We start from the raw sequence: 72089 nt of genomic DNA on the forward strand, positions 1-72089 counted from the left end.
TGTAATTCCCCATATATATGTATGGAGTGTAGTTTGCAACTGAAAAGGAACTTGGTGTTCCCAACAATCTAGGTGAAGGACGGCTTTCACACACACTTGTCTCTCAGAACTGAGCAAGTGGAGAGACGTTCGTTCATCTAGCACAAAGGGAACGGGTGGCAGGGGAAATTTTACTCTGGTTTCTCAGTCTGTTTCCTAGGGCCAGTTTGAAGTTCCTGCAGTTTTCACTGTAAAACCAGTTGGAGCTAGTACCTCCCCATATATAATTATGGATTGTGGTTTGCAACTGAAAAGGAACTTTGTGTTCCCAACAATCTAGGTGAAGGTCGGCTTTCACACACACTTATCTCTCAGAACTGAGCAAGTGGAGAGACGTTCGTTCATCTAGCACAAAGGGAACGGGTTGCAGGGGAAACTTTTACTCTGGTTTCTCATTCAGTTTCCTAGGGCCAGTTTGAAGCTCCTGCAGTTTTCACTGTAAAATCGAGTTGGATCTTGTAAATCCCCATATATATGTATGGAGTGTAGTTTGCAACTGAAAAGGAACTTGGTGTTCCCAACAATCTAGGTGAAGGATGGGTTTCACACACACGTATCTCTCAGAACTGAGCATGTGGAGAGACGTTCGTTCATCTAGCACAAAGGGAACGGGTTGCAGGGGAAACTTTTACTCTGGTTTCTCAGTCTGTTTCCTAGTGCCGGTTTGAAGTTCCTGCAGTTTTCACTGTAAAACTGAGTTGGAGCTATTACTTCCCCATATATATGTATGGAGTGTAGTTTGCAACTGAAAAGGAACTATGTGTTCCCAAAAATCTAGGTGAAGGACGGCTTTCACACACACTTATCTCTCAGAACTGAGCATGAGGAGAGACGTTCGTTCATCTAGTAAAAAGGAAACGAGTTGCAGGGAAACTTTTACTCTGGATTCTCAGTCTGTTTCCTAGTGCTGGTTTGAAGTTCCTGCAGTTTTCAGGGTAAAACCGAGTTGGAGCTAGTACCTCCTCATATATATGTATGGATTGTAGTTTGCAACTGAAAAGGAACTTTGTGTTCCCAAAAATCTAGGTAAAGAACGGGTTTCACAAACACGTATCTCTCAGAACTGAGCATGTGGAGACACGTTCGTTCATCTAGCAAAAAGGAATACGAGTTTAAGGGAAACTTTTTCTCTGGTTTCTCAGTCTGTTTCCTAGTGCCGGTTTGAAGTTCCTGCAGTTTTCACTGTAAAACCGAGTTGGAGCTAGTACCTCCCCATATATATATATGGAGAGTAGTTTGCACCTGAAAAGGAACTTTGTGTTCCCAACAATCTAGGTGAAGGACGGCTTTCACACACACTTATCTCTCAGAACTGAGCATGTGGAGAGACGTTCGTTCATCTAGCACAAAGGGAACGTTTTGCAGGGGAAACTATTACTCTGTATTATCAGTCTGTTTCCTAGGGCCAGTTTGAAGTTCCTGCAGTTTTCACTGTAAAATCGAGTTGGATCTAGTACCTCCCCATATATATGTATGGAGTGTAGTTTGCAACTGAAAAGGAACTTTTTGTTCCCAACAATCTAGTTGAAGGACGGCTTTAACAAACACTTATCTCTCAGAACTGAGCATGTGGAGAGACTTTCGTTCATCTAGCACAAAGAAACGATTTGCAGGTGAAAATTTTACTCTGGTTTCTCAGTCTGTTTCCTAGTGCCGGTTTGAAGTTCCTGCAGTTTTCACTGTAAAACCAAGTTGAAGCTAGTACCTCCCCATATATATGTATGGAGTGTAGTTTGCAACTGAAAAGGAACTTTGTGTTCCCAACAATCTAGGTTAAGGACGGCTTTCACACACACTTTTCTCTCAGAACTGAGCATGAAGAGAGACGTTCGTTCATCTAGTAAAAAGGAACGTGTTGCAGGGAAACTTTTACTCTGGTTTCTCAGTCTGTTTCCTAGTATCGGTTTGAAGTTCCTGCAGTTTTCACTGTAAAACCGAGTTGGAGCTAGTACCTCCCCATATACATGTATGGAGTGTAGTTTGCAACTGAAAAGGAACTTTGTGTTCCGAACAATCTAGGTGAAGGACGGCTTTCACACACACTTATCTCTCTGAACTGAGCATGTGGAGAGACTTTCGTTCATCTAGCACAAAGGAAACGATTTGCAGGGGAAACTTTTACTCTGTTTTCTCAGTCTGTTTCCTAGTGTCGATTTGATGTTCCTGCAGTGTTCACTGTAAAACCGAGTTGGAGCTAGTACCTCCCCATATATATGTATGGATTGTAGTTTGCAACTGAAAAGGAACTTTGTGTTCCCAACAATCTAGGTGAAGGTCGGCTTTCACACACACTTATCTCTCAGAAATGAGCAAGTGGAGAGAATTTCGTTCATCTAGCACAAAGGGAACGGGTTGCAGGGGAAACTTTTACTCTGGTTGCTCATTCAGTTTCCTAGGGCCAGCTTGAAGCTCCTGCAGTTTTCACTGTAAAATCGAGTTGGATCTAGTACCTCCCCATATATATGTATGGAGTGTAGTTTGCAACTGAAAAGCAACTTTGTGTTCCCAAAAATCTAGGTGAAGGACGGCTTTCACACACACTTATCTCTCAGAACTGAGCATGAGGGGAGACGTTCGTTCATCTAGTAAAAAGGAAACGAGTTGCAGGGAAACTTTTACTCTGGTTTCTCAGTCTGTTTCCTAGTGCCGGTTTGAAGTTCCTGCAGTTTTCACTGTAAAACCGAGTTGGAGCTTCTACCTCCCCATATATATGTATGGATTGTAGTTTGCAACTGAAAAGGAAATTTGTGTTCCCAACAATCTAGGTAAAGGACGGGTTTCACAAACACGTATCTCTCAGAACTGAGCATGTGGAGAGACGTTCGTTCATCTAGCAAAAAGGAATACGAGTTTAAGGGAAACTTTTTCTCGGGTTTCTCAGTCTGTTTCCTAGTGCCGGTTTGAAGTTCCTGCAGTTTTAACTGTAAAACCGAGTTGGAGCTAGTACCTCCCCATATATATATATGGAGAGTAGTTTGCAACTGAAAAGGAACTTTGTGTTCCCAACAATCTAGTTGAAGGACGGCTTTCACACACACTTATCTCTCAGAACTGAGCATGTGGAGAGACGTTCGTTCATCTAGCACAAAGGGAACGGGTTGCAGGGGAAACTATTACTCTGTATTCTCAGTCTGTTTCCAAGGGCCAGTTTGAAGTTCCTGCAGTTTTCACTGTAAAATCGAGTTGGATCTAGTACCTCCCCATATATATGTATGGAGTGTAGTTTGCAACTGAAAAGGAACTTTGTGTTCCCAACAATTTAGGTGAAGGACGGCTTTAACAAACACTTATCTCTCAGAACTGAGCATGTGGAGAGACGTTCGTTCATCTAGCACAAAGGAAACGATTTGCAGGGGAAACTTTTACTCTGGTTTCTCAGAGTGTTTCCTAGTTCTGGTTTGAAGTTCCTGCAGTTTTCACTGTAAAACCTAGTTGGAGCTAGTACCTACCCATATATATGTATGGAGTGTAGTTTGCAACTGAAAAGGAACTTTGGGTTCCCAACAATCTAGGTGAAGTTAGGCTTTCACACACAATTATCTCTCAGAACTGTGCATGTGGAGAGACGTTCATTCATCTAGCACAAAGGGAACGGTTTGCACGGGAAACTTTTACTCTGGTTTCTCAGTCTGTTTCCTAGTGCCGGTTTGAAGTTCCTGCAGTTTTCACTGTAAAACCGTGTTGGAGCTAGGACATACCCATATATATTTATGGGGTGTAGTTTGCAACTGAAAAGGAACTTTGTGTTCCCAACAATCTAGGTGAAGGACGGCTTTCACACACATTTATCTCTCAGAACTGAGCAAGTCGTGAGACGTTCGTTCATCTAGCAAAAATGGAACGGGTTGTATGGGAAACTTTTACTCTGGTTTCTCAGTCTGTTTCCTAGTGCCGGTTTGAAGTTCCTGCAGTTTTCACTGTAAAACCGAGTTGGAGCTAGTACCTCCCCATATATATGTATGGAGTGTAGTTTGCAACTGAAAAGGAACTTTGTGTTCCCAACAATCTAGGTGAAGGGCGGCTTTCACACACACATATCTCTCAGAACTGAGCATGTTGAGAGACTTTCGTTCATCTAGCACAAAGGAAACGAGTTGCAGGGGAAACTTTTACTCTGTTTTCTCAGTCTGTTTCCTAGGGCCTGTTTGAAGTTCCTGCAGTTTTCACTGTAAAACCGAGATGGAGCTAGTACCTCCCCATATATATGTATGGAGTGTAGTTTGCAACTGAAAAGGAACTTTGTGTTCCCAACAATCTAGGTGAAGGGCGGCTTTCACAAACACTTATCTCTCAGAACTGAGCATGTGGAGAGACTTTCGTTCACTAGCACAAAGTACACGATTTGCAGGGGAAACTTTTACTCTGGTTTCTCAGTCTCTTTCCTAGTGCCGGTTTGACGTTCCTGCAGTTTTCACTGTAAAACCTAGTTGGAGTTAGTACCTCCCCATATATATGTATGGAGTGTAGTTTGCAACTGAAAAGGAACTTTGTGTTCCCAACAATCTAGGTGAATGACGGCTTTCCCACACACTTATCTCTCAGAACTGTGCATGTGGAGAGACTTTAGTTCATCTAGCACAAAGGGAACGGGTTGCAGGGGAAACTTTTACTCTGGTTTCTCAGTCTGTTTCCTAGTGCCGGTTTGAAGTTCCTGCAGTTTTCACTGTAAATCCGAGTTGGAGCTAGTACCTAACCATATATATGTATGGACTGTAGTTTGCAGCTGAAAAGGAACTTTGTGTTCCCAACAATCTAGGTGAAGGACGGCTTTCACAAACACTTATCTCTCAGAACTGAGCATGTGGAGAGACGTTCGTTCATCTAGAACAAAGGAAAAGAGTTGCAGGGGAAACTTTTACTCTGTTTTCTCAGGCTGTTTCCTAGGGCCGGTTTGAAGTTCCTGCAGTTTTCACTGTAAAACCTAGTTTGAGCTAGTACCTCCCCATATATATGTATGGAGTGTAGTTTGCAACTGAAAAGGAACTTTGTGTTCCCAACAATCTAGGTGAAGGATGGCTTTCCCACACACTTATCTCTCAGAACTGTGCATGTGGAGAGACTTTCGTTCATCTAGCACAAAGAAACGATTTGCAGGTGAAACTTTTACTCTGGTTTCTCAGTCTGTTTCCTAGTGCCGGTTTGAAGTTCCTGCAGTTTTCACTGTAAAACCAAGTTGAAGCTAGTACCTCCCCATATATATGTATGGAGTGTAGTTTGCAACTGAAAAGGAACTTTCTGTTCCCAACAATCTAGGTGAAGGACGGCTTTCACACACACTTTTCTCTCAGAACTGACCATGAAGAGAGACGTTCGTTCATCTAGTAAAAAGGAACGTGTTGCAGGGAAACTTTTACTCTGGTTTCTCAGTCTGTTTCCTAGTATCGGTTTGAAGTTCCTGCAGTTTTCACTGTAAAATCGAGTTGGAGCTAGTACCTCCCCATATACATGTATGGAGTGTAGTTTGCAACTGAAAAGGAACTTTGTGTTCCGAACAATCTAGGTGCAGGACGGCTTTCACACACACTTATCTCTCTGAACTGAACATGTGGAGAGACGTTCGTTCATCTAGCACAAAGGAAACGATTTGCAGGGGAAACTTTTACTCTGTTTTCTCAGTCTGTTTCCTAGTGTCGATTTGATGTTCCTGCAGTGTTCACTGTAAAACCGAGTTGGAGCTAGTACCTCCCCATATATATGTATGGATTGTAGTTTGCAACTGAAAAGGAACTTTGTGTTCCCAACAATCTAGGTGAAGGTCGGCTTTCACACACACTTATCTCTCAGAAATGAGCAAGTGGAGAGACTTTCGTTCATGTAGCACAAAGGGAACGGGTTGCAGGGGAAACTTTTACTCTGGTTTCTCATTCAGTTTCCTAGGGCCAGCTTGAAGCTCCTGCAGTTTTCACTGTAAAATCGAGTTGGATCTAGTACCTCCCCATATATATGTATGGAGTGTAGTTTGCAACTGAAAAGCAACTTTGTGTTCCCAAAAATCTAGGTGAAGGACGGCTTTCACACACACTTATCTCTCAGAACTGAGCATGAGGAGAGACGTTCGTTCATCTAGTAAAAAGGAAACGAGTTGCAGGGAAACTTTTACTCTGGTTTCTCAGTCTGTTTCCTAGTGCCGGTTTGAAGTTCCTGCAGTTTTCACTGTAAAACCGAGTTGGAGCTAGTACCTCCCCATATATATGTATGGATTGTAGTTTGCAACTGAAAAGGAACTTTGTGTTCCCAACAATCTAGGTAAAGGACGGGTTTCACAAACACGTATCTCTCAGAACTGAGCATGTGGAGAGACGTTCGTTCATCTAGCAAAAAGAATAGGAGTTTAAGGGAAACTTTTTCTCGGGTTTCTCAGTCTGTTTCCTAGTGCCGGTTTGAAGTTCCTGCAGTTTTAACTGTAAAACCGAGTTGGAGCTAGTACCTCCCCATATATATTTATGGAGAGTAGTTTGCAACTGAAAAGGAACTTTGTGTTCCCAACAATCTAGGTGAAGGACGGCTTTCACACACACTTATCTCTCAGAACTGAGCATGTGGAGAGACGTTCGTTCATCTAGCACAAAGGGAACGGGTTGCAGGGGAAACTATTACTCTGTATTCTCAGTCTGTTTCCAAGGGCCAGTTTGAAGTTCCTGCAGTTTTCACTGTAAAATCGAGTTGGATCTAGTACCTCCCCATATATATGTATGGAGTGTAGTTTGCAACTGAAAAGGAACTTTGTGTTCCCAACAATCTAGGTGAAGGACGGCTTTAACAAACACTTATCTCTCAGAACTGAGCATGTGGAGAGACTTTCGTTCATCTAGCACAAAGAAACGATTTGCAGGGGAAAATTTTACTCTGGTTTCTCAGTCTGTTTCCTAGTGTCGGTTTGAAGTTCCTGCAGTTTTCACTGTAAAACCAAGTTGGAGCTAGTACCTCCCCATATATATGTATGGAGTGTAATTTGCAACTGAAAAGGAACTTTGTGTTCTCAACAATCTAGGTGAAGGACGGCTTTCACACACACTTATTTCTCAGAACTGAGCAAGTGGAGAGACTTTCGTTCATCTAGCACAAAAGGAACTGTTTGCAGGGGAAACTTTTACTCTGGTTTCTCAGTGTGTTTCCTAGGGCCAGTTTGAAGTTCCTGCAGTTTTCACTGTAAAATCGAGTTGGAGCTTGTACCTCCCCATATATATGTATGGATTGTAGTTTGCAATCTAAAAGGACCTTTGTGTTCCCAACAATCTAGGTGAAGGACGGCTTTCACACACACTTATCTCTCAGAACTGAGCATGTGGAGAGACGTTCGTTCATCTAGCACAAAGGAAACAATTTGCAGGGGAAACGTTTACTCTGGGTCCTCAGTCTGTTTCCAAGTGCCGGTTTGAATTTCCTGCAGTTTTCACTGTAAAACCTAGTTTGAGCTAGTACTTACCCATATATATGTATGGTTTGTAGATTGCAACTGAAAAGGAATTTTGTGTTCCCAACAATCTATTTGAAGGGCGGCTTTCACACGCAATTATCTCTCAGAACTGAGCAAGTGGAGAGACGTTCGTTCATCTAGCACAAAGGAAACGATTTGCAGGGGAAACTTTTACTCTGGTTTCTCAGACTGTTTCCTAGTTCTGGTTTGAAGTTCCTGCAGTTTTCACTGTGAAACCTAGTTGGAGCTAGTACCTACCCATATATATGTATGGAGTGTAGTTTGCAACTGAAAAGGAACTTTGGGTTCCCAACAATCTAGGTGAAGTTAGGCTTTCACACACAATTATCTCTCAGAACTGTGCATGTGGAGAGACGTTCATTCATCTAGCCCAAAGGGAACGGTTTGAACGGGAAACTTTTACTCTGGTTTCTCAGTCTGTTTCCTAGTGCCGGTTTGAAGTTCCTGCAGTTTTCACTGTAAAACCGTGTTGGAGCTAGGACATACCCATATATATTTATGGGGTGTAGTTTGCAACTGAAAAGGAACTTTGTGTTCCCAACAATCTAGGTGAAGGACGGCTTTCACACACATTTATCTCTCAGAACTGAGCAAGTCGTGAGACGTTCGTTCATCTAGCAAAAATGGAACGGGTTGTATGGGAAACTTTTACTCTGGTTTCTCTGTCTGTTTCCTAGTGCCGGTTTGAAGTTCCTGCAGTTTTCACTGTAAAACCGAGTTGGAACTAGTACCTACCCATATATATGTATGGATTGTAGTTTGCAACTGAAAAAGAACTTTGTGTTCCCAACAATCTAGTTGAAGGACGGCTTTCACACAAACTTATCTCTCAGAAATGAGCATGTGGAGAGACGTTCGTTCATCTAGCAGAAAGGGAACTGGTTGCAGGGGAAACTATTACTCTGGTTTCTCAGTCTGTTTCCTAGTGCCGGTTTGAAGTTCCTGCAGTTTTCACTGTAAAACCGAGTTGGAGCTAGTATCCCCCATATATATGTATGGAGTGTAGTTTGCAACTGAAAAGGAACTTTGTGTTCCCAACAATCTAGGTGAAGGACGGCTTTCACACACACTTATCTCTCAGAACTGAGCATGTTGAGAGACGTTCGTTCATCTAGCACAAAGGAAACGAGTTGCAGGGGAAACTTTTACTCTGTTTTCTCAGTCTGTTTCCTAGGGCCTGTTTAAAGTTCCTGCAGTTTTCACTGTAAAACCGAGATGGAGCTAGTACCTCCCCATATATATGTATGGAGTGTAGTTTGCAACTGAAAAGGAACTTTGTGTTCCCAACAATCTAGGTGAAGGGCGGCTTTCACAAACACTTATCTCTCAGAACTGAGCATGTGGAGAGACTTTCGTTCACTAGCACAAAGTACACGATTTGCAGGGGAAACTTTTACTCTGGTTTCTCAGTCTCTTTCCTAGTGCCGGTTTGACGTTCCTGCAGTTTTCACTGTAAAACCTAGTTGGAGTTAGTACCTCCCCATATATATGTATGGAGTGTAGTTTGCAACTGAAAAGGAACTTTGTGTTCCCAACAATCTAGGTGAATGACGGCTTTCCCACACACTTATCTCTCAGAACTGTGCATGTGGAGAGACTTTAGTTCATCTAGCACAAAGGGAACGGGTTGCAGGGGAAACTTTTACTCTGGTTTCTCAGTCTGTTTCCTAGTGCCGGTTTGAAGTTCCTGCAGTTTTCACTGTAAATCCGAGTTGGAGCTAGTACCTAACCATATATATGTATGGACTGTAGTTTGCAGCTGAAAAGGAACTTTGTGTTCCCAACAATCTAGGTGAAGGACGGCTTTCACAAACACTTATCTCTCAGAACTGAGCATGTGGAGAGACGTTCGTTCATCTAGAACAAAGGAAAAGAGTTGCAGGGGAAACTTTTACTCTGTTTTCTCAGGCTGTTTCCTAGGGCCAGTTTGAAGTTCCTGCAGTTTTCACTGTAAAACCGAGTTGGAGCTAGTACCTCCCCATATATATGTATGGAGTGTAGTTTGCAACTGAAAAGGAACTTTGTGTTCCCAAAAATCTAGGTGAAGGGCGGCTTTCACAAACACTTATCTCTCAGAACTGAGCATGTGGAGAGACGTTCGTTCACTAGCACAAAGTAAACGATTTGCAGGGGAAACTTTTACTCTGGTTTCTCAGTCTCTTTCCTAGTGCCGGTTTGAAGTTCCTGCAGTTTTCACTGTAAAACCTAGTTGGAGCTAGTACCTCCCCATATATATGTATGGAGTGTAGTTTGCAACTGAAAAGGAACTTTGTGTTCCCAACAATCTAGGTGAAGGACGGCTTTCCCACACACTTATCTCTCAGAACTGTGCATGTGGAGAGACTTTCGTTCATCTAGCACAAAGGGATCGGGTTGCAGGGGAAACTTTTACTCTGGTTTCTCAGTCTGTTTCCTAGTGCCGGTTTGATGTTCCTGCAGTTTTCACTGTAAAACCGAGTTGGAGCTAGTACCTCCCCATATATATCTAAGGAGTGTAGTTTGCAACTGAAAAGGAAATGTGTTCCCAACAAACTAGGTGAAGGACGGCTTTCACACACACTTATCTCTCAGAACTGAGCATGTGTAGAGACGTTCGTTCATCTAGCACAAAGGGAACGATTTGCAGGGGAAACTTTTACTCTGTTTTCTCAGTCTGTTTCCTAGTATCGATTTGAACTTCCTGCAGTTTTCACTGTAAAACCGAGTTGGAGCTAGAACCTCCCCATATATATGTATGGAGTGTAGTTTGCAACTGAAAAGGAACTTTGTGTTCCCAACAATCTAGATGAAGGACGGCTTTCCCACACACTTATCTCTCAGAACTGTGCATGTGGAGAGACTTTCGTTCATCTAGCACAAAGGGAACGGGTTGCAGGGGAAACTTTTACTCTGGTTTCTCAGTCTGTTTCCTAGTGCCGGTTTGATGTTCCTGCAGTTTTCACTGTAAAACCGAGTTGGAGCTAGTACCTCCCCATATATATGTATGGAGTGTAGTTTGCAACTGAAAATGAACTTTGTGTTCCCAACAATCTAGTCGAAGGCGGCTTTCACACAAACTTATCTCTCAGAAAAGAGCATGTGGAGAGACGTTCGTTCATCTAGCATAAAAGGGAACTGGTTGCAGGTGAAACTATTACTCTGGTTTCTCAGTCTGTTTCCTAGTGCCGGTTTGAAGTTCCTGCAGTTTTCACTGTAAAACCGAGTTGGAGCTAGTACCTACCCATATATATGTATGGAGTGTAATTTGCAACTGAAAAGGAACTTTGTGTTCCCAACAATCTAGGTGAAGGACAGCTTTCACACACACTTATCTCTCAGAACTGAGCATGTGGAGAGACGTTCGTTCATCTAGCACAAAGGAAACGAGTTGCAGGGGAAACTTTTACTCTGTTTTCTCAGTCTGTTTCCTAGGGTCAGTTTGAAGTTCCTGCAGTTTTCACTGTAAAACCGAGTTCGAGCTAGTACCTCCCCATATATATGTATGGAGTGTAGTTTGCAACTGAAAAGGAACTTTGTGTTCCCAACAATCTAGGTGAAGGGCGGCTTTCACAAACACTTATCTCTCAGAACTGAGCATGTGGAGAGACGTTCGTTCACTAGCACAAAGTAAACGATTTGCAGGGGAAACTTTTACTCTGGTTTCTCAGTCTCTTTCCTAGTGCCGGTTTGACGTTCCTGCAGTTTTCACTGTAAAACCTAGTTGGAGCTAGTACCTCCCCATATATATGTATGGAATGTAGTTTGCAACTGAAAAGGTACTTTGTGTTCCCAACAATCTAGGTGAAGGTCGGCTTTCCCACACACTTATCTCTCAGAATTGTGCATGTGGAGAGACTTTCGTTCATCTAGCACAAAGGGAACGGTTTGCAGGGGAAACTTTTACTCTGGTTTCTCAGTATGTTTCTAGTGCCGGTTGGAAGTTCCTGCAGTTTTCACTGTAAAACCGAGTTGGAGCTAGTACCTAACCATATATATGTATGGACTGTAGTTTGCAGCTGAAAAGGAACTTTGTGTTCCCAACAATCTAGGTGAAGGACGGCTTTCACACACAATTATCTCTCAGACCTGAGCATGTGGAGAGACTTTCGTTCATCTAGAACAAAGGAAAAGAGTTGCAGGGGAAACTTTTACTCTGTTTTCTCAGTCTGTTTCCTAGGGCCAGTTTGAAGTTCCTGCAGTTTTCACTGTAAAACCGAGTTGGAGCTAGTACCTCCCCATATATATGTATGGAGTGTAGTTTGCAACTGAAAAGGAACTTTGTGTTCCCAATAATCTAGGTGAAGGGCGGCTTTCACAAACACTTATCTCTCAGAACTGAGCATGTGGAGAGACGTTCGTTCACTAGCACAAAGTAAACGATTTGTAGGGAAACTTTTACTCTGGTTTCTCAGTCTCTTTCCTATTGCCGGTTTGAAGTTCCTGCAGTTTTCACTGTACAACCTATTTGGAGCTAGTACCTCCCCATATATATGTATGGAGTGTAGTTTGCAACTGAAAAGGAACTTTGTGTTCCCAACAATCTAGGTGAAGGATGGCTTTCCCACACACTTATCTCTCAGAACTGTGCATGTGGAGAGACTTTCGTTCATCTAGCACAAAGGGAACGGGTTGCAGGGGAAACTTTTACTCTGGTTTCTCAGTCTGTTTCCTAGTGCCGGTTTGAATTTCCGGTAGTTTTCACTGTAAACCGAGTTGGAGCTAGTACCTAATCATATATATGTATGGACTGCAGTTTGCAGCTGAAAAGGAACTTTGTGTTCCCAACAATCTAGGTGAAGGACGGCTTTCACACACAATTATCTCTCAGAACTGAGCATGTGGAGATACGTTCGTTCATCTAGAACAAAGGAAACGAGTTGCAGGGGAAAGTTTTACTCTGGTTTCTCAGTCTGTTTCCTAGGGCCGGTTTGAAGTTCCTGCAGTTTTCACTGTAAAACCGAGTTGGAGCTAGTACCTCCCCATATATATGTATGGAGTTTAGTTTGCTACTGAAAAGGAACTTTGTGTTCCCAACAATCTAGATTAAAGTCGGCTATCACACACACTTATCTCTCAGAACTGTGCATGTGGAGAGAGGTTGGTTCATCTAGCACAAAGGGAACGGTTTGCAGGGGAAACTTTTGCTCTGGTTTCTCAGTCTGTTTCCTAGGGCCAGTTTTAAGTTCCTGCAGTTTTCAGTATAAAACCGAGTTGGAGCTAGTACTTCCCCATATATATGTATGGAGTGTAGTTTGCAACTGAAAAGGAACTTTGTGTTCCCAACAATCTAGGTGAAGGATGGCTTTCCCACACACTTATTTCTCAGAACTGTGCATGTGGAGAGACTTTCGTTCATCTAGCACAAAGGGAACGGGTTGCAGGGGAAACTTTTACTCTGGTTTCTCAGTCTGTTTCCTAGTGCCGGTTTGAATTTCCTGCAGTTTTCACTGTAAAACCGAGTTGGAGCTAGTACCTAATCATATATATGTATGGACTGTAGTTTGCAGCTGAAAAGGAACTTTGTGTTCCCAACAATCTAGGTGAAGGACGGCTTTCACACACAATTATCTCTCAGAACTGAGCATGTGGAGATACGTTCGTTCATCTAGAACAAAGGAAACGAGTTGCAGGGGAAAGTTTTACTCTGGTTTCTCAGTCTGTTTCCTAGGGCCGGTTTGAAGTTCCTGCAGTTTTCACTGTAAAACCGAGTTGGATCTAGTATCTACCCATATATATGTATGGAGTGTAGTTTGCCACTGAAAAGGAACTTTGTGTTCCCAACAATCTAGATGAAAGTCGGCTATCACACACACTTATCTCTCAGAACTGTGCATGTGGAGAGAGGTTGGTTCATCTAGCACAAAGGGAACGGTTTGCAGGGGAAACTTTTACTCTGTTTTCTCAGTCTGTTTCCTAGGGCCAGTTTTAAGTTCCTGCAGTTTTCACTATAAAACCGAGTTGGAGCTAGTACTTCCCCATATATATGTATGGAGTGTAGTTTGCAACTGAAAAGGAACTTTGTGTTCCCAACAATCTAGGTGAAGGACGGCTTTCACACACACTTATCTCTCAGAACTGAGCAAGTGGAGAGACGTTCGTTCATCTAGCAAAAAGGAATACGAATTTCACGGAAACTTTTACTCTGGTTTCTCAGTCTGTTTCCTAGTGCCAGTTTGAAGTTACTGCAGTTTCACTGTAAAACCGAGTTGGAGCTAGTACCTACCCATATATATGTATGGAGTGTAGTTAGCAACTGAAAAGGAAATTTGTGTTCCCAACTATCTAGGTGAAGTACGGCTTTCACAAACACTTATCTCTCAGAACTGAGCATGTGGAGAGACGTTCGTTCATCTAGAACAAATGAAAAGAGTTGCAGGGAAACTTTTACTCTGTTTTCTCAGTCTGTTTCCTAGGGCCAGTTTGAAGTTCCTGCAGTTTTCATTGTAAAAGCGAGTTGGAGCTTGTACCTCCCCATATATATCTATGGAGTGTAGTTTGCAACTGAAAAGGAACTTTGTGTTCCCAACAATCTAGGTGAAGTGCGGCTTCCACAAACACTTATCTCTCAGAACTCAGCATGTGGAGAGACGTTCGTTCACTAGCACAAATTAAACGATTTGCATGGGAAACTTTTACTCTGGTTTCTCAGTCTCTTTCCTAGTGCCGGTTTGAAGTTCCTGCAGTTTTCACTGTAAAACGTAGTTGGAGCTAGTACCTCCCCCTATATATATATGGATTGTAGTTTGCAACTGAAAAGGAACTTTGTGTTCCCAACAATCTAGGTGTAGGACGGCTTTCCCACACACTTATCTCTCAGAACTGTGCATGTGGAGAGACTTTCGTTCATCTAGTCAAAGGGAACGGGTTGCAGGGGAAACTTTTACTCTTGTTTCTCAGTCTGTTTCCTAGTGCCGGTTTGAAGTTCCTGCAGTTTTCACTGTAAAACCGAGTTGGAGCTAGTACCTAACCATATATATGTATGGACTGTAGTTTGCAACTGGAAAGGAACTTTGTGTTCCCAACAATCTTGGTGAAGGAAGCTTTCACACACAATTATCTCTCAGAACTGAGCATGTGGAGAAACGTTCGTTCATCATGACAAATAAACGATTTGCAGGGGATACTATTACTCTGGTTTCTCAGTATGTTTCCTAGGGCCAGTTTTAAGTTCCTGCAGTTTTCACTGTAAAACCGAGTTGGAGCTAGTACTTCCCCATATATATGTATGGAGTGTAGTTTGCAACTGAAAAGGAACTTTGTGTTCCCAACAATCTAGGTGAAGGACGGCTTTCACACACACTTATCTCTCAGAACTGAGCAAGTGGAGAGACGTTCGTTCATCTAGCAAAAAGGAATACGAATTTCAGGGAAACTTTTACTCTGGTTTCTCAGTCTGTTTCCTAGTGCCGGTTTGAAGTTCCTGCAGTTTTCACTGTAAAACCGAGTTGGAGCCAGTACCTAACCATATATATGTATGGACTGTAGTTTGCAACTGGAAAGGAACTTTGTGTTCCCAACAATCTAGGTGAAGGACGGCTTTCACACACACTTACTCTCAGAAATTAGCATGTGGAGAGACGTTCGTTCATCTAGCACAAAGGAAACGATTTGCAGGGGAAACTTTTACTCTGGTTTCTCAGTCTGTTTCCTAGTGCCGGTTTGAAGTTCCTGCAGTTTTCACTGTAAAACCGTATTGGAGCTAGTACCTCCCCATATATATGTATGGAGTGTAGTTTGCAACTGAAAAGAAACTTTGTGTTCCCAACAATCTAGGTGAAGGACGGCTTTCACACACATTTATCTCTCAGAACTGAGCAAGTCATGAGACTTTCGTTCATCTAGCACAAATGGAACGGGTTGCATGGGAAACTTTTACTCTGGTTTCTCAGTCTGTTTCCTAGTGCCGGTTTGAAGTTCCTGCAGTTTTCACTGTAAAACCGACTTGGAACTAGTACCTACCCATATATATGTATGGAGTGTAGTTTGCCACTGTAAAGGAACTTTGTGTTCCCAACAATCTAGATGAAAGTCGGCTATCACACACACTTATCTCTCAGAACTGTGCATGTGGAGAGAGGTTGGTTCATCTAGCACAAAGGGAACGGTTTGCAGGGGAAACTTTTACTCTGTTTTCTCAGTCTGTTTCCTAGGGCCAGTTTTAAGTTCCTGCAGTTTTCACTATAAAACCGAGTTGGAGCTAGTACTTCCCCATATATATGTATGGAGTGTAGTTTGCAACTGAAAAGGAACTTTGTGTTCCCAACAATCTAGGTGAAGGACGGCTTTCACACACACTTATCTCTCAGAACTGAGCAAGTGGAGAGACGTTCGTTCATCTAGCAAAAAGGAATACGAATTTCAGGGAAACTTTTACTCTGGTTTCTCAGTCTGTTTCCTAGTGCCAGTTTGAAGTTACTGCAGTTTCACTGTAAAACCGAGTTGGAGCTAGTACCTACCCATATATATGTATGGAGTGTAGTTAGCAACTGAAAAGGAAATTTGTGTTCCCAACTATCTAGGTGAAGTACGGCTTTCACAAACACTTATCTCTCAGAACTGAGCATGTGGAGAGACGTTCGTTCATCTAGCACAATGGAAACGAGTTGCAGGGGAAACTTTTACTCTGGTTTCTCAGTCTGTTTCCTAGTGCCGTTTTGAAATTCCTGCAGTTTTCACTGTAAAACCGAGTTGGAGCTAGTACCTCCCCATATATATGTATGGAGTGTAGTTTGCAATTGAAAAGAAACTTAGTGTTCCCAACAATCTAGGTGAAGGACGGCTTTCACACACAATTATCTCTCAGAACTGAGCATGTGGAGAGACGTTCGTTCATCTAGAACAAATGAAAAGAGTTGCAGGGAAACTTTTACTCTGTTTTCTCAGTCTGTTTCCTAGGGCCAGTTTGAAGTTCCTGCAGTTTTCATTGTAAAAGCGAGTTGGAGCTTGTACCTCCCCATATATATCTATGGAGTGTAGTTTGCAACTGAAAAGGAACTTTGTGTTCCCAACAATCTAGGTGAAGTGCGGCTTCCACAAACACTTATCTCTCAGAACTCAGCATGTGGAGAGACGTTCGTTCACTAGCACAAATTAAACGATTTGCATGGGAAACTTTTACTCTGGTTTCTCAGTCTCTTTCCTAGTGCCGGTTTGAAGTTCCTGCAGTTTTCACTGTAAAACGTAGTTGGAGCTAGTACCTCCCCCTATATATATATGGAGTGTAGTTTGCAACTGAAAAGGAACTTTGTGTTCCCAACAATCTAGGTGAAGGACGGCTTTCCCACACACTTATCTCTCAGAACTGTGCATGTGGAGAGACTTTCGTTCATCTAGTCAAAGGGAACGGGTTGCAGGGGAAACTTTTACTCTTGTTTCTCAGTCTGTTTCCTAGTGCCGGTTTGAAGTTCCTGCAGTTTTCACTGTAAAACCGAGTTGGAGCTAGTACCTAACCATATATATGTATGGACTGTAGTTTGCAATTGGAAAGGAACTTTGTGTTCCCAACAATCTTGGTGAAGGAAGCTTTCACACACACTTATCTCTCAGAACTGAGCATGTGGAGAGACGTTCGTTCATCTAGCACAAAGGGAACGTTTTGCAGGGGAAACTATTACTCTGTATTATCAGTCTGTTTCCTAGGGCCAGTTTGAAGTTCCTGCAGTTTTCACTGTAAAATCGAGTTGGATCTAGTACCTCCCCATATATATGTATGGAGTGTAGTTTGCAACTGAAAAGGAACTTTTTGTTCCCAACAATCTAGGTGAAGGACGGCTTTAACAAACACTTATCTCTCAGAACTGAGCATGTGGAGAGACTTTCGTTCATCTAGCACAAAGAAACGATTTGCAGGTGAAAATTTTACTCTGGTTTCTCAGTCTGTTTCCTAGTGCCGGTTTGAAGTTCCTGCAGTTTTCACTGTAAAACCAAGATGAAGCTAGTACCTCCCCATATATATGTATGGAATGTAGTTTGCAACTGAAAAGGAACTTTCTGTTCCCAACAATCTAGGTGAAGGACGGCTTTCACACACACATTTCTCTCAGAACTGAGCATGAAGAGAGACGTTCGTTCATCTAGTAAAAAGGAACGTGTTGCAGGGAAACTTTTACTCTGGTTTCTCAGTCTGTTTCCTAGTGTCGATTTGATGTTCCTGCAGTGTTCACTGTAAAACCGAGTTGGAGCTAGTACCTCCCCATATATATGTATGGATTGTAGTTTGCAACTGAAAAGGAACTTTGTGTTCCCAACAATCTAGGTGAAGGTCGGCTTTCACACACCCTTATCTCTCAGAAATGAGCAAGTGGAGAGACTTTCGTTCATCTAGCACAAAGGGAACGGGTTGCAGGGGAAACTTTTACTCTGGTTTCTCATTCAGTTTCCTAGGGCCAGCTTGAAGCTCCTGCAGTTTTCACTGTAAAATCGAGTTGGATCTTGTACCTCCCCATATATATGTATGGAGTGTAGTTTGCAACTGAAAAGCAACTTTGTGTTCCCAAAAATCTAGGTGAAGGACGGCTTTCACACACACTTATCTCTCAGAACTGAGCATGAGGAGAGACGTTCGTTCATCTAGTAAAAAAGAAACGAGTTGCAGGGAAACTTTTACTCTGGTTTCTCAGTCTGTTTCCTAGTGCCGGTTTGATGTTCCTGCAGTTTTCACTGTAAAACCGAGTTGGAGCTAGTACCTCCCCATATATATGTATGGATTGTAGTTTGCAACTGAAAAGGAACTTTGTGTTCCCAACAATCTAGGTAAAGGACGGGTTTCACAAACACGTATCTCTCAGAACTGAGCATGTGGAGAGACGTTCGTTCATCTAGCAAAAAGGAATACGAGTTTAAGGGAAACTTTTTCTCTGGTTTCTCAGTCTGTTTCCTAGTGCCGGTTTGAAGTTCCTGCAGTTTTAACTGTAAAACCGAGTTGGAGCTAGTACCTCCCCATATATATATATGGAGAGTAGTTTGCAACTGAAAAGGAACTTTGTGTTCCCAACAATCTAGGTGAAGGACGGCTTTCACACACACTTATCTCTCAGAACTGAGCATGTGGAGAGACGTTCGTTCATCTAGCACAAAGGGAACGGGTTGCAGGGGAAACTATTACTCTGTATTCTCAGTCTGTTTCCAAGGGCCATTTTGAAGTTCCTGCAGTTTTCACTGTAAAATCGAGTTGGATCTAGTACCTCCCCATATATATGTATGGAGTGTAGTTTGCAACTGAAAAGGAACTTTGTGTTCCCAACAATCTAGGTGAAGGACGGCTTTAACAAACACTTATCTCTCAGAACTGAGCATGTGGAGAGACTTTCGTTCATCTAGCACAAAGAAACGATTTGCAGGGGAAAATTTTACTCTGGTTTCTCAGTCTGTTTCCTAGTGCCGGTTTGAAGTTCCTGCAGTTTTCACTGTAAAACCAAGTGGGAGCTAGTACCTCCCCATATATATGTATGGAGTGTAATTTGCAACTGAAAAGGAACTTTGTGTTCCCAACAATCTAGGTGAAGGACGGCTTTCACACACACTTATTTCTCAGAACTGAGCAAGTGGAGAGACTTTCGTTCATCTAGCACAAAAGGAACTGTTTGCAGGGGAAACTTTTACTCTGGTTTCTCAGTCTGTTTCCTAGGGCCAGTTTGAAATTCCTGCAGTTTTCACAGTAAAATCGAGTTGGAGCTTGTACCTCCCCATATATATGTATGGATTGTAGTTTGCAACCTAAAAGGACCTTTGTGTTCCCAACAATCTAGGTGAAGGACGGCTTTCACACACACTTATCTCTCAGAACTGAGCATGTGGAGAGACGTTCGTTCATCTAGCACAAAGGAAACAATTTGCAGGGGAAACGTTTACTCTGGGTCCTCAGTCAGTTTCCAAGTGCCGGTTTGAATTTCCTGCAGTTTTCACTGTAAAACCTAGTTTGAGCTAGTACCTACCCATATATATGTATGGTTTGTAGATTGCAACTGAAAAGGAATTTTGTGTTCCCAACAATCTATTTGAAGGGCGGCTTTCACACGCAATTATCTCTCAGAACTGAGCAAATGGAGAGACGTTCGTTCATCTAGCACAAAGGAAACGATTTGCAGGGGAAACTTTTACTCTGGTTTCTCAGACTGTTTCCTAGTTCTGGTTTGAAGTTCCTGCAGTTTTCACTGTAAAAGATAGTTGGAGCTAGTACCTACCCATATATATGTATGGAGTGTAGTTTGCAACTGAAAAGGAACTTTGTGTTCCCAACAATCTAGGTGAAGGACGGCTTTCCCACACACTTATCTCTCAGAACTGTGCATGTGGAGAGACTTTCGTTCACTAGCAAAAATAAACGATTTGCAGGGGAAACTTTTACTCCGGTTTCTCAGTCTGTTTCCTAGTGCCGGTTTGAAGTTCCTGCAGTTTTCACTGTAAAACTTATTTGTAGCTAGTACCTCCCCATATATATATATGGAGTGTAGTTTGCAACTGAAAAGGAACTTTGTGTTCCCAACAATCTAGGTGAAGGACGGCTTTCCCACACATTTATCTCTCAGAACTCTGCATGTGGAGAGACTTTCGTTCATCTAGCACAAAGGGAACGGTTTGCAGGGGAAATTTTTACTCTGGTTTCTCAGTCTGTTTCCTGGTGCCGGTTTGAAGTTCCTGCGGGTTTCACTGTAAAACCGTGTTGGAGCTAGTACCTAACCATATATATGTATGGAATGTAGTTTGCAGCTGAAAAGGAACTTTGTGTTCCCAGCAATCTAGGTGAAGGACGGCTTTCACACACAATTATCTCTCTGAACTGAGCATGTGGAGAGAGTTTCGTTCATGTAGCACAAAGGAAAAGATTTGAAGGTGAAACTTTTACTCTGGTTTCTCAGTCTGTTTCCTAGTGTCGGTTTGAATTTCCTGCAGTTTTCACTGTAAAACCTAGTTGGAGCTAGTACATCCCCATATATATGTATGGTGTGTAATTTGAAAATGAAAAGGAAATTTGTGTTCCGAACAATCTATTTGAAGGACGGCTTTCACACACACTTATCTCTCAGAACTGAGCATGTGGACAGACGTTCGTTCATCTAGCACAAATGAAACGATTTGCAGGGGAAACTTTTACTCTGGTTTCTCAGACGGTTTCCTAGGTCCGGTTTGAAGTTCCTGCAGTTTTCACTGTAAAACCGTATTGGAGCTAGTACCTCCCCATATATATGTATGGAGTGTAGTTTGCAACTGAATAGAAACTTTGTGTTCCCAACAATCTAGGTGAAGTACGGCTTTCACACACATTTATCTCTCAGAACTGAGCAAGTCATGAGACGTTCGTTCATCTAGCACAAATGGAACGGGTTGCATGGGAAACTTTTACTCTGGTTTCTCAGTCTGTTTCCTAGTGCCGGTTTGAAGTTCCTGCAGTTTTCACTGTAAAACCGACTTGGAACTAGTACCTACCCATATATATGTATGGAGTGTAGTTTGCAACTGAGAAGGAACTTTGTGTTCCCAACAATCCATGTGAAGGACGGCTTTCACACACACTTATCTCTCAGAACTGAGCATGTGGAGAGACGTTCATTCATCTAGCACAAAGGGAACTGGTTGCAGGGGAAACTATTACTCTGGTTTCTCAGTCTGTTTCCTAGTTCCGGTTTGAATGTTCCTGCAGTTTTCACTGTAAAACCGAGTTGGAGCTAGTACCTCCCCATATATATTTATGGAGTGTAGTTTGCAACTGAAAAGGAACTTTGTGTTCCCAACAATCTAGTTGAAGTACGGCTTTCTCACACACTTATCTCTCAGAACTGTGCATGTGGAGAGACTTTCGTTCATCTAGCACAAAGGGAACGGGTTGCAGGGGAAACTTTTACTCTGTTTTCTCATTCAGTTTCCTAGGGCCAGTTTGAAGCTCCTGCAGTTTTCACTGAAAATCGAGTTGGATCTTGTAACTCCCCATATATATGTATGGAGTGTAGTTTGCAACTGAAAAGGAACTTGGTGTTCCCAACAATCTAGGTGAAGGACGGCTTTCACACACACTTGTCTCTCAGAACTGAGCAAGTGGAGAGACGTTCGTTCATCTAGCACAAAGGGAACGGGTGGCAGGGGAAATTTTACTCTGGTTTCTCAGTCTGTTTCCTAGGGCCAGTTTGAAGTTCCTGCAGTTTTCACTGTAAAACACATTTGGAGCTAGTACCTCCCCATATATAATTATGGATTGTGGTTTGCAACTGAAAAGGAACTTTGTGTTCCCAACAATCTAGGTGAAGGACGGGTTTCACACACACGTATCTCTCAGAACAGAGCATGTGGAGAGACTTTCGTTCATCTAGCACAAAGGGAACGGGTTGCAGGGGAAACTTTTACTCTGGTTTCTCAGTCTGTTTCCTAGTGCCGGTTGGAAGTTCCTGCAGTTTTCACTGTAAAACAGAGTTGGAGCTAGTACCTCCCCATATAAATGTATGGAGTGTAGTTTGCAACTGAAAAGGAACTTTGTGTTCCCAACAATCTAGGTGAAGGACGGCTTTCACACACACTTATCTCTCAGAACTGAGCATGAAGAGAGACGTTCGTTCATCTAGTAAAAAGGAACGTGTTGCAGGGAAACTTTTACTCTGGTTTCTCAGTCTGTTTCCTAGTATCGGTTTGAAGTTCCTGCAGTTTTCACTGTAAAACCCATTTGGAGCTAGTACCTCCCCATATATATGTATGGATTGTAGTTTGCAACTGAAAAGGAACTTTGTGTTCCCAACAATCTAGGTGAAGGACGGCTTTCACACACACTTATCTCTCTGAACTGAGCATGTGGAGAGACGTTCGTTCATCTAGCACAAAGGAAACGATTTGCAGGGGAAACTTTTACTCTGTTTTCTCAGTCTGTTTCCTAGTGTCGATTTGATGTTCCTGCAGTGTTCACTGTAAAACCGAGTTGGAGCTAGTATCTCCCCATATATATGTATGGATTGTAGTTTGCAACTGAAAAGGAACTTTGTCTTCCCAACAATCTAGGAGAAGGTCGGCTTTAACACACTTATCTCTCAGAACTGAGCAAGTGGAGAGACGTTCGTTCATCTAGCACAAAGGGAACGGGTTGCAGGGGAAACTTTTACTCTGGTTTCTCATTCAGTTTCCTAAGGCCAGTTTGAAGCTCCTGCAGTTTTCACTGTAAAATCGAGTTGGATCTTGTAACTCCCCATATATATGTATGGAGTGTAGTTTGCAACTGAAAAGGAACTTGGTGTTCCCAACAATCTAGGTGAAGGATGGGTTTCACACACACGTATCTCTCAGAACTGAGCATGTGGAGAGACGTTCGTTCATCTAGCACAAAGGGAACGGGTTGCAGGGGAAACTTTTACTCTGGTTTCTCAGTCTGTTTCCTAGTGCCGGTTTGAAGTTCCTGCAGTTTTCACTGTAAAACTGAGTTGGAGCTAGTACATCCCCATATATATGTACGGATTGTAGTTTGCAACTGAAAAGGAACTTTGTGTTCCCAAAAATCTAGGTGAAGGACGGCTTTCACACACACTTATCTCACAGAACTGAGCATGAGGAGAGACGTTCGTTCATCTAGTAAAAAGGAAACGAGTTGCAGGGAATCTTTTACTCTGGATTCTCAGTCTGTTTCCTAGTGCTGGTTTGAAGTTCCTGCAGTTTTCAGTGTAAAACCGAGTTGGAGCTAGTACCTCCTCATATATATGTATGGATTGTAGTTTGCAACTGAAAAGGAACTTTGTGTTCCCAAAAATCTAGGTAAAGGACGGGTTTCACAAACACGTATCTCTCAGAACTGAGCATGTGGAGAGACGTTTGTTCATCTAGCAAAAAGGAATACGAGTTTAAGGGAAACTTTTTCTCTGGTTTCTCAGTCTGTTTCCTAGTGCCGGTTTGAAGTTCCTGCAGTTTTCACTGTAAAACCGAGTTGGAGCTAGTACCTCCCCATATATATATATGGAGAGTAGTTTGCACCTGAAAAGGAACTTTGTGTTCCCAACAATCTAGGTGAAGGACGGCTTTCACACACACTTATCTCTCAGAACTGAGCATGTGGAGAGACGTTCGTTCATCTAGCACAAAGGGAACGTTTTGCAGGGGAAACTATTACTCTGTATTATCAGTCTGTTTCCTAGGGCCAGTTTGAAGTTCCTGCAGTTTTCACTGTAAAATCGAGTTGGATCTAGTACCTCCCCATATATATGTATGGAGTGTAGTTTGCAACTGAAAAGGAACTTTTTGTTCCCAACAATCTAGGTGAAGGACGGCTTTAACAAACACTTATCTCTCAGAACTGAGCATGTGGAGAGACTTTCGTTCATCTAGCACAAAGAAACGATTTGCAGGTGAAAATTTTACTCTGGTTTCTCAGTCTGTTTCCTAGTGCCGGTTTGAAGTTCCTGCAGTTTTCACTGTAAAACCAAGATGAAGCTAGTACCTCCCCATATATATGTATGGAATGTAGTTTGCAACTGAAAAGGAACTTTCTGTTCCCAACAATCTAGGTGAAGGACGGCTTTCACACACACATTTCTCTCAGAACTGAGCATGAAGAGAGACGTTCGTTCATCTAGTAAAAAGGAACGTGTTGCAGGGAAACTTTTACTCTGGTTTCTCAGTCTGTTTCCTAGTGTCGATTTGATGTTCCTGCAGTGTTCACTGTAAAACCGAGTTGGAGCTAGTACCTCCCCATATATATGTATGGATTGTAGTTTGCAACTGAAAAGGAACTTTGTGTTCCCAACAATCTAGGTGAAGGACGGCTTTCACACACCCTTATCTCTCAGAAATGAGCAAGTGGAGAGACTTTCGTTCATCTAGCACAAAGGGAACGGGTTGCAGGGGAAACTTTTACTCTGGTTTCTCATTCAGTTTCCTAGGGCCAGCTTGAAGCTCCTGCAGTTTTCACTGTAAAATCGAGTTGGATCTTGTACCTCCCCATATATATGTATGGAGTGTAGTTTGCAACTGAAAAGCAACTTTGTGTTCCCAAAAATCTAGGTGAAGGACGGCTTTCACACACACTTATCTCTCAGAACTGAGCATGAGGAGAGACGTTCGTTCATCTAGTAAAAAAGAAACGAGTTGCAGGGAAACTTTTACTCTGGTTTCTCAGTCTGTTTCCTAGTGCCGGTTTGATGTTCCTGCAGTTTTCACTGTAAAACCGAGTTGGAGCTAGTACCACCCCATATATATGTATGGATTGTAGTTTGCAACTGAAAAGGAACTTTGTGTTCCCAACAATCTAGGTAAAGGACGGGTTTCACAAACACGTATCTCTCAGAACTGAGCATGTGGAGAGACGTTCGTTCATCTAGCAAAAAGGAATACGAGTTTAAGGGAAACTTTTTCTCTGGTTTCTCAGTCTGTTTCCTAGTGCCGGTTTGAAGTTCCTGCAGTTTTAACTGTAAAACCGAGTTGGAGCTAGTACCTCCCCATATATATATATGGAGAGTAGTTTGCAACTGAAAAGGAACTTTGTGTTCCCAACAATCTAGGTGAAGGACGGCTTTCACACACACTTATCTCTCAGAACTGAGCATGTGGAGAGACGTTCGTTCATCTAGCACAAAGGGAACGGGTTGCAGGGGAAACTATTACTCTGTATTCTCAGTCTGTTTCCAAGGGCCATTTTGAAGTTCCTGCAGTTTTCACTGTAAAATCGAGTTGGATCTAGTACCTCCCCATATATATGTATGGAGTGTAGTTTGCAACTGAAAAGGAACTTTGTGTTCCCAACAATCTAGGTGAAGGACGGCTTTAACAAACACTTATCTCTCAGAACTGAGCATGTGGAGAGACTTTCGTTCATCTAGCACAAAGAAACGATTTGCAGGGGAAAATTTTACTCTGGTTTCTCAGTCTGTTTCCTAGTGCCGGTTTGAAGTTCCTGCAGTTTTCACTGTAAAACCAAGTGGGAGCTAGTACCTCCCCATATATATGTATGGAGTGTAATTTGCAACTGAAAAGGAACTTTGTGTTCCCAACAATCTAGGTGAAGGACGGCTTTCACACACACTTATTTCTCAGAACTGAGCAAGTGGAGAGACTTTCGTTCATCTAGCACAAAAGGAACTGTTTGCAGGGGAAACTTTTACTCTGGTTTCTCAGTCTGTTTCCTAGGGCCAGTTTGAAATTCCTGCAGTTTTCACAGTAAAATCGAGTTGGAGCTTGTACCTCCCCATATATATGTATGGATTGTAGTTTGCAACCTAAAAGGACCTTTGTGTTCCCAACAATCTAGGTGAAGGACGGCTTTCACACACACTTATCTCTCAGAACTGAGCATGTGGAGAGACGTTCGTTCATCTAGCACAAAGGAAACAATTTGCAGGGGAAACGTTTACTCTGGGTCCTCAGTCTGTTTCCAAGTGCCGGTTTGAATTTCCTGCAGTTTTCACTGTAAAACCTAGTTTGAGCTAGTACCTACCCATATATATGTATGGTTTGTAGATTGCAACTGAAAAGGAATTTTGTGTTCCCAACAATCTATTTGAAGGGCGGCTTTCACACGCAATTATCTCTCAGAACTGAGCAAATGGAGAGACGTTCGTTCATCTAGCACAAAGGAAACGATTTGCAGGGGAAACTTTTACTCTGGTTTCTCAGACTGTTTCCTAGTTCTGGTTTGAAGTTCCTGCAGTTTTCACTGTAAAAGATAGTTGGAGCTAGTACCTACCCATATATATGTATGGAGTGTAGTTTGCAACTGAAAAGGAACTTTGTGTTCCCAACAATCTAGGTGAAGGACGGCTTTCCCACACACTTATCTCTCAGAACTGTGCATGTGGAGAGACTTTCGTTCACTAGCAAAAATAAACGATTTGCAGGGGAAACTTTTACTCCGGTTTCTCAGTCTGTTTCCTAGTGCCGGTTTGAAGTTCCTGCAGTTTTCACTGTAAAACTTATTTGTAGCTAGTACCTCCCCATATATATATATGGAGTGTAGTTTGCAACTGAAAAGGAACTTTGTGTTCCCAACAATCTAGGTGAAGGACGGCTTTCCCACACATTTATCTCTCAGAACTCTGCATGTGGAGAGACTTTCGTTCATCTAGCACAAAGGGAACGGTTTGCAGGGGAAATTTTTACTCTGGTTTCTCAGTCTGTTTCCTGGTGCCGGTTTGAAGTTCCTGCGGGTTTCACTGTAAAACCGTGTTGGAGCTAGTACCTAACCATATATATGTATGGAATGTAGTTTGCAGCTGAAAAGGAACTTTGTGTTCCCAGCAATCTAGGTGAAGGACGGCTTTCACACACAATTATCTCTCTGAACTGAGCATGTGGAGAGAGTTTCGTTCATGTAGCACAAAGGAAAAGATTTGAAGGTGAAACTTTTACTCTGGTTTCTCAGTCTGTTTCCTAGTGTCGGTTTGAATTTCCTGCAGTTTTCACTGTAAAACCTAGTTGGAGCTAGTACATCCCCATATATATGTATGGTGTGTAATTTGAAAATGAAAAGGAAATTTGTGTTCCGAACAATCTATTTGAAGGACGGCTTTCACACACACTTATCTCTCAGAACTGAGCATGTGGACAGACGTTCGTTCATCTAGCACAAATGAAACGATTTGCAGGGGAAACTTTTACTCTGGTTTCTCAGACGGTTTCCTAGGTCCGGTTTGAATTTCCTGCAGTTTTCACTGTAAAACCTAGTTGGAGCTAGTACCTACCCATATATATTTATGGAGTGTAGTTTGCAACTGAAAAGGAACTTTGTGTTCCCAACAATCTAGGTGAAGGACGGCTTTCACACACACTTATCTCTCAGAAATGAGCATGTGGAGAGACGTTCGTTCATCTAGCACAAAGGGAACTGGTTGCAGGGGAAACTTTTACTCTGGTTTCTCAGTCTCTTTCCTAGTGCCGGTTTGAAGTTCCTGCAGTTTTCACTGTAAAACATAGTTGGAGCTAGTACCTCCCCATATATATGTATGGAGTGTAGTTTGCAACTGAAAAGGAACTTTGTGTTCCCAACAATCTAGGTGAAGTGCGGCTTTCACACACTCTTATCTGTCAGAACTGTGCATGTGGAGAGACTTTCGTTCATCTAGCACAAAGGGAACGGGTTGCAGGGGAAACTTTTACTCAGGTTTCTCAGTCTGTTTCCTAGTACCGGTTTAAAGTTCCTGCACTTTTCACTGTAAAACCGAGTTGGAGCTAGTACCTCCCAATATATATGTATGGACTGTAGTTTGCAGCTGAAAAGGAACTTTGTGTTCCCAACAATCTAGGTGAAGGACGGCTTTCACACACAATTATCTCTCAGAACTGAGCATGTGGAGAGACGTTCGTTCATCTAGAACAAAGGAAACGAGTTGCAGGGGAAACTTTTACTCTGGTTTCTCAGTCTCTTTCCTAGTTCCGGTTTGAAATTCCTGCAGTTTACACTGTAAAACCTAGTTGGAGATACTACCTCCCCATATATATATATGGATTGTAGTTTGCAACTGAGAAGGAACTTTGTGTTCCTAACAATCTGGGTGAAGGACGGCTTTCCCACACACTTATCTCTCAGAAATGTGCATGTGGAGAGACTTTCGTTCATCTAGCACAAAGGGACCGCGTTGCAGGGGTAACTTTTACTCCGGTTTCTCAGTTTGTTTCCTAGTGCTTGTTTGAAGATCCTGCAGTTTTCACTGTAAAATCGAGTTGGAGCTTGTACCTACCCATATATATGTATGGATTGTACTTTGCAACTGAAAAGGAACTTTGTGTTCCCAACAATCTAGGTGAAGGGCGGCTTTCACACACACTTATCTCTCAGAACTGAGCATGTGGAGAGACGTTCGTTCATCTAGCCCAAAGGGAACTGGTTGCAGGGGAAACTTTTACTCTGGTTTCTCAGTCTTTTTCCTAGTGCCGGTTTGAAGTTCCTGCTGTTTTCACTGTAAAACCGAGTTGGAGCTAGTACCTCCCCATATATATGTATGGAGTGTAGTTTGCAACTGAAAAGGAACTTTGTGTTCCCAACAATCTAGGTGCAGGGCGGCTTTCACACACACTTATCTCTCTGAACTGGGCATGTGGAGATAGGTTCGTTCATCTAGCACAAAGGAAACGATTTGCAGGGGAAACTTTTACTCTGGTTTCTCAGTCAGTTTCCTAGTGTCGGTTTGAAGTTCCTGCAGTTTTCACTGTAAAATCGAGTTGGAGCATGTACCTACCCATATATATGTATGGATTGTACTTTGCAACTGAAAAGGAACTTTGTGTTCCCAACAATCTAGATGAAGGGCGGCTTTCACACACACTTATCTCTCAGAACTGAGCATGTGGAGAGACGTTCGTTCATCTAGCCCAAAGGGAACTGGTTGCAGGGGAAACTTTTACTCTGGTTTCTCAGTCTTTTTCCTAGGGCCAGTTTGAAGTTCCTGCAATTTTCACTGTAAAACAGAGTTGGAGCTATTACCTCCCCAAATATATGTATGGAGTTTAGTTTGCAACTGAAAAGGAACTTTGTGTTCCCAACAATCTAGGTGAAGGGCGGCTTTCACACACACTTATCTCTCAGACCTGAGCATGTGGAGAGACGTTAGTTCACTAGCACAAATAAACGATTTGCAGGGAAACTTTTACTCTGGTTTCTCAGTCTCTTTCCTAGTGCCGGTTTGAAGTTCCTGCAGTTTTCACTGTAAAACCGAGTTGGAGCTAGTACCTCCCCATATATATGTATGGAGTGTAGTTTGCAACTTAAAAGGAACTTTGTGTTCCCAACAATCTAGGTGAAGGACGGCTTTCACACACACTTGTCTCTCAGAACTGTGCATGTGGAGAGACTTTCGTTCATCTAGCACAAAGGGAACTGGTAGCAGGGGAAACTATTACTATGGTTTCTCAGTCTGTTTCCTAGTGCCGGTTTGAAGTTCCTGCAGTTTTCACTGTAAAACCGAGTTGGAGCTAGTACCTACCCATATATATGTATGGAGTGTAGTTTGCAACTGAAAAGGAACTTTGTGTTCCCAACAATCTAGGTGAAGTACGGCGTTCACACACACTTATCTCTCAGAACTCAGCATGTCGAGAGACGTTCGTTCATCTAGCACAAAGGAAACGAGTTGCAGGGGAAACTTTTACTCTGTTTTCTCAGTCTGTTTCCTAGGGCCAGTTTGAAGTTCCTGCAGTTTTCACTGTAAAACAGAGTTGGAGCTAGTACCTCCCCATATATATGTATGGAGTGTAGTTTGCAACTGAAAAGGAACTTTGTGTTCCCAACAATCTAGTTGAAGGACGGCTTTCACACACACTTATCTCTCAGAACTGTGCATGTGGAGAGACTTTCGTTCATTTAGCACAAAGGGAACTGGTAGCAGGGGAAACTATTACTCTGGTTTCTCAGTCTTTTTCCTAGTGCCGGTTTGAAGTTCCTGCAGTTTTCACTGTAAAACCGAGTTGGAGCTAGTACCTACCCATATATATGTATGGAGTGTAGTTTGCAACTGAAAAGGAACTTTGTGTTCCCAAAAATCTAGGTGAAGTACGGCTTTCACACACACTTATCTCTCAGAACTCAGCATGTGGAGAGATGTTCGTTCATCTAGCACAAAGGAAACGAGTTGCAGGCGAAACTTTTACTCTGTTTTCTCAGTCTGTTTCCTAGGGCCAGTTTGAAGTTCCTGCAGTTTTCACTGTAAAACAGAGTTGGAGCTAGTACCTCCCCATATATATGTATGGAGTGTAGATTGCAACTGAAAAGGAACTTTGTGTTCCCAACAATCTAGGTGAAGGGCGGCTTTCACTAACACTTATTTCTCAGAACTGAGCATGTGGAGAGAAGTTCGTTCACTAGAAAAAGTAAACGATTTGCAGGGGAAACTTTTACTCTGGTTTCTCAGTCTCTTTCCTAGTGCCTGTTTGAAGTTCCTGCAGTTTTCACTGTAAAACCTAGTTGGAGCTAGTACCTCCCCATATATATGTATGGAGTGTAGTTTGCAAAGAAAAAGAACTTTGTGTTCCCAACAATCTAGGTGAAGGACGGCTTTCTCACACAATTATCTCTCAGAAATGTGCATGTGGAGAGACTTTCTTTCATCTAGCACAAAGGGAACGGGTTGCAGGGGAAACTTTTACTCTGGTTTCTCAGTCTGTTTCCTTGTGCCGGTTTGAAGTTCCTGCGGTTTTCACTGTAAAACCGAGTTGGAGATAGTACCTAACCATATATATATATGGACTGTAGTTTGCAACTGAAAAGGAACTTTGTGTTCCCAACAATCTAGGTGAAGGGCGGCTTTCACAAACACTTATCCTTCAGAACTGAGCATGTGGATAGACGTTCGTTCACTAGCACAAATTAAACGATTTGCAGGGGAAACTTTTACTCTGGTATCTCAGTCTGTTTCCTAGTGCCGGTTTGAAGTTCCTGCAGTTTTCACTGTAAAACCTAGTTGGAGCTAGTAACTCCCCATATATATGTATGGAGTGTAGTTTGAAACTGAAAAGTAACTTTGTGTTCCCAACAATCTAGGTGAAGGACGGCTTTCCCACACACTTATCTCTCAGAACTGTGCATGTGGAGAGACTTTCGTTCATCTAGCACAAAGGGAACGGTTTGAAGGGGAAACTTTTACTCTGGTTTCTCAGTCTGTTTCCTAGTGCCGGTTTGAAGTTCCTTAAGTTTTCACTGTAAAACCCAGTTGGAGCTCGTACCTATCCATATATATGTATGGACTGTATTTTGCAGCTGAAAAGGAAATTTGTGTTCCCAACAATCTAGGTGAAAGACGGCTTTCACACACAATTATCTCTCAGAACTGAGCATGTGGAGAGACGTTCGTTCATCTAGAACAAAGGAAACCAGTTGCAGGGGAAACTTTTACTCTGGTTTCTCAGTCTGTTTCCTAGTGCCGGTTTGAAGTTCCTGCAGATTTCACTGTAAAACCGAGTTGGAGCTAGAATCTACCCATATATATGTATGGAGTGTAGTTTGCAACTGAAAAGGAACTTTGTGTTCCCAACAATCTAGGTGAAGGGCGGCTTTCACAAACACTTATCCTTCAGAACTGAGCATGTGGATAGACGTTCGTTCACTAGCACAAATTACACGATTTGCAGGGGAAACTTTTACTCTGGTATCTCAGTCTGTTTCCTAGTGCCGGTTTGAAGTTCCTGCAGTTTTCACTGTAAAACCTAGTTGGAGCTAGTAACTCCCCATATATATGTATGGAGTGTAGTTTGAAACTGAAAAGTAACTTTGTGTTCCCAACAATCTAGGTGAAGGACGGCTTTCCCACACACTTATCTCTCAGAACTGTGCATGTGGAGAGACTTTCGTTCATCTAGCACAAAGGGAACGGTTTGAAGGGGAAACTTTTACTCTGGTTTCTCAGTCTGTTTCCTAGTGCCGGTTTGAAGTTCCTTAAGTTTTCACTGTAAAACCCAGTTGGAGCTCGTACCTATCCATATATATGTATGGACTGTATTTTGCAGCTGAAAAGGAAATTTGTGTTCCCAACAATCTAGGTGAAAGACGGCTTTCACACACAATTATCTCTCAGAACTGAGCATGTGGAGAGACGTTCGTTCATCTAGAACAAAGGAAACCAGTTGCAGGGGAAACTTTTACTCTGGTTTCTCAGTCTGTTTCCTAGTGCCGGTTTGAAGTTCCTGCAGATTTCACTGTAAAACCGAGTTGGAGCTAGAATCTACCCATATATATGTATGGAGTGTAGTTTGCAACTGAAAAGGAACTTTGTGTTCCCAACAATCTAGGTGAAGGGCGGCTTTCACAAACACTTATCCTTCAGAACTGAGCATGTGGATAGACTTTCGTTCACTAGCACAAATTAAACGATTTGCAGGGGAAACTTTTACTCTGGTATCTCAGTCTGTTTCCTAGTGCCGGTTTGAAGTTCCTGCAGTTTTCACTGTAAAACCTAGTTGGAGCTAGTAACTCCCCATATATATGTATGGAGTGTAGTTTGAAACTGAAAAGTAACTTTGTGTTCCCAACAATCTAGGTGAAGGACGGCTTTCCCACACACTTATCTCTCAGAACTGTGCATGTGGAGAGACTTTCGTTCATCTAGCACAAAGGGAAAGGTTTGAAGGGGAAACTTTTACTCTGGTTTCTCAGTCTGTTTCCTAGTGCCGGTTTGAAGTTCCTTAAGTTTTCACTGTAAAACCCAGTTGGAGCTCGTACCTATCCATATATATGTATGGACTGTATTTTGCAGCTGAAAAGGAAATTTGTGTTCCCAACAATCTAGGTGAAAGACGGCTTTCACACACAATTATCTCTCAGAACTGAGCATGTGGAGAGACGTTCGTTCATCTAGAACAAAGGAAACCAGTTGCAGGGGAAACTTTTACTCTGGTTTCTCAGTCTGTTTCCTAGTGCCGGTTTGAAGTTCCTGCAGATTTCACTGTAAAACCGAGTTGGAGCTAGAATCTACCCATATATATGTATGGAGTGTAGTTTGCAACTGAAAAGGAACTTTGTGTTCCCAACAATCTAGGTGCAGGGCGGCTTTCACACACACTTATCTCTCTGAACTGGGCATGTGAAGATAGGTTCGTTCATCTAGCACAAAGGAAACGATTTGCAGGGGAAACTTTTACTCTGGTTTCTCAGTCAGTTTCCTAGTGTCGGTTTGAAGTTCCTGCAGTTTTCACTGTAAAATCGAGTTGGAGCTTGTACCTACCCATATATATGTATGGATTGTACTTTGCAACTGAAAAGGAACTTTGTGTTCCCAACAATCTAGGTGAAGGGCGGCTTTCACACACACTTATCTCTCAGAACTGAGCATGTGGAGAGACGTTCGTTCATCTAGCCCAAAGGGAACTGGTTGAAGGGGAAACTTTTACTCTGGTTTCTCAGTCTTTTTCCTAGTGCCAGTTTGAAGTTACTGCAGTTTTCACTGTAAAACCGAGTTGGAGCTTGTTCCTCCCCATATATATGTATGGAGTGTAGTTTGCAACTGAAAAGGAACTTTGTGTTCCCAACCATCTAGGTGAAGGACGGCTTTCACTCACACTTATCTCTCAGAACTGAGCATGTGGAGAGACTTTCGTTCATCTAGCACAAAGAAACGAGTTGCAGGGGAAACAATTACTCTGTTTTCTCAGTCTGTTTCCTAGGGCCAGTTTGAAGTTCCTGCAGTTTTCACTGTAAAACCGAGTTGGAGCTATTACCTCCCCATATATATGTATGGAGTGTAGTTTGCAACTGAAAAGGAACTTTGTGTTCCCAACAATCTAGGTGAAGGGCGGCTTTCACACAAACTTATCTCTCAGAACTGAGCATGTGGAGAGACGTTAGTTCACTAGCACAAATAAACGATTTGCAGGGAAACTTTTACTCTGGTTTCTCAGTCTCTTTCCTAGTGCCGGTTTGAAGTTCCTGCAGTTTTCACTGTAAAACCGAGTTGGAGCTAGTACCTCCCCATATATATGTATGGAGTGTAGTTTGCAACTGAAAAGGAAGTTTGTGTTCCCAACAATCTAGGTGAAGGACGGCTTTCACACACACTTATCTCTCAGAACTGTGCATGTGGAGAGACTTTCGTTCATCTAGCACAAAGGGAACGGGTTGCAGGGAAACTTTTACTCAGGTTTCTCAGTCTGTTTCCTAGTGCCGTTTTGAAGTTCCTGCAGTTTTCACTCTAAACCCGAGTTGGAGCTAGTACCTCCCCATATATATGTATGGACTGTAGTTTGCAGCTGAAAAAGAACTTTTTGTTCCCAACAACCTAGGTGAAGGACGGCTTTCACACACAATTATCTCTCAGAACTGAGCATGTGGAGAGACGTTCGTTCATCTAGAACAAAAGAAACGAGTTGCTGGGGAAACTTTTACTCTGGTTCTTGAGTCTCTTTCCTAGTGCCGGTTTGAAGTTCCTGCAGTTTTCACTGTAAAACCGAGTTGGAGCTAGTACCTCCCCATATATATATATGGAGTGAAGTTTGCAACTGAGAAGGAACTTTGTGTTTCCAACAATCTAGGTGAAGGACGGCTTTCCCACACACTTATCTCTCAGAACTGTGCATGTGGTGAAACTTTCGTTCATCTAGCACAAATGGACCGCGTTGCAGGGGAAACTTTTACTCCGGTTTCTCAGTCTGTTTCCTAGTGCCGGTTTGAAGTTCCTGCAGTTTTCACTGTAAAACCGAGTTGGGGCTTGTACTTCCCCATATATATGTATAGAGTGTAGTTTGCAACTGAAAAGGAACTTTGTGTTCCCAACAATCTAGTTGAAGGCGGCTTTCACAAACACTTATCTCTCAGAACTGAGCATGTGGAGAGACTTTCGTTCACTAGCAAAAAGTAAACGATTTGCAGGGGAAACTTTTACTCCGGTTTCTCAGTCTGTTTCCTAGTGCCGGTTTGAAGTTCCTGCAGTTTTCACTGTAAAACTTATTTGGAGCTAGTACCTCCCCATATATATATATGGTGTGTAGTTTGCAACTGAAAAGGAACTTTGTGTTCCCAACAATCTAGGTGAAGGACGGCTTTCACACACACTTATCTCTCAGAACTGTGCATGTGGAGAGACTTTCGTTCATCTAGCACAAAGGGAACGGGTTGCAGGGGAAAATTTACTCTGGTTTCTCAGTCTGTTTCCTGGTTCCGGTTTGAAGTTCCTGCGGTTTTCACTGTAAAACCGTGTTGGAGCTAGTACTTAACCATATATATGTATGGACTGTTGTTTGCAGCTGAAAAGGAACTTTGTGTTCCCAACAATCTAGGTGAAGGACGGCTTTCACACACAATTATCTCTCTGAACTGAGCATGTGGAGAGAGGTTCGTTCATGTAGCACAAAGGAAACGATTTGCAGGGGAAACTTTTACTCTGGTTTCTCAGACTGTTTCCTAGGTCCGGTTTGAATTTCCTGCAGTTTTCACTGTAAAACCTAGTTGGAGCTAGTACCTACCCATATATATTTATGGAGTGTAGTTTGCAACTGAAAAGGAACTTTGTGTTCCCAACAATCTAGGTGAAGGACGGCTTTCACACACACTTATCTCTCAGAAATGAGCATGTGGAGAGACGTTCGTTCATCTAGCACAAAGGGAACGGGTTGCAGGGGAAACTTTTACTCAGGTTTCTCAGTCTGTTTCCTAGTACCGGTTTGAAGTTCCTGCAGTTTTCACTGTAAAACCGAGTTGGAGCTAGTACCTCCCCATATATATGTATGGACTGTAGTTTGCAGCTGAAAAGGAACTTTGTATTCCCAACAATCTAGGTGAAGGACGGCTTTCCCACACAATTATCTCTCAGAAATGTGCATGTGGAGAGACTTTCGTTCATCTAGCACAAAGGGAACGGGTTGCAGGGGAAACTTTTACTCAGGTTTCTCAGTCTGTTTCCTAGTACCGGTTTGAAGTTCCTGCAGTTTTCACTGTAAAACCGAGTTGGAGCTAGTACCTCCCCATATATATGTATGGACTGTAGTTTGCAGCTGAAAAGGAACTTTGTGTTCCCAACAATCTAGGTGAAGGACGGCTTTCACACACAATTATCTCTCAGAACTGAGCATGTGGAGAGACGTTCGTTCATCTAGAACAAAGGAAACCAGTTGCAGGGGAAACTTTTACTCTGGTTTCTCAGTCTGTTTCCTAGTGCCGGTTTGAAGTTCCTGCAGATTTCACTGTAAAACCGAGTTGGAGCTAGTATCTACCCATATATATGTATGGAGTGTAGTTTGCAACTGAAAAGGAACTTTGTGTTCCCAACAATCTAGGTGCAGGGCGGCTTTCACACACACTTATCTCTCTGAACTGGGCATGTGGAGATAGGTTTGTTCATCTAGCACAAAGGAAACGATTTGCAGGGGAAACTTTTTCTCTGGTTTCTCAGTCAGTTTCCTAGTTTCGGTTTGAATTTCCTGCAGTTTTCACTGTAAAATCGAGTTGGAGCTTGTACCTACCCATATATATGTATGGATTGTACTTTGCAACTGAAAAGGAACTTTGTGTTCCCAACAATCTAGGTGAAGTGCGGCTTTCACACACACTTATCTCTCAGAACTGAGCATGTGGAGAGACGTTCGTTCATCTAGCCCAAAGGGAACTGGTTGCAGGGGAAACTTTTACTCTGGTTTCTCAGTCTTTTTCCTAGTGCCGGTTTGAAATTCCTGCAGTTTTCACTGTAAAACCGAGTTGGAGCTAGTACCTTCCCTATATATATGTATGGAGTGTAGTTTGCAACTGAAAAGGAACTTTGTGTTCCCAACAATCTAGGTGAAGGACGGTTTTCACACACACTTATCTCTCAGAACTGAGCATGTGGAGAGACGTTCGTTCATCTAGCAAAAAGAAACGAGTTGCAGGGGAAACAATTACTCTGTTTTCTCAGTCTGTTTCCTAGGCCCAGTTTGAAGATCCTGCAGTTTTCACTGTAAAACCGAGTTGGAGCTATTACCTCCCCATATATATGTATGGAGTGTAGATTGCAACTGAAAAGGAACTTTGTGTTCCCAACAATCTAGGTGAAGGGCGGCTTTCACACAAACTTATCTCTCAGAACTGAGCATGTGGAGAGACGTTAGTTCACTAGCACAAATAAACGATTTGCAGGGAAACTTTTACTCTGGTTTCTCAGTCTCTTTCCTAGTGCCGGTTTGAAGTTCCTGCAGTTTTCACTGTAAAACCGAGTTGGAGCTAGTACCTCCCCTTATATATGTATGGAGTGTAGTTTGCAACTGAAAAGGAACTTTGTGTTCCCAACAATCTAGGTGAAGGACGGCTTTCACACACACTTATCTCTCAGAACTGTGCATGTGGAGAGACTTTCGTTCATCTAGCACAAATGGACCGCGTTGCAGGGGAAACTTTTACTCCGGTTTCTCAGTCTGTTTCCTAGGGCCGGTTTGAAGTTCCTGCAGTTTTCACTGTAAAACCGAGTTGGGGCTTTTACTTCCCCATATATATGTATAGAGTGTAGTTTGCAACTGAAAAGGAACTTTGTGTTCCCAACAATCTAGTTGAAGGCGGCTTTCACAAACACTTATCTCTCAGAACTGAGCATGTGGAGAGACTTTCGTTCACTAGCAAAAAGTAAACGATTTGCAGGGGAAACTTTTACTCCGGTTTCTCAGTCTGTTTCCTAGTGCCGGTTTGAAGTTCCTGCAGTTTTCACTGTAAAACTTATTTGGAGCTAGTACCTCCCCATATATTTATATGGTGTGTAGTTTGCAACTGAAAAGGAACTTTGTGTTCCCAACAATCTAGGTGAAGGACGGCTTTCCCAAACACTTATCTCTCAGAACTGTGCATGTGGAGAGACTTTCGTTCATCTAGCACAAAGGGAACGGGTTGCAGGGGAAACTTTTACTCTGGTTTCTTAGTCTGTTTTCTGGTGCCGATTTGAAGTTCCTGCGGTTTTCACTGTAAAACCGTGTTGGAGCTAGTACCTAACCATATATATGTATGGACTGTTGTTTGCAGCTGAAAAGGAACTTTGTGTTCCCAACAATCTAGGTGAAGGACGGCTTTCACACACAATTATCTCTCTGAACTGAGCATGTGGAGAGAGGTTCGTTCATGTAGCACAAAGGAAACGATTCGCAGTGGAAACTTTTACTCTGGTTTCTCAGACTGTTTCCTAGGTCCGGTTTGAATTTCCTGCAGTTTTCACTGTAAAACCTAGTTGGAGCTAGTACCTACCCATATATATTTATGGAGTGTAGTTTGCAACTGAAAAGGAACTTTGTGTTCCCAAGAATATAGGTGAAGGACGGCTTTCACACACACTTATCTCTCAGAAATGAGCATGTGGAGAGACGTTCGTTCATCTAGCACAAAGGGAACTGGTTGCAGGGGAAACTTTTACTCTGGTTTCTCAGTCTCTTTCCTAGTGCCGGTTTGAAGTTCCTGCAGTTTTCACTGTAAAATCTATTTGGAGCTAGTACCTCCCCATATATATGTATGGAGTGTAGTTTGCAACTGAAAAGGAACTTTGTGTTCCCAACAATCTAGGTGAAGGGCGGCTTTCACACACTCTTATCTCTCAGAAATGTGCATGTGGGGAGACTTTCGTTCATCTAGCACAAAGGGAACGGGTTGCAGGGAAACTTTTACTCAGGTTTCTCATTCTGTTTCCTAGTACCGTTTTGAAGTTCCTGCAGTTTTCACTGTAAAACCGAGTTGGAGCTAGTACCTCCCCATATATATGTATGGACTGTAGTTTGCAGCTGAAAAGGAACTTTGTGTTCCCAACAATCTAGGTGAAGGACGGCTTTCACACACAATTATCTCTCAGAACTGAGCATGTGGAGAGACGTTCGTTCATCTAGAACAAAGGAAACGATTTGCAGGGGAAACTTTTACTCTGGTTTCTCAGTCTCTTTCCTAGTGCCGGTTTGAAGTTCCTGCAGTTTTCACTGTAACACCTAGTTGGAGCTAGTACCTCCCCATATATATGTATGGACTGTAGTTTGCAGCTGAAAAAGAACTTTTTGTTCCCAACAACCTAGGTGAAGGACGGCTTTCACACACAATTATCTCTCAGAACTGAGCATGTGGAGAGACGTTCGTTCATCTAGAACAAAAGAAACGAGTTGCTGGGGAAACTTTTACTCTGGTTCTTGAGTCTCTTTCCTAGTGCCGGTTTGAAGTTCCTGCAGTTTTCACTGTAAAACCGAGTTGGAGCTAGTACCTCCCCATATATATATATGGAGTGAAGTTTGCAACTGAGAAGGAACTTTGTGTTTCCAACAATCTAGGTGAAGGACGGCTTTCCCACACACTTATCTCTCAGAACTGTGCATGTGGTGAAACTTTCGTTCATCTAGCACAAATGGACCGCGTTGCAGGGGAAACTTTTACTCCGGTTTCTCAGTCTGTTTCCTAGTGCCGGTTTGAAGTTCCTGCAGTTTTCACTGTAAAACCGAGTTGGGGCTTGTACTTCCCCATATATATGTATAGAGTGTAGTTTGCAACTGAAAAGGAACTTTGTGTTCCCAACAATCTAGTTGAAGGCGGCTTTCACAAACACTTATCTCTCAGAACTGAGCATGTGGAGAGACTTTCGTTCACTAGCAAAAAGTAAACGATTTGCAGGGGAAACTTTTACTCCGGTTTCTCAGTCTGTTTCCTAGTGCCGGTTTGAAGTTCCTGCAGTTTTCACTGTAAAACTTATTTGGAGCTAGTACCTCCCCATATATATATATGGTGTGTAGTTTGCAACTGAAAAGGAACTTTGTGTTCCCAACAATCTAGGTGAAGGACGGCTTTCACACACACTTATCTCTCAGAACTGTGCATGTGGAGAGACTTTCGTTCATCTAGCACAAAGGGAACGGGTTGCAGGGGAAAATTTACTCTGGTTTCTCAGTCTGTTTCCTGGTTCCGGTTTGAAGTTCCTGCGGTTTTCACTGTAAAACCGTGTTGGAGCTAGTACTTAACCATATATATGTATGGACTGTTGTTTGCAGCTGAAAAGGAACTTTGTGTTCCCAACAATCTAGGTGAAGGACGGCTTTCACACACAATTATCTCTCTGAACTGAGCATGTGGAGAGAGGTTCGTTCATGTAGCACAAAGGAAACGATTTGCAGGGGAAACTTTTACTCTGGTTTCTCAGACTGTTTCCTAGGTCCGGTTTGAATTTCCTGCAGTTTTCACTGTAAAACCTAGTTGGAGCTAGTACCTACCCATATATATTTATGGAGTGTAGTTTGCAACTGAAAAGGAACTTTGTGTTCCCAACAATCTAGGTGAAGGACGGCTTTCACACACACTTATCTCTCAGAAATGAGCATGTGGAGAGACGTTCGTTCATCTAGCACAAAGGGAACGGGTTGCAGGGGAAACTTTTACTCAGGTTTCTCAGTCTGTTTCCTAGTACCGGTTTGAAGTTCCTGCAGTTTTCACTGTAAAACCGAGTTGGAGCTAGTACCTCCCCATATATATGTATGGACTGTAGTTTGCAGCTGAAAAGGAACTTTGTATTCCCAACAATCTAGGTGAAGGACGGCTTTCCCACACAATTATCTCTCAGAAATGTGCATGTGGAGAGACTTTCGTTCATCTAGCACAAAGGGAACGGGTTGCAGGGGAAACTTTTACTCAGGTTTCTCAGTCTGTTTCCTAGTACCGGTTTGAAGTTCCTGCAGTTTTCACTGTAAAACCGAGTTGGAGCTAGTACCTCCCCATATATATGTATGGACTGTAGTTTGCAGCTGAAAAGGAACTTTGTGTTCCCAACAATCTAGGTGAAGGACGGCTTTCACACACAATTATCTCTCAGAACTGAGCATGTGGAGAGACGTTCGTTCATCTAGAACAAAGGAAACCAGTTGCAGGGGAAACTTTTACTCTGGTTTCTCAGTCTGTTTCCTAGTGCCGGTTTGAAGTTCCTGCAGATTTCACTGTAAAACCGAGTTGGAGCTAGTATCTACCCATATATATGTATGGAGTGTAGTTTGCAACTGAAAAGGAACTTTGTGTTCCCAACAATCTAGGTGCAGGGCGGCTTTCACACACACTTATCTCTCTGAACTGGGCATGTGGAGATAGGTTTGTTCATCTAGCACAAAGGAAACGATTTGCAGGGGAAACTTTTTCTCTGGTTTCTCAGTCAGTTTCCTAGTTTCGGTTTGAATTTCCTGCAGTTTTCACTGTAAAATCGAGTTGGAGCTTGTACCTACCCATATATATGTATGGATTGTACTTTGCAACTGAAAAGGAACTTTGTGTTCCCAACAATCTAGGTGAAGGGCGGCTTTCACACACACTTATCTCTCAGAACTGAGCATGTGGAGAGACGTTCGTTCATCTAGCCCAAAGGGAACTGGTTGCAGGGGAAACTTTTACTCTGGTTTCTCAGTCTTTTTCCTAGTGCCGGTTTGAAGTTCCTGCAGTTTTCACTGTAAAACCGAGTTGGAGCTAGTACCTTCCCTATATATATGTATGGAGTGTAGTTTGCAACTGAAAAGGAACTTTGTGTTCCCAACAATCTAGGTGAAGGACGGTTTTCACACACACTTATCTCTCAGAACTGAGCATGTGGAGAGACGTTCGTTCATCTAGCAAAAAGAAACGAGTTGCAGGGGAAACAATTACTCTGTTTTCTCAGTCTGTTTCCTAGGCCCAGTTTGAAGATCCTGCAGTTTTCACTGTAAAACCGAGTTGGAGCTATTACCTCCCCATATATATGTATGGAGTGTAGATTGCAACTGAAAAGGAACTTTGTGTTCCCAACAATCTAGGTGAAGGGCGGCTTTCACACAAACTTATCTCTCAGAACTGAGCATGTGGAGAGACGTTAGTTCACTAGCACAAATAAACGATTTGCAGGGAAACTTTTACTCTGGTTTCTCAGTCTCTTTCCTAGTGCCGGTTTGAAGTTCCTGCAGTTTTCACTGTAAAACCGAGTTGGAGCTAGTACCTCCCCTTATATATGTATGGAGTGTAGTTTGCAACTGAAAAGGAACTTTGTGTTCCCAACAATCTAGGTGAAGGACGGCTTTCACACACACTTATCTCTCAGAACTGTGCATGTGGAGAGACTTTCGTTCATCTAGCACAAATGGACCGCGTTGCAGGGGAAACTTTTACTCCGGTTTCTCAGTCTGTTTCCTAGGGCCGGTTTGAAGTTCCTGCAGTTTTCACTGTAAAACCGAGTTGGGGCTTTTACTTCCCCATATATATGTATAGAGTGTAGTTTGCAACTGAAAAGGAACTTTGTGTTCCCAACAATCTAGTTGAAGGCGGCTTTCACAAACACTTATCTCTCAGAACTGAGCATGTGGAGAGACTTTCGTTCACTAGCAAAAAGTAAACGATTTGCAGGGGAAACTTTTACTCCGGTTTCTCAGTCTGTTTCCTAGTGCCGGTTTGAAGTTCCTGCAGTTTTCACTGTAAAACTTATTTGGAGCTAGTACCTCCCCATATATTTATATGGTGTGTAGTTTGCAACTGAAAAGGAACTTTGTGTTCCCAACAATCTAGGTGAAGGACGGCTTTCCCAAACACTTATCTCTCAGAACTGTGCATGTGGAGAGACTTTCGTTCATCTAGCACAAAGGGAACGGGTTGCAGGGGAAACTTTTACTCTGGTTTCTTAGTCTGTTTTCTGGTGCCGATTTGAAGTTCCTGCGGTTTTCACTGTAAAACCGTGTTGGAGCTAGTACTTAACCATATATATGTATGGACTGTTGTTTGCAGCTGAAAAGGAACTTTGTGTTCCCAACAATCTAGGTGAAGGACGGCTTTCACACACAATTATCTCTCTGAACTGAGCATGTGGAGAGAGGTTCGTTCATGTAGCACAAAGGAAACGATTTGCAGGGGAAACTTTTACTCTGGTTTCTCAGACTGTTTCCTAGGTCCGGTTTGAATTTCCTGCAGTTTTCACTGTAAAACCTAGTTGGAGCTAGTACCTACCCATATATATTTATGGAGTGTAGTTTGCAACTGAAAAGGAACTTTGTGTTCCCAAGAATATAGGTGAAGGACGGCTTTCACACACACTTATCTCTCAGAAATGAGCATGTGGAGAGACGTTCGTTCATCTAGCACAAAGGGAACTGGTTGCAGGGGAAACTTTTACTCTGGTTTCTCAGTCTCTTTCCTAGTGCCGGTTTGAAGTTCCTGCAGTTTTCACTGTAAAATCTATTTGGAGCTAGTACCTCCCCATATATATGTATGGAGTGTAGTTTGCAACTGAAAAGGAACTTTGTGTTCCCAACAATCTAGGTGAAGGGCGGCTTTCACACACTCTTATCTCTCAGAAATGTGCATGTGGGGAGACTTTCGTTCATCTAGCACAAAGGGAACGGGTTGCAGGGAAACTTTTACTCAGGTTTCTCATTCTGTTTCCTAGTACCGTTTTGAAGTTCCTGCAGTTTTCACTGTAAAACCGAGTTGGAGCTAGTACCTCCCCATATATATGTATGGACTGTAGTTTGCAGCTGAAAAGGAACTTTGTGTTCCCAACAATCTAGGTGAAGGACGGCTTTCACACACAATTATCTCTCAGAACTGAGCATGTGGAGAGACGTTCGTTCATCTAGAACAAAGGAAACGATTTGCAGGGGAAACTTTTACTCTGGTTTCTCAGTCTCTTTCCTAGTGCCGGTTTGAAGTTCCTGCAGTTTTCACTGTAACACCTATTTGGAGCTAGTACCTCCCCATATATATATATGGAGTGTAGTTTGCAACTGAGAAGGAACTTTGTGTTCCCAACAATCTAGGTGAAGGACGGCTTTCCCACACAATTATCTCTCAGAAATGTGCATGTGGAGAGACTATCGTTCATCTAGCACAAAGGGACCAGATTGCAGGGGTAACTTTTACTACGGTTTCTCAGTCTGTTTCCTAGTGCTGGTTTGAAGTTCCTGCAGCTTTCACTGTAAAACCGAGTTGGGGCTTGTACATCCCCATGTATATGTATGGAGAGTAGTTTGCAACTGAAAAGGAACTTTGTGTTCCCAACAATCTAGTTGAAGGCGGCTTTCACAAACACTTATCTCTCAGAACTGAGCATGTGGAGAGACTTTCGTTCACTAGCACAAAGTAAACGATTTGCAGGGGAAACTTTTACTCTGGTTTCTCAGTCTCTTTCCTAGTGCCGGTTTGAAGTTCCTGCAGTTTTCACTGTAAAACCTATTTGGAGCTAGTACCACCCCATACATATATATGGAGTGTAGTTTGCAACTGAAAAGGAACTTTGTGTTCCCAACAATCTAGGTGAAGGACGGCTTTCCCACACACTTATCTCTCAGAACTGTGCATGTAGAGAGACATTCGTTCATCTAGCACAAAGGGAACGGGTTGCAGGGGAAACTTTTACTCTGGTTTCTCAGTCTGTTTCCTAGTGCCGGTTTGAATTTCCTGCAGTTTTCACTGTAAAACCGTGTTGGAGCTAGTACCTAACCATATATATGTATGGACTGTAGTTTGCAGCTGAAAAGAAACTTTGTGTTCCCAACAATCTAGGTGAAGGACGGCTTTCACACACAATTATCTCTCTGAACTGAGCATGTGGAGAGAGGTTCGTTCATGTAGCACAAAGGAAACGATTTGAAGGGGAAACTTTTACTCTGGTTTCTCAGTCTGTTTCCTAGTGTCGGTTTGAAGTTCCTGCAGTTTTCACTGTAAAACCTAGTTGGAGCTAGTACCTCCCCATATATATGTATGGTTTGTAGTTTGCAACTGAAAAGGAAATTTGTGTTCCAAACAATCTATTTGAAGGACGGCTTTCACACACACTTATCTCTCAGAACTGAGCATGTGGACAGACGTTCGTTCATCTAACACAAATGGAACGGGTTGCAGGGGAAACTTTTACTCTGGTTTCTCAGTCTGTTTCCTAGTGCCGGTTTGAAGTTCCTGCAGTTTTCACTGTAAAACCGAGTTGGAGCTAGTACCTACCCATATATATGTATGGACTGTAGTTTGCAACTGAAAAGGAACTTTGTGTTCCCAACAATCTAGGTGAAGGACGGCTTTCACAAACACTTATCTCTCAGAACTGAGCATGTGGAGAGACGTTCGTTCATCTAGCACAATGAAAACGAGTTGCAGGGGAAACATTTACTCTGGTTTCTCAGTCTGTTTCCTAGGGCCGGTTTGAAGTTCCTGCAGTTTTCACTGTAAAACCGAGTTGGAGCTAGTCCCTCCCCATATATATGTATGGATTGTAGTTAGCAACTGAAAAGAAACTTTGTGTTCCCAACAATAGATGTGAAGGACGGCTTTCACAGACATTTATCTCTCAGAACTGAGCAAGTCGTGAGACTTTCGTTCATCTCTCACAAATGGAACGGGATGCATGGGAAACTTTTACTCTGGTTTCTCAGTCTGTTTCCTAGTGCCGGTTTGAAGTTCCTGCAATTTTCACTGTAAACCCGAGTTGGAACTAGTACCTACCCATATATATGTATGGATTGTAGTTTGCAACTGAAAAGGAACTATGTGTTCCCAACAATCTAGGTGAAGGACGGCTTTCACACACACTTATCTCTCAGAAATGAGAATGTGGAGAGACGTTCGTTCATCTAGCACAAAGGGAACTGGTTGCAGGGGAAACTATTACTCTGGTTTCTCAGTCTGTTTCCTAGTGCCGGTTTGAAGTTCCTGCAGTTTTCACTGTAAAACCGAGTTGGAGCTAGTACCTACCCATATATATGTATGGATTGTAGTTTGCAACTGAATAGGAACTTTGTGTTCCCAATAATCTAAGTGAACTACGGCTTTCACACACACTTATCTCTCAGAACTGAGCATGTGGAGAGACGTTCGTTCATCTAGCACAAAGGAAACGAGATGCAGGGGAAACTTTTACTCTGTTTTCTCAGTCTGTTTCCTAGGGCCAGTTTGAAGTTCCTGCAGTTTTCACTGTAAAACAGAGGTGGAGCTAGTACCTCCCCATATATATTTATGGAGTGTAGTTTGCAACTGAAAAGGAAATTTGAGTTCCCAACAATCTAGGTGAAGGACGGCTTTCCCACACACTTATCTCTCAGAACTGTGCATGTAGAGAGACATTCGTTCATCTAGCACAAAGTGAACGGGTTGCAGGGGAAACTTTTACTCTGGTTTCTCAGTCTGTTTCCTAGTGCCGGTTTGAATTTCCTGCAGTTTTCACTGTAAAACCGTGTTGGAGCTAGTACCTAACCATATATATGTATGGACTGTAGTTTGCAGCTGAAAAGAAACTTTGTGTTCCCAACAATCTAGGTGAAGGACGGCTTTCACACACAATTATCTCTCTGAACTGAGCATGTGGAGAGAGGTTCGTTCATGTAGCACAAAGGAAACGATTTGAAGGGGAAACTTTTCTCTGGTTTCTCAGTCTGTTTCCTAGTGTCGGTTTGAAGTTCCTGCAGTTTTCACTGTAAAACCTAGTTGGAGCTAGTACCTCCCCATATATATGTATGGTTTGTAGTTTGCAACTGAAAAGGAAATTTGTGTTCCAAACAATCTATTTGAAGGACGGCTTTCACACACACTTATCTCTCAGAACTGAGCATGTGGACAGACGTTCGTTCATCTAACACAAATGGAACGGGTTGCAGGGGAAACTTTTACTCTGGTTTCTCAGTCTGTTTCCTAGTGCCGGTTTGAAGTTCCTGCAGTTTTCACTGTAAAACCGAGTTGGAGCTAGTACCTACCCATATATATGTATGGACTGTAGTTTGCAACTGAAAAGGAACTTTGTGTTCCCAACAATCTAGGTGAAGGACGGCTTTCACAAACACTTATCTCTCAGAACTGAGCATGTGGAGAGACGTTCGTTCATCTAGCACAATGAAAACGAGTTGCAGGGGAAACATTTACTCTGGTTTCTCAGTCTGTTTCCTAGGGCCGGTTTGAAGTTCCTGCAGTTTTCACTGTAAAACCGAGTTGGAGCTAGTCCCTCCCCATATATATGTATGGATTGTAGTTAGCAACTGAAAAGAAACTTTGTGTTCCCAACAATAGATGTGAAGGACGGCTTTCACAGACATTTATCTCTCAGAACTGAGCAAGTCGTGAGACTTTCGTTCATCTCTCACAAATGGAACGGGTTGCATGGGAAACTTTTACTCTGGTTTCTCAGTCTGTTTCCTAGTGCCGGTTTGAAGTTCCTGCAATTTTCACTGTAAACCCGAGTTGGAACTAGTACCTACCCATATATATGTATGGATTGTAGTTTGCAACTGAAAAGGAACTTTGTGTTCCCAACAATCTAGGTGAAGGACGGCTTTCACACACACTTATCTCTCAGAAATGAGAATGTGGAGAGACGTTCGTTCATCTAGCACAAAGGGAACTGGTTGCAGGGGAAACTATTACTCTGGTTTCTCAGTCTGTTTCCTAGTGCCGGTTTGAAGTTCCTGCAGTTTTCACTGTAAAACCGAGTTGGAGCTAGTACCTACCCATATATATGTATGGATTGTAGTTTGCAACTGAATAGGAACTTTGTGTTCCCAATAATCTAAGTGAACTACGGCTTTCACACACACTTATCTCTCAGAACTGAGCATGTGGAGAGACGTTCGTTCATCTAGCACAAAGTGAACGGGTTGCAGGGGAAACTTTTACTCTGGTTTCTCAGTCTGTTTCCTAGTGCCGGTTTGAATTTCCTGCAGTTTTCACTGTAAAACCGTGTTGGAGCTAGTACCTAACCATATATATGTATGGACTGTAGTTTGCAGCTGAAAAGAAACTTTGTGTTCCCAACAATCTAGGTGAAGGACGGCTTTCACACACAATTATCTCTCTGAACTGAGCATGTGGAGAGAGGTTCGTTCATGTAGCACAAAGGAAACGATTTGAAGGGGAAACTTTTCTCTGGTTTCTCAGTCTGTTTCCTAGTGTCGGTTTGAAGTTCCTGCAGTTTTCACTGTAAAACCTAGTTGGAGCTAGTACCTCCCCATATATATGTATGGTTTGTAGTTTGCAACTGAAAAGGAAATTTGTGTTCCAAACAATCTATTTGAAGGACGGCTTTCACACACACTTATCTCTCAGAACTGAGCATGTGGACAGACGTTCGTTCATCTAACACAAATGGAACGGGTTGCAGGGGAAACTTTTACTCTGGTTTCTCAGTCTGTTTCCTAGTGCCGGTTTGAAGTTCCTGCAGTTTTCACTGTAAAACCGAGTTGGAGCTAGTACCTACCCATATATATGTATGGACTGTAGTTTGCAACTGAAAAGGAACTTTGTGTTCCCAACAATCTAGGTGAAGGACGGCTTTCACAAACACTTATCTCTCAGAACTGAGCATGTGGAGAGACGTTCGTTCATCTAGCACAATGAAAACTAGTTGCAGGGGAAACATTTACTCTGGTTTCTCAGTCTGTTTCCTAGGGCCGGTTTGAAGTTCCTGCAGTTTTCACTGTAAAACCGAGTTGGAGCTAGTCCCTCCCCATATATATGTATGGATTGTAGTTAGCAACTGAAAAGAAACTTTGTGTTCCCAACAATAGATGTGAAGGACGGCTTTCACAGACATTTATCTCTCAGAACTGAGCAAGTCGTGAGACTTTCGTTCATCTCTCACAAATGGAACGGGTTGCATGGGAAACTTTTACTCTGGTTTCTCAGTCTGTTTCCTAGTGCCGGTTTGAAGTTCCTGCAATTTTCACTGTAAACCCGAGTTGGAACTAGTACCTACCCATATATATGTATGGATTGTAGTTTGCAACTGAAAAGGAACTTTGTGTTCCCAACAATCTAGGTGAAGGACGGCTTTCACACACACTTATCTCTCAGAAATGAGAATGTGGAGAGACGTTCGTTCATCTAGCACAAAGGGAACTGGTTGCAGGGGAAACTATTACTCTGGTTTCTCAGTCTGTTTCCTAGTGCCGGTTTGAAGTTCCTGCAGTTTTCACTGTAAAACCGAGTTGGAGCTAGTACCTACCCATATATATGTATGGATTGTAGTTTGCAACTGAATAGGAACTTTGTGTTCCCAATAATCTAAGTGAACTACGGCTTTCACACACACTTATCTCTCAGAACTGAGCATGTGGAGAGACGTTCGTTCATCTAGCACAAAGGAAACGAGATGCAGGGGAAACTTTTACTCTGTTTTCTCAGTCTGTTTCCTAGGGCCAGTTTGAAGTTCCTGCAGTTTTCACTGTAAAACAGAGGTGGAGCTAGTACCTCCCCATATATATTTATGGAGTGTAGTTTGCAACTGAAAAGGAAATTTGAGTTCCCAACAATCTAGGTGAAGGGCGGCTTTCACAAATACTTATCTCTCAGAACTGAGCATGTGGAGAGACCTTCGTTCACTAGCACAAAGTAAACGATTTGCAGGGGAAATTTTACTCTGGTTTCTCAGTCTGTTTCCTAGTGCCGGCTTGAAGTTCCTGCAGTTTTCACTGAAAAACCGAGTTGGAGCTAATATCTACCCATATATATGTATGGAGTGTAGTTTGCAACTGAAAAGGAACTTTGTGTTCCCAACAATCTAGGTGAAGAACGGCTATCACACACACTTATCTCTCAAAACTGTGCATGTGGAGGGAGGTTGGTTCATCTAGCACAAAGGGAACGAGTTGCAGGGGAAAATTTTCCTCTGGTTTCTCAGTCTGTTTCCCAGTGCCGGTTTGAATTTCCTGCAGTTTTCACTGTAAAACCGAGTTGGAGCTAGTTCCTACCCATATATATGTATGGAGTGTAGTTTGCAACTGAAAAGGAACTTTGTGTTCCCAACAATCTAGGTGAAGGACGGCTTTCCCACACACTTATCTCTCAGAACTGAGCAAGTGGAGAGACGTTCGTTCATGGAGCACAAAGGAAACGAATTGCAGGGGAAACTTTTACTCTGGTTTCTCAGTCTGTTTCCTAGTGCCGGTTTGAAGTTCCTGCAGTTTTCTCTGTAAAACCGAGTTGGAGCTAGTATCTACCCATATATATGTATGGAGTGTAGTTTGCAACTGAAAAGGAACTTTGTGTTCCCAACAATCTAGGTGAAGAACGGCTATCACACACACTTATTTCTCAGAACTGTGCATGTTGAGAGATGTTGATTCATCTAGCACAAAGGGAACGAGTTGCAGGGGAAACTTTTCCTCTTGTTTCTCAGTCTGTTTCCCAGTGCCGGTTTGAAGTCCCTGCAGTTTTCACTGTAAACCCGAGTTGGAGCTAGTACCTCCCCATATATATGTATGGAGTGTAGTTTGCAACTGAAAAGGAACTTTGTGTTCCCAACAATCTAGGTGAAGGACGGCTTTCCCACACACTTATCTCTCAGAACTGAGCAAGTGGAGAGACGTTCGTTCATGGAGCACAAAGGAAACGAATTGCAGGGGAAACTTTTACTCTGGTTTCTCAGTCTGTTTCCTAGGGCCGGTTTGAAGTTCCTGCAGTTTTCACTGTAAAACCGTGTTGGAGCTAGTTCCTCCCCATATATATGTATGGAGTGTAGTATGCAACTGAAAAGGAACTTTGTGTTCCCAACAATCTAGGTGCAGGGCGGCTTTCACAAACACTTATCTCTCAGAACTGAGCATGTGGAGAGACTTTCGTTCACTAGCACAAAGTAAACGATTTGCAGGGGAAACTTTTACTCTGGTTTCTCAGTGTCTTTAATAGTGCCGGTTTGAAGTTCCTGCAGTTTTCACTGTAAAACCTTTTTGGAGCTAGTACCTCCCCATATATATATATGGAGTGTAGTTTGCAACTGAAAAGGAACTTTGTGTTCCCAACAATCTAGGTGAAGGACGGCTTTCCCACACACTTATCTCTCAGAACTGTGCATGTGGAGAGACTTTCGTTCATCTAGTACAAAGGGAACGGGTTGCAGGGGAAACTTTTACTCTGGTTTCTCCGTCTTTTTCCTAGTGCCGGTTTGAAGTTCCTGCGGTTTTCACTGTAAAACAGTGTTGGAGCTAGTACCTAACCATATATATGTATGGACTGAAGTTTGCAGCTTCAAAGGAACTTTGTGTTCCCAACAATCTAGGTGAAGGTCGGCTTAACACACACTTATCTCTCTGAACTGAGCATGTGGAGGAAGGTTCGTTCATGTAGCACAATAGAAACTATTTGAAGGGGAAACTTTTACTCTGGTTTCTCAGTCTGTTTCCTAGTGTCGGTTTGAAGTTCCTGCAGTTTTCACTGTAAACTTATTTGGAGCTAGTACCTCCCCATATATATGTATGGTGTGTAGTTAGCAACTGAAAAGGAACTTTGTGTTCCCAACAATCTATTTGAAGGACGGCTTTCACACACACTTATCTCTCAGAACTGAGCATGTGGAGAGACGTTCGTTCATCTCTCACAAATGGAACGGGTTGCATGGGAAACTTTTACTCTGGTTTCTCAGTCTGTTTCCTAGTGCCGGTTTGAAGTTCCTGCAATTTTCACTGTAAACCCGAGTTGGAACTTGTACCTACCCATATATATGTATGGATTGTAGTTTGCAACTGAAAAGGAACTTTGTGTTCCCAACAATCTAGGTGAAGGACGGCTTTCACACACACTTATCTCTCAGAAATGAGAATGTGGAGAGACGTTCGTTCATCTAGCACAAAGGGAACTGGTTGCAGGGGAAACTATTACTCTGGTTTCTCAGTCTGTTTCCTAGTGCCGGTTTGAAGTTCCTGCAGTTTTCACTGTAAAACCGAGTTGGAGCTAGTACCTACCCATATATATGTATGGATTGTAGTTTGCAACTGAAAAGGAACTTTGTGTTCCCAATAATCTAAGTGAACTACGGCTTTCACACACACTTATCTCTCAGAACTGAGCATGTGGAGAGACGTTCGTTCATCTAGCACAAAGGAAACGAGATGCAGGGGAAACTTTTACTCTGTTTTCTCAGTCTGTTTCCTAGGGCCAGTTTGAAGTTCCTGCAGTTTTCACTGTAAAACAGAGGTGAGCTAGTACCTCCCCATATATATTTATGGAGTGTAGTTTGCAACTGAAAAGGAAATTTGAGTTCCCAACAATCTAGGTGAAGGGCGGCTTTCACAAATACTTATCTCTCAGAACTGAGCATGTGGAGAGACCTTCGTTCACTAGCACAAAGTAAACGATTTGCAGGGGAAATTTTACTCTGGTTTCTCAGTCTGTTTCCTAGTGCCGGCTTGAAGTTCCTGCAGTTTTCACTGAAAAACCGAGTTGGAGCTAATATCTACCCATATATATGTATGGAGTGTAGTTTGCAACTGAAAAGGAACTTTGTGTTCCCAACAATCTAGGTGAAGAACGGCTATCACACACACTTATCTCTCAGAACTGTGCATGTGGAGGGAGGTTGGTTCATCTAGCACAAAGGGAACGAGTTGCAGGGGAAAATTTTCCTCTGGTTTCTCAGTCTGTTTCCCAGTGCCGGTTTGAATTTCCTGCAGTTTTCACTGTAAAACCGAGTTGGAGCTAGTTCCTACCCATATATATGTATGGAGTGTAGTTTGCAACTGAAAAGGAACTTTGTGTTCCCAACAATCTAGGTGAAGGACGGCTTTCCCACACACTTATCTCTCAGAACTGAGCAAGTGGAGAGACGTTCGTTCATGGAGCACAAAGGAAACGAATTGCAGGGGAAACTTTTACTCTGGTTTCTCAGTCTGTTTCCTAGTGCCGGTTTGAAGTTCCTGCAGTTTTCACTGTAAAACCGAGTTGGAGCTAGTATCTACCCATATATATGTATGGAGTGTAGTTTGCAACTGAAAAGGAACTTTGTGTTCCCAACAATCTAGGTGAAGAACGGCTATCACACACACTTATTTCTCAGAACTGTGCATGTTGAGAGATGTTGATTCATCTAGCACAAAGGGAACGAGTTGCAGGGGAAACTTTTCCTCTTGTTTCTCAGTCTGTTTCCCAGTGCCGGTTTGAAGTCCCTGCAGTTTTCACTGTAAACCCGAGTTGGAGCTAGTACCTCCCCATATATATGTATGGAGTGTAGTTTGCAACTGAAAAGGAACTTTGTGTTCCCAACAATCTAGGTGAAGGACGGCTTTCCCACACACTTATCTCTCAGAACTGAGCAAGTGGAGAGACGTTCGTTCATGGAGCACAAAGGAAACGAATTGCAGGGGAAACTTTTACTCTGGTTTCTCAGTCTGTTTCCTAGGGCCGGTTTGAAGTTCCTGCAGTTTTCACTGTAAAACCGTGTTGGAGCTAGTTCCTCCCCATATATATGTATGGAGTGTAGTATGCAACTGAAAAAGAACTTTGTGTTCCCAACAATCTAGGTGCAGGGCCGCTTTCACAAACACTTATCTCTCAGAACTGAGCATGTGGAGAGACTTTCGTTCACTAGCACAAAGTAAACGATTTGCAGGGGAAATTTTTACTCTGGTTTCTCAGTGTCTTTCCTAGTGCCGGTTTGAAGTTCCTGCAGTTTTCACTGTAAAACCTTTTTGGAGCTAGTACCTCCCCATATATATATATGGAGTGTAGTTTGCAACTGAAAAGGAACTTTGTGTTCCCAACAATCTAGGTGAAGGACGGCTTTCCCACACACTTATCTCTCAGAACTGTGCATGTGGAGAGACTTTCGTTCATCTAGTACAAAGGGAACGGGTTGCAGGGGAAACTTTTACTCTGGTTTCTCCGTCTTTTTCCTAGTGCCGGTTTGAAGTTCCTGCGGTTTTCACTGTAAAACAGTGTTGGAGCTATTACCTAACCATATATATGTATGGACTGTAGTTTGCAGCTTCAAAGGAACTTTGTGTTCCCAACAATCTAGGTGAAGGTCGGCTTAACACACACTTATCTCTCTGAACTGAGCATGTGGAGGAAGGTTCGTTCATGTAGCACAAAGGAAACGATTTGAAGGGGAAACTTTTACTCTGGTTTCTCAGTCTGTTTCCTAGTGTCGGTTTGAAGTTCCTGCAGTTTTCACTGTAAACTTAGTTGGAGCTAGTACCTCCCCATATATATGTATGGTGTGTAGTTAGCAACTGAAAAGGAAATTTGTGTTCCCAACAATCTATTTGAAGGACGGCTTTCACACCCACTTATCTCTCAGAACTGAGCATGTGGAGAGACGTTCGTTCATCTAGCACAAAGGAAACGATTTTCAGGGGAAACTTTTACTCTGGTTTCTCAGACTGTTTCCTAGTTCCGGTTTGAAGTTCCTGCAGTTTTCACTGTAAAACCTAGTTGGAGCTAGTACCTACCCATATATATGTATGGAGTGTAGTTTGCAAATGAAAAGGAACTTTGTGTTCCCAAAAATCTGGGTGAAGGTAGGCTTTCACACACACTTATCTCTCAGAACTGTGCATGTGGAGAGACGTTCGTTCATCTAGCACAAAGGGAACGGGTTGCAGTTGCAACTTTTACTGTGGTTTCTCAGTCTGTTTCCTAGTGCCGGTTTGAAGTTCCTGCAGTTTTCACTGTAAAACCGAGTTGGAGCTAGTACCTACCCATATATATGTATGGAGTGTAGTATGCATCTGAAAAGAAACTTTGTGTTCCCAACAATCTAGGTTAAGGACGGCTTTCACACACATTTATCTCTCAGAACTGAGCAAGTAGTGAGACATTCGTTCATCTAGCACAAATGGAACGGGTTGCATGGGAAACTTTTACTCTGGTTTCTCAGTCTGTTTCCTAGTGCCGGTTTGAAGTTCCTGCAGTTTTCACTGTAAAACCGAGTTGGAACTAGTACCTACCCATATAAATGTATGGATTGTAGTTTGCAACTGAAAAGGAACTTTGTGTTCCCAACAATCTAGGTGAAGGTAGGCTTTCACACACACATATCTCTCAGAACTCTGCATGTGGAGAGACTTTCGTTCACCTAGCAAAAAGGGAACGGGTTGCAGGGGAAACTTTTACTCTGGGTTCTCAGTCTGTTTCCTAGTGCCGTTTTGAAGTTCCTGCAGTTTTCACTGTAAAACCGAGTTGGAGCTTGTACCTATCCATATATATGTATGGACTGTATTTTTCAGCTGAAAAGGAACTTTGTGTTCCCAACAATCTATGTGAAGGACGGCTTTCACACACAATTATCTCTCACAACTGAGCATGTGGAGAGATGTTCGTTCATCTAGAACAAAGGAAACGAGTTGCAGGGGAAACTTTTACTCTGTTTTCTCAGTCTGTTTCCTAGGGCCAGTTTGAAGTTCCTGCAGTTTTCACTGTAAAACAGAGTTGGAGCTAGTACCTCCCCATATATATGTATGGAGTGTAGTTTGCAACTGAAAAGGAACTTTGTGTTCCCAACAATCTAGGTGAAGGGCGGCTTTCACAAACATTTATCTCTCAGAACTGAGCATGTGGAGAGACATTCGTTCATCTAGCACAAAGGGAACGGTTTGCAGGGTAAACTTTTACTCTGGTTTCTCAGTCTGTTTCCTAGTGCCGGTTTGAATTTCCTGCAGTTTTCACTGTAAAATCGAGTTGGAGCTAGTACCTAACCATATATACGTATGGACTGTAGTTTGCTGCTGAAAAGGAACTTTGTGTTCCCAACAATCTAGGTGAAGGACGGCTTTCACACACAATTATCTCTCTGAACTGAGCATGTGGAGAGAGGTTCGTTCATGTAGCACAATCTAAACGATTTGCAGGGGAAACTTTTACTCTGGTTTCTCAGTCTGTTTCCTAGTGTCGGTTTGAAGTTCCTGCAGTTTTCACATTAAAACCTAGTTGGAGCTAGTACCTACCCATATATATGTATGGTGTGTAGTTTGCAACTGAAAAGGAAATTTGTGTTCCCATCAATCTATTTGAAGGACGGCTTTCACACACACTTATCTCTCAGAACTGAGCATGTGGAGAGACGTTCCTTCATCTAGCACAATGGAAACGAGTTGCAGGGGAAACATTTACTCTGTTTTCTCAGTCTGTTTCCTAGGGCCAGTTTGAAGTTCCTGCAGTTTTCACTGTAAAACCGAGTTGGAGCTAGTACCTACCCATATATATGTATGGAGTGTAGTTTGCAACTGAAAAGGAAATTTGTGTTCCAAACAATCTATGTGAAGGGCGGCTTTCACAAAAACTTATCTCTCAGAACTGAGCATGTTGAGAGACGTTCGTTCACTAGCACAAAGTAAACGATTTGCAGGGGAAACTTTTACTCTGGTTTCTCAGTCTCTTTCCAAGTGCCGGTTTGAAGTTCCTGCAGTTTTCACTGTAAAATTTAGTTGGAGCTAGTACCTCCCCATATATATGTATGGAGTGTAGTTTGCAACTGAAAAGGAACTTTGTGTTCCCAACAATCTAGGTGAAGGACGGCTTTCCCACACACTTATCTCTCAGAACTGTGCATGTGGAGAGACGTTCGTTCATCTAGCACAAAGGGAACGGGTTGCAGGGGAAACTTTTACTCTGGTTTCTCAGTGTGTTTCCTAGTGCCGGTTTGAAGTTCCTGCAGTTTTCACTGTAAATCCGTGTTGGAGCTAGTAGCTAACCATATATATGTATGGACTGTAGTTTGCAGTTGAAAAGGAACTTTGTGTTCCCAACCATCTAGGTGAAGGACGGCTTTCACAAACAGTTATCTCTCAGAACTGAGCATGTGGAGAGACGTTCGTTCATCTAGAACAAAGGAAACGACTTGCAGGGGCAACTTTTTCTCTGTTTTCTCAGTCTGTTTCCTAGGGCCAGTTTGAAGTTCCTGCAGTTTTCACAGTAAAACCAAGTTGGAGATATTACCTCCCCATATATATGTATGGAGTGTAGTTTGCAACTGAAAAGGAACTTTGTGTTCCCAACAAACTAGGTGAAGGGCGGCTTTCACAAACACTTATCTCTCAGATCTGAGCATGTGGAGAGACGTTCGTTTACTAGCACAAGGTAAACGATTTGCGGGGGAAACTTTTACTCTGATTTCTCAGTCTCTTTCCTAATGCCGGTTTGAAGTTCCTGCAGTTTCACTGTAAAACCTAGTTGGAGCTAGTACCTCCCCATATATATGTATGGAGTGTAGTTTGCAACTGAAAAGGAACTTTGTGTTCCCAACAATCTAGGTGAAGGACGGCTTTCCCACACACATATCTCTCAGAACTTTTCATGTGGAGAGACTTTCGTTCATCTAGCACAAAGGGAACGGTTTGCAGGGGAAACTTTTACTCTGGTTTCTCAGTCTGTTTCCTAGTGCCGGTTTGAAGTTCCTGCAGTTTTCACTGTAAAACCGAGTTGGAGCTAGTAGCTAACCATATATATGTATGGACTGTAGTTTGCAGCTTAAAAGGAACTTTGTGTTCCCAACAATCTAGGTGAAGGACGGCTTTCCCACACACTTATCTCTCAGAATTGAGCATGTGGAGAGACGTTTGTTCATCTAGCACAAAGGAAACGGGTTGAAAGGGAAACATTTACTCTGTTTTCTCAGTCTGTTTCCTAGGGCCAGTTTGAATTTCCTGCAGTTTTCACTGTAAAACCGAGTTAGAGCTGGTACCTACCCATATATATGTATGGAGTGTAGTTTGCAACTGAAAAGGAACTTTGTTTTCCCAACAATCTAGGTGAAGGTAGGCTTTCACACACACATATCTCTCAGAACTGTGCATGTGGAGAGACGTTCGTTCATCTAGCACAAAGGGAACGGGTTGCAGGGGAACTTTTACTCTGGTTTCTCAGTCTGTTTCCTAGTGCCGGTTTGAAGTTCCTGCAGTTTTCACTGTAAAACCGAGTTGGAGCTAGTACCTACCCATATGTATGTATGGAGTGTAGTTTGCAACTGAAAAGGAACTTTGTGTTCCCAACAATCTAGGTGAAGGACGGCTTTCACAAACACTTATCTCTCAGAAATGAGCATGTGGAGAGACGTTCGTTCATCTAACACAATGGAAACGATTTGCACGGGAAACTTTTACTCTGGTTTCTCAGTCTGTTTCCTAGTGCCGGTTTGAAGTTCCTGCAGTTTTCACTGTAAAACCGAGTTGGGGCTAGTACCACCCCATATATATGTATGGAGTGTAGTTTGCAAATGAAAAGAAACTTTGTGTTCCCAACAATCTAGGTGAAGGACGGCTTTCACACATATTTATCTCTCAGAACTGAGCAAGTCGTGAGACGTTCGTTCATCTAGCACAAATGGAACGGGTTGCATGGGAAACTTTTACTCTGGTTTCTCAGTCTGTTTCCTAGTGCCGGTTTGAAGTTCCTGCAATTTTCACTGTAAAACTGATTTGGAACTAGTACCTACCCATATATATGTATGGATTGTAGTTTGCAACTGAGAAGGAACTTTGTGTTCCCAACAATATAGGTGAAGGACGGCTTTCACACACACTTATCTCTCAGAAATTAGAATGTGGAGAGACGTTCGTTCATCTAGCACAAAGGGAACTGGTTGCAGGAGAAACTATTACTCTGGTTTCTCAGTCTGTTTCCTAGTGCCGGTTTGAAGTTCCTGCAGTTTCCACTGTAAAACCGAGTTGGAGCTAGTACCTCCCCATATATATGTATGGAGTGTAGTTTGCAAATGAAAAGAAACTTTGTGTTCCCAACAATCTAGGTGAAGGACGGCTTTCACACACATTTATCTCTCAGAACTGAGCAAGTCGTGAGACGTTCGTTCATCTAGCACAAATGGAACGGGTTGCATGGGAAACTTTTACACTGGTTTCTCAGTCTGTTTCCTAGTGCCGGTTTGAAGTTCCTGCAGTTTTCACTGTAAAACCGAGTTGGAACTAGTACCTACCCATATATATGTATGGATTGTAGTTTGCAACTGAATAGTAACTTTGTGTTCCCAACAATCTAGGTGAAGGACGGCTTTCAGACACACTTATCTCTCAGAAATGAGAATGTGGAGAGACGTTCGTTCATCTAGCACAAAGGGAACTGGTTGCAGGGGAAACTATTACTCAGGTTTCTCAGTCTGTTTCCTAGTGCTGGTTTGAAGTTCCTGCAGTTTTCACTGTAAAACCGAGTTGGAGCTAGTACCTACCCGTATATATGTATGGAGTGTAGTTTGCAACTGAAAAGGAACTTTGTGTTCCCAACAATCTAGGTGAAGGTAGGCTTTCACACACACATATCTCTCAGAACTGTGCATGTGGAGAGACGTTCGTTCATCTAGCACAAAAAGAACGGTTGCAGGAAAAAATTTTACACTGGTTTCTGAGTCTGTTTCCTAGTGCCAGTTTGAAGTTCCTGCAGTTTTCACTGTAAAATCGAGTTTGAGCTAGTACCTCCCCATATATATTTATGGAGTGTAGTTTGCAACTGAAAAGGAACTTTGTGTTCCCAACAATCTAGGTGAAGGACGGCTTTCACACACACTTATCTCTCTGAACTGAGCATGTGGAGAGACTTTCGTTCATATAGCACAAAGGGAACTGTTTGCAGGGGAAATTTTACTGTGGTTTCTCAGTCTGTTTCCTAGTGCAGGTTAGAAGTTCCTGCAGTTTTCACTGTAAAACCGATTTGGAGCTAGTACCTCCCCATATATAAGTATGGAGTGTAGTTTGCAACTGAAAAGGAACTTTGTGTTCCCAACAATCTAGTTGAAGGGCGGCTTTCACACACCCTTACCTCTCAGAAGTGAGCATGTGGAGAGACGTTCGTTCTTCTAGCAAAAATGGAACGGCTTGCAGAAGAAACTTTTACTCTGGTATCTCAGTCTGTTTCCTAGTGCCGGTTTGAAGTTCCTGCAGTTTTCACTGTAAAACCGATTTGGAGCTTGTACCTCCCCATATATATGTATAGATTGTAGTTAGCAACTGAAAAGGAACTGTGTGTTCCCAACAATCTTGGTGAAGGACGGCTTTCTCACACACTTATCTCTCACAACTGAGCATTGGAGAGACGTTCGTTTATCTAGAACAAAAAGAACGCTTGCAGGAAAACATTTACTCTGGTTTCTCAGTATGTTTCCTATTGCCGGTTTGATGTTCCTGCAGTTTTCACTGTAAAACCGAGTTGGAGCTTGTAACTCCCCATATATATGTATGAAGTGTAGTTTGCAACTGAAAAGGAACTTTGTGTTCCCAAAAATCTACTTAAAGTACGGCTTCCATACACACATTATCTCTCAGAAATGAGCATGTGGAGAGAAGTTCGTTCATCTAGCACAAAGGGAACGGGTTGCAGGGGAAATTTTATCTCTGGTTTCTCAGTCTGTTTCTTTTTGCCGGTTTTAAGTTCCTGCAGTTTTCACTGTAAAATCGAGTTTGAGCTAGTACCTCCCCGTATATATGTATGGAGTGTAATTTGCAACTGAAAAGTAACTTTGTGTTCCAAAGAAACTTGGTAACGGACGGCTTTCACACACACTTATCTCTCAGAACTTAGCATGTGGAGAGACGTTCGTTCATCTAGCACAAAGGGAACGGTTTGCAGGAAAACTTTAACTCTGTTTTCTCAGTCTGTTTCCTAGTGCCGGTTTGAAGTTCCTGCAGTTTTCACTGTAAAACCGTTTTAGAGCTAGTACCTCCCCATATATATGTATGGAGTGTAGTTTGCAACTGAAAAGGAACTTTGTGTTCCTAGCAATCTAGGTGAAGGAAGGCTTTCACACACACAGATCTCTCAGAACTCAACATGTGGAGAGAAGTTCGTTCATCTAGCAAAAACGGAATGGGTTGCAGGGGAAACTTTTACTCTGGTTTCTCAGTTTGTTTCCTAGTGCCGGTTTGAAGTTCCTGCAGTTTTCTCTGTAAAATCGAGTTGGAGCTAGTACCTCCTCATATATATGTATGGATTTTAGTTTGCAACTGAAAAGGAACTTTGTGTTCCCAACAATCAAGGTGAAGGACGGCTTTCACACACACTTATCTCTCAGAAATGAGCATGTGGAGAGACGTTCGTTCATCTAGCACAAAGGGAGCGGTTTGCAGGTGAAACTTTTACTCTGTTTCTCAGTCTGTTTCCTAGTGTCAGTTTGAAGGTCCTGAATTTTTCCTGTAAAATCGTGTTGGGTCTAGTACTTTCCCAAATATGTGTATGGAGTGTAGTTAGCAACTGAAAAGAAACTTTGTGTTCCCAACAATCAAGGTGAAGGACGGTTTTCACACACACTTATCTCTCAGAAATGAGCATGTGGAGAGACGTTCGTTCATCTAGCACAAAGGGAACGGATTGCAGAAAAAATTTAACTCTGGTTTCTCAGACTATTTCCTAATGCCAGTTTCAAGTTACTGCAGTTTTCAGTGTAAAACCGTCTTGGTGCTAGTACCTCCCCAAATATAAGTATGGAGTGTAGTTTGCAACTGAAAAGGATATTTTTGTTCCCAACAATCTAGGTGAAGGACGGCTTTCACACACACTTATCTCTCAGAACTGAGCATGTGGAGAAATTTTCGTTCTTATAGCACAAAGGGAACGGTTTGCAGGAGAAACTATCACTTTGGTTTCTCAGTCTGTTTCCTAGTGCCGGGTTGATATTCCTGCAGTTTTCACTGTAAAACAGAGTTGGAGCTAGTACCTCCCCATATTTATGTATGGAGTGTAGTTTGCAACTGAAAAAGAACTTTGTGTTCCCTACAATCTAGGTGAAGGACGGATTTCACACACACGTATCTCTCAGAACTGAGCATGTGGAGAGACGTTTGTTCATCTAGCACAAAGGGAATGGGTTGCAGGGGAAACTTTTACTCTGGTTTCTCAGTCTCTTTCCTAGTGCCGGTTTGAAGTTCCTGCAGTTTTCACTGTAAAACCTATTTGGAGCTAGTACCACCCCATACATATATATGGAGTGTAGTTTGCAACTGAAAAGGAACTTTGTGTTCCCAACAATCTAGGTGAAGGACGGCTTTCCCACACACTTATCTCTCAGAACTGTGCATGTAGAGAGACATTCGTTCATCTAGCACAAAGGGAACGGGTTGCAGGGGAAACTTTTACTCTGGTTTCTCAGTCTGTTTCCTAGTGCCGGTTTGAATTTCCTGCAGTTTTCACTGTAAAACCGTGTTGGAGCTAGTACCTAACCATATATATGTATGGACTGTAGTTTGCAGCTGAAAAGAAACTTTGTGTTCCCAACAATCTAGGTGAAGGACGACTTTCACACACAATTATCTCTCTGAACTGAGCATGTGGAGAGAGGTTCGTTCATGTAGCACAAAGGAAACGATTTGAAGGGGAAACTTTTACTCTGGTTTCTCAGTCTGTTTCCTAGTGTCAGTTTGAAGTTCCTGCAGTTTTCACTGTAAAACCTAGTTGGAGCTAGTACCTCCCCATATATATGTATGGTTTGTAGTTTGCAACTGAAAAGGAAATTTGTGTTCCAAACAATCTATTTGAAGGACGGCTTTCACACACACTTATCTCTCAGAACTGAGCATGTGGAGAGACGTTCGTTCATCTAACACAAATGGAACGGGTTGCAGGGGAAACTTTTACTCTGGTTTCTCAGTCTGTTTCCTAGTGCCGGTTTGAAGTTCCTGCAGTTTTCACTGTAAAACCGAGTTGGAGCTAGTACCTACCCATATATATGTATGGACTGTAGTTTGCAACTGAAAAGGAACTTTGTGTTCCCAACAATCTAGGTGAAGGACGGCTTTCACAAACACTTATCTCTCAGAACTGAGCATGTGGAGAGACGTTCGTTCATTTAGCACAATGAAAATGAGTTGCAGGGGAAACTTTTACTCTGGTTTCTCAGTCTGTTTCCTAGGGCCGGTTTGAAGTTCCTGCAGTTTTCACTGTAAAACCGAGTTGGAGCTAGTCCCTCCCCATATATATGTATGGATTGTAGTTAGCAACTGAAAAGAAACTTTGTGTTCCCAACAATCGATGTGAAGGACGGCTTTCACAGACATTTATCTCTCAGAACTGAGCAAGTCGTGAGACTTTCGTTCATCTCTCACAAATGGAACGGGTTGCATGGGAAACTTTTACTCTGGTTTCTCAGTCTGTTTCCTAGTGCCGGTTTGAAGTTCCTGCAATTTTCACTGTAAACCCGAGTTGGAACTAGTACCTACCCATATATATGTATGGATTGTAGTTTGCAACTGAAAAGGAACTTTGTGTTCCCAACAATCTAGGTGAAGGACGGCTTTCACACACACTTATCTCTCAGAAATGAGAATGTGGAGAGACGTTCGTTCATCTAGCACAAAGGGAACTGGTTGCAGGGGAAAATATTACTCTGGTTTCTCAGTCTGTTTCCTAGTGCCGGTTTGAAGTTCCTGCAGTTTTCACTGTAAAACCGAGTTGGAGCTAGTACCTACCCATATATATGTATGGATTGTAGTTTGCAACTGAATAGGAACTTTGTGTTCCCAATAATCTAAGTGAACTACGGCTTTCACACACACTTATCTCTCAGAACTGAGCATGTGGAGAGACGTTCGTTCATCTAGCACAAAGGAAACGAGATGCAGGGGAAACTTTTACTCTGTTTTCTCAGTCTGTTTCCTAGGGCCAGTTTGAAGTTCCTGCAGTTTTCACTGTAAAACAGAGGTGGAGCTAGTACCTCCCCATATATATTTATGGAGTGTAGTTTGCAACTGAAAAGGAAATTTGAGTTCCCAACAATCTAGGTGAAGGGCGGCTTTCACAAATACTTATCTCTCAGAACTGAGCATGTGGAGAGACCTTCGTTCACTAGCACAAAGTAAACGATTTGCAGGGGAAATTTTACTCTGGTTTCTCAGTCTGTTTCCTAGTGCCGGCTTGAAGTTCCTGCAGTTTTCACTGAAAAACCGAGTTGGAGCTAATATCTACCCATATATATGTATGGAGTGTAGTTTGCAACTGAAAAGGAACTTTGTGTTCCCAACAATCTAGGTGAAGAACGGCTATCACACACACTTATCTCTCAGAACTGTGCATGTGGAGGGAGGTTGGTTCATCTAGCACAAAGGGAACGAGTTGCAGGGGAAAATTTTCCTCTGGTTTCTCAGTCTGTTTCCCAGTGCCGGTTTGAATTTCCTGCAGTTTTCACTGTAAAACCGAGTTGGAGCTAGTTCCTACCCATATATATGTATGGAGTGTAGTTTGCAACTGAAAAGGAACTTTGTGTTCCCAACAATCTAGGTGAAGGACGGCTTTCCCACACACTTATCTCTCAGAACTGAGCAAGTGGAGAGACGTTCGTTCATGGAGCACAAAGGAAACGAATTGCAGGGGAAACTTTTACTCTGGTTTCTCAGTCTGTTTCCTAGTGCTGGTTTGAAGTTCCTGCAGTTTTCACTGTAAAACCGAGTTGGAGCTAGTATCTACCCATATATATGTATGGAGTGTAGTTTGCAACTGAAAAGGAACTTTGTGTTCCCAACAATCTAGGTGAAGAACGGCTATCACACACACTTATTTCTCAGAACTGTGCATGTTGAGAGATGTTGATTCATCTAGCACAAAGGGAACGAGTTGCAGGGGAAACTTTTCCTCTTGTTTCTCAGTCTGTTTCCCAGTGCCGGTTTGAAGTCCCTGCAGTTTTCACTGTAAACCCGAGTTGGAGCTAGTACCTCCCCATATATATTTATGGAGTGTAGTTTGCAACTGAAAAGGAACTTTGTGTTCCCAACAATCTAGGTGAAGGACGGCTTTCCCACACACTTATCTCTCAGAACTGAGCAAGTGGAGAGACGTTCGTTCATGGAGCACAAAGGAAACGAATTGCAGGGGAAACTTTTACTCTGGTTTCTCAGTCTGTTTCCTAGGGCCGGTTTGAAGTTCCTGCAGTTTTCACTGTAAAACCGTGTTGGAGCTAGTACCTCCCCATATATATGTATGGAGTGTAGTATGCAACTGAAAAAGAACTTTGTGTTCCCAACAATCTAGGTGCAGGGCCGCTTTCACAAACACTTATCTCTCAGAACTGAGCATGTGGAGAGACTTTCGTTCACTAGCACAAAGTAAACGTTTTGCAGGGGAAACTTTTACTCTGGTTTCTCAGTGTCTTTCCTAGTGCCGGTTTGAAGTTCCTGCAGTTTTCACTGTAAAACCTTTTTGGAGCTAGTACCTCCCCATATATATATATGGAGTGTAGTTTGCAACTGAAAAGGAACTTTGTGTTCCCAACAATCTAGGTGAAGGACGGCTTTCCCACACACTTATCTCTCAGAACTGTGCATGTGGAGAGACTTTCGTTCATCTAGTACAAAGGGAACGGGTTGCAGGGGAAACTTTTACTCTGGTTTCTCCGTCTTTTTCCTAGTGCCGGTTTGAAGTTCCTGCGGTTTTCACTGTAAAACAGTGTTGGAGCTAGTACCTAACCATATATATGTATGGACTGAAGTTTGCAGCTTCAAAGGAACTTTGTGTTCCCAACAATCTAGGTGAAGGTCGGCTTAACACACACTTATCTCTCTGAACTGAGCATGTGGAGGAAGGTTCGTTCATGTAGCACAATAGAAACGATTTGAAGGGGAAACTTTTACTCTGGTTTCTCAGTCTGTTTCCTAGTGTCGGTTTGAAGTTCCTGCAGTTTTCACTGTAAACTTATTTGGAGCTAGTACCTCCCCATATATATGTATGGTGTGTAGTTAGCAACTGAAAAGGAAATTTGTGTTCCCAACAATCTATTTGAAGGACGGCTTTCACACACACTTATCTCTCAGAACTGAGCATGTGGAGAGACGTTCGTTCATCTCTCACAAATGGAACGGGTTGCATGGGAAACTTTTACTCTGGTTTCTCAGTCTGTTTCCTAGTGCCGGTTTGAAGTTCCTGCAATTTTCACTGTAAACCCGAGTTGGAACTTGTACCTACCCATATATATGTATGGATTGTAGTTTGCAACTGAAAAGGAACTTTGTGTTCCCAACAATCTAGGTGAAGGACGGCTTTCACACACACTTATCTCTCAGAAATGAGAATGTGGAGAGACGTTCGTTCATCTAGCACAAAGGGAACTGGTTGCAGGGGAATCTATTACTCTGGTTTCTCAGTCTGTTTCCTAGGGCCGGTTTGAAGTTCCTGCAGTTTTCACTGTAAAACCGAGTTGGAGCTAGTACCTACCCATATATATGTATGGATTGTAGTTTGCAACTGAAAAGGAACTTTGTGTTCCCAATAATTTAAGTGAACTACGGCTTTCACACACACTTATCTCTCAGAACTGAGCATGTGGAGAGACGTTCGTTCATCTAGCACAAAGGAAACGAGATGCAGGGGAAACTTTTACTCTGTTTTCTCAGTCTGTTTCCTAGGGCCAGTTTGAAGTTCCTGCAGTTTTCACTGTAAAACAGAGGTGGAGCTAGTACCTCCCCATATATATTTATGGAGTGTAGTTTGCAACTGAAAAGGAAATTTGAGTTCCCAACAATCTAGGTGAAGGGCGGCTTTCACAAATACTTATCTCTCAGAACTGAGCATGTGGAGAGACCTTCGTTCACTAGCACAAAGTAAACGATTTGCAGGGGAAATTTTACTCTGGTTTCTCAGTCTGTTTCCTAGTGCCGGCTTGAAGTTCCTGCAGTTTTCACTGAAAAACCGAGTTGGAGCTAATATCTACCCATATATATGTATGGAGTGTAGTTTGCAACTGAAAAGGAACTTTGTGTTCCCAACAATCTAGGTGAAGAACGGCTATCACACACACTTATCTCTCAGAACTGTGCATGTGGAGGGAGGTTGGTTCATCTAGCACAAAGGGAACGAGTTGCAGGGGAAAATTTTCCTCTGGTTTCTCAGTCTGTTTCCCAGTGCCGGTTTGAATTTCCTGCAGTTTTCACTGTAAAACCGAGTTGGAGCTAGTTCCTACCCATATATATGTATGGAGTGTAGTTTGCAACTGAAAAGGAACTTTGTGTTCCCAACAATCTAGGTGAAGGACGGCTTTCCCACACACTTATCTCTCAGAACTGAGCAAGTGGAGAGACGTTCGTTCATGGAGCACAAAGGAAACGAATTGCAGGGGAAACTTTTACTCTGGTTTCTCAGTCTGTTTCCTAGTGCCGGTTTGAAGTTCCTGCAGTTTTCACTGTAAAACCGAGTTGGAGCTAGTATCTACCCATATATATGTATGGAGTGTAGTTTGCAACTGAAAAGGAACTTTGTGTTCCCAACAATCTAGGTGAAGAACGGCTATCACACACACTTATTTCTCAGAACTGTGCATGTTGAGAGATGTTGATTCATCTAGCACAAAGGGAACGAGTTGCAGGGGAAACTTTTCCTCTTGTTTCTCAGTCTGTTTCCCAGTGCCGGTTTGAAGTCCCTGCAGTTTTCACTGTAAACCCGAGTTGGAGCTAGTACCTCCCCATATATATGTATGGAGTGTAGTTTGCAACTGAAAAGGAACTTTGTGTTCCCAACAATCTAGGTGAAGGACGGCTTTCCCACACACTTATCTCTCAGAACTGAGCAAGTGGAGAGACGTTCGTTCATGGAGCACAAAGGAAACGAATTGCAGGGGAAACTTTTACTCTGGTTTCTCAGTCTGTTTCCTAGGGCCGGTTTGAAGTTCCTGCAGTTTTCACTGTAAAACCGTGTTGGAGCTAGTACCTCCCCATATATATGTATGGAGTGTAGTATGCAACTGAAAAAGAACTTTGTGTTCCCAACAATCTAGGTGCAGGGCCGCTTTCACAAACACTTATCTCTCAGAACTGAGCATGTGGAGAGACTTTCGTTCACTAGCACAAAGTAAACGATTTGCAGGGGAAATTTTTACTCTGGTTTCTCAGTGTCTTTCCTAGTGCCGGTTTGAAGTTCCTGCAGTTTTCACTGTAAAACCTTTTTGGAGCTAGTACCTCCCCATATATATATATGGAGTGTAGTTTGCAACTGAAAAGGAACTTTGTGTTCCCAACAATCTAGGTGAAGGACGGCTTTCCCACACACTTATCTCTCAGAACTGTGCATGTGGAGAGACTTTCGTTCATCTAGTACAAAGGGAACGGGTTGCAGGGGAAACTTTTACTCTGGTTTCTCCGTCTTTTTCCTAGTGCCGGTTTGAAGTTCCTGCGGTTTTCACTGTAAAACAGTGTTGGAGCTATTACCTAACCATATATATGTATGGACTGTAGTTTGCAGCTTCAAAGGAACTTTGTGTTCCCAACAATCTAGGTGAAGGTCGGCTTAACACACACTTATCTCTCTGAACTGAGCATGTGGAGGAAGGTTCGTTCATGTAGCACAAAGGAAACGATTTGAAGGGGAAACTTTTACTCTGGTTTCTCAGTCTGTTTCCTAGTGTCGGTTTGAAGTTCCTGCAGTTTTCACTGTAAACTTAGTTGGAGCTAGTACCTCCCCATATATATGTATGGTGTGTAGTTAGCAACTGAAAAGGAAATTTGTGTTCCCAACAATCTATTTGAAGGACGGCTTTCACACACACTTATCTCTCAGAACTGAGCATGTGGAGAGACGTTCGTTCATCTAGCACAAAGGAAACGATTTTCAGGGGAAACTTTTACTCTGGTTTCTCAGACTGTTTCCTAGTTCCGGTTTGAAGTTCCTGCAGTTTTCACTGTAAAACCTAGTTGGAGCTAGTACCTACCCATATATATGTATGGAGTGTAGTTTGCAAATGAAAAGGAACTTTGTGTTCCCAAAAATCTGGGTGAAGGTAGGCTTTCACACACACTTATCTCTCAGAACTGTGCATGTGGAGAGACGTTCGTTCATCTAGCACAAAGGGAACGGGTTGCAGTTGCAACTTTTACTGTGGTTTCTCAGTCTGTTTCCTAGTGCCGGTTTGAAGTTCCTGCAGTTTTCACTGTAAAACCGAGTTGGAGCTAGTACCTACCCATATATATGTATGGAGTGTAGTATGCATCTGAAAAGAAACTTTGTGTTCCCAACAATCTAGGTAAAGGACGGCTTTCACACACATTTATCTCTCAGAACTGAGCAAGTAGTGAGACATTCGTTCATCTAGCACAAATGGAACGGGTTGCATGGGAAACTTTTACTCTGGTTTCTCAGTCTGTTTCCTAGTGCCGGTTTGAAGTTCCTGCAGTTTTCACTGTAAAACCGAGTTGGAACTAGTACCTACCCATATAAATGTATGGATTGTAGTTTGCAACTGAAAAGGAACTTTGTGTTCCCAACACTCTAGGTGAAGGACGGCTTTCACACACACTTATCTCTCAGAACTGAGCATGTGGAGAGACGTTCGTTCATCTAGTACAAAGGGAACTGGTTGCAGGGGAATCTATTACTCTGGTTTCTCAATCTGTTTCCTAGTGCCGGTTTGAAGTTCCTGCAGTTTTCACTGTAAAACCGAGTTGGAGCTAGTACCTACCCATATATATGTATGGAGTGTAGTTTGCAACTGAAAAGGAACTTTGTGTTCCCAACAATCTAGGTGAAGGTAGGCTTTCACACACACATATCTCTCAGAACTCTGCATGTGGAGAGACTTTCGTTCACCTAGCAAAAAGGGAACGGGTTGCAGGGGAAACTTTTACTCTGGGTTCTCAGTCTGTTTCCTAGTGCCGTTTTGAAGTTCCTGCAGTTTTCACTGTAAAACCGAGTTGGAGCTTGTACCTATCCATATATATGTATGGACTGTATTTTTCAGCTGAAAAGGAACTTTGTGTTCCCAACAATCTATGTGAAGGACGGCTTTCACACACAATTATCTCTCACAACTGAGCATGTGGAGAGATGTTCGTTCATCTAGAACAAAGGAAACGAGTTGCAGGGGAAACTTTTACTCTGTTTTCTCAGTCTGTTTCCTAGGGCCAGTTTGAAGTTCCTGCAGTTTTCACTGTAAAACAGAGTTGGAGCTAGTACCTCCCCATATATATGTATGGAGTGTAGTTTGCAACTGAAAAGGAACTTTGTGTTCCCAACAATCTAGGTGATGGGCGGCTTTCACAAACATTTATCTCTCAGAACTGAGCATGTGGAGAGACATTCGTTCATCTAGCACAAAGGGAACGGTTTGCAGGGTAAACTTTTACTCTGGTTTCTCAGTCTGTTTCCTAGTGCCGGTTTGAATTTCCTGCAGTTTTCACTGTAAAATCGAGTTGGAGCTAGTACCTAACCATATATACGTATGGACTGTAGTTTGCTGCTGAAAAGGAACTTTGTGTTCCCAACAATCTAGGTGAAGGACGGCTTTCACACACAATTATCTCTCTGAAATGAGCATGTGGAGAGAGGTTCGTTCATGTAGCACAATGTAAACGATTTGCAGGGGAAACTTTTACTCTGGTTTCTCAGTCTGTTTCCTAGTGTCGGTTTGAAGTTCCTGCAGTTTTCACATTAAAACCTAGTTGGAGCTAGTACCTACCCATATATATGTATGGTGTGTAGTTTGCAACTGAAAAGGAAATTTGTGTTCCCATCAATCTATTTGAAGGACGGCTTTCACACACACTTATCTCTCAGAACTGAGCATGTGGAGAGACGTTCGTTCATCTAGCACAATGGAAACGAGTTGCAGGGGAAACTTTTACTCTGGTTTCTCAGACTGTTCCCTAGTTCCGGTTTGAAGTTCCTGCAGTTTTCACTGTAAAACCTAGTTGGAGCTAGTGCCTACCCATATATATTTATGGAGTGTAATTTGCAACTGAAAAGGAATTTTTTGTTCCCAACAATCTAGGTGAAGTACGGCTTTCCCACACACATATCTCTCAGAACTGAGCATGTGGAGAGACGTTTGTTCATCTAGCACAAAGGAAACGAGTTGCAGGGGAAACATTTACTCTGTTTTCTCAGTCTGTTTCCTAGGGCCAGTTTGAAGTTCCTGCAGTTTTCACTGTAAAACCGAGTTGGAGCTAGTACCTACCCATATATATGTATGGAGTGTAGTTTGCAACTGAAAAGGAAATTTGTGTTCCAAACAATCTATGTGAAGGGCGGCTTTCACAAAAACTTATCTCTCAGAACTGAGCATGTTGAGAGACGTTCGTTCACTAGCACAAAGTAAACGATTTGCAGGGGAAACTTTTACTCTGGTTTCTCAGTCTCTTTCCAAGTGCCGGTTTGAAGTTCCTGCAGTTTTCACTGTAAAATTTAGTTGGAGCTAGTACCTCCCCATATATATGTATGGAGTGTAGTTTGCAACTGAAAAGGAACTTTGTGTTCCCAACAATCTAGGTGAAGGACGGCTTTCCCACACACTTATCTCTCAGAACTGTGCATGTGGAGAAATGTTCGTTCATCTAGCACAAAGGGAACGGGTTGCAGGGGAAACTTTTACTCTGGTTTCTCAGTGTGTTTCCTAGTGCCGGTTTGAAGTTCCTGCAGTTTTCACTGTAAATCCGAGTTGGAGCTAGTAGCTAACCATATATATGTATGGACTGTAGTTTGCAGTTGAAAAGGAACTTTGTGTTCCCAACCATCTAGGTGAAGGACGGCTTTCACAAACAGTTATCTCTCAGAACTGAGCATGTGGAGAGACTTTCGTTCATCTAGAACAAAGGAAACGACTTGCAGGGGCAACTTTTTCTCTGTTTTCTCAGTCTGTTTCCTAGGGCCAGTTTGAAGTTCCTGCAGTTTTCACAGTAAAACCAAGTTGGAGATATTACCTCCCCATATATATGTATGGAGTGTAGTTTGCAACTGAAAAGGAACTTTGTGTTCCCAACAAACTAGGTGAAGGGCGGCTTTCACAAACACTTATCTCTCAGATCTGAGCATGTGGAGAGACGTTCGTTCACTAGCACAAGGTAAACGATTTGCGGGGGAAACTTTTACTCTGATTTCTCAGTCTCTTTCCTAATGCCGGTTTGAAGTTCCTGCAGTTTCACTGTAAAACCTAGTTGGAGCTAGTACCTCCCCATATATATGTATGGAGTGTAGTTTGCAACTGAAAAGGAACTTTGTGTTCCCAACAATCTAGGTGAAGGACGGCTTTCCCACACACATATCTCTCAGAACTTTTCATGTGGAGAGACTTTCGTTCATCTAGCACAAAGGGAACGGTTTGCAGGGGAAACTTTTACTCTGGTTTCTCAGTCTGTTTCCTAGTGCCGGTTTGAAGTTCCTGCAGTTTTCACTGTAAAACCGAGTTGGAGCTAGTACCTAACCATATATATGTATGGACTGTAGTTTGCAGCTTAAAAGGAACTTTGTGTTCCCAACAATCTAGGTGAAGGACGGCTTTCCCACACACTTATCTCTCAGAATTGAGCATGTGGAGAGACGTTTGTTCATCTAGCACAAAGGAAACGGGTTGCAAGGGAAACATTTACTCTGTTTTCTCAGTCTGTTTCCTAGGGCCAGTTTGAATTTCCTGCAGTTTTCACTGTAAAACCGAGTTAGAGCTGGTACCTACCCATATATATGTATGGAGTGTAGTTTGCAACTGAAAAGGAACTTTGTTTTCCCAACAATCTAGGTGAAGGTAGGCTTTCACACACACATATCTCTCAGAACTGTGCATGTGGAGAGACGTTCGTTCATCTAGCACAAAGGGAACGGGTTGCAGGGGAACTTTTACTCTGGTTTCTCTGTCTGTTTCCTAGTGCCGGTTTGAAGTTCCTGCAGTTTTCACTGTAAAACCGAGTTGGAGCTAGTACCTAC

The sequence above is a fragment of the Camelus bactrianus genome, chromosome 11, assembly GCF_048773025.1.
Source record: "Camelus bactrianus isolate YW-2024 breed Bactrian camel chromosome 11, ASM4877302v1, whole genome shotgun sequence".
Classification (NCBI taxonomy): domain Eukaryota; kingdom Metazoa; phylum Chordata; class Mammalia; order Artiodactyla; family Camelidae; genus Camelus; species Camelus bactrianus.